General features: G+C 35.3%; 1 long non-coding RNA gene and 1 pseudogene across 1 annotated transcript; both read right to left on the reverse strand.

Annotated features, from left to right (window-relative positions):
- Positions 1-10990: 10990 nt before the first annotated feature.
- Positions 10991-26850, reverse strand: LOC136219443 (cellulose synthase-like protein G3; annotated as a pseudogene).
- A 2196-nt stretch (positions 26851-29046) lies between these two features.
- Positions 29047-32812, reverse strand: LOC136210986 (uncharacterized). The gene is made up of 4 exons (XR_010678268.1): positions 32688-32812; positions 32462-32548; positions 29890-29926; positions 29047-29099 (listed from the first exon to the last, which is right to left on the reverse strand). It is a non-coding gene; the product is annotated as an uncharacterized lncRNA (long non-coding RNA).
- Between the last annotated feature and the right edge of the window lie 39277 nt (positions 32813-72089).

A 72089-nucleotide genomic window follows, 5' to 3' on the forward strand; every position in this document is an offset into this window, starting at 1 on the left:
TTAATGTTTCCAACTATGATCAAATTTACCCTTATATTATCAAAAATTTGAAAATTTTGATTTGACTACTATTAATCAAAGCCTTAAGTCGTTATTAAGAAAAAAAAATATTCATGCAATGGAACCCCTCCGAACTTTGAGCTCTGGCTCCGCCACTGCATCTAACCATATGTTATATGTATAAATGTATGAAATAAATACACGTACGTGGAAAAATATAAAAGAATTTTTGTGTAAATTTATTTACATGTATTATTAAGTTAAATATGACATAACATCTCAGATTAATACATATTTTATTTTATAGGCTCTGCCAATTTATTTGGCAAGAGCCCGTCCTGAGACTCGAACCTGTGACCTCTTCGTCGCACGACAACAACGTTTACCATTGCGCCAAGACTCGTCCTTTGATCAAGGATTCAATATGAAAAAATAAAGGGAAAATTACAAAACTGGGTCAAATGGGAGGCCCATTTACATTTTAATACCCATTATTGTTCAACTTACATATATAGACTATGCCCTGAAAACTTTTCAGAAATGCCCTTCATATATATATAAGGACTTTTGCATTTCTCCCCTAAACCATTCGCGAAACTTGAAGGACGATAACTATAAACTCGAACGACGAACATCTTCAACACCTCCAATCTTTACATTTCTTCTTTCAGCGACTTCCACCCGATTTCAATGGCAAGAACCGGCACGAAGGTATGTTATTTTATGATTTCTGATTAGGTTTTAACACTTCTATTCCTATACTACGGTGATTTTACTTCTCATGCGATTTAGAAGTAGGGTTTGCAAATTAATTGTGTTTTTTGGTTGGTTCCGAGCTTCATTTTGTTATAATGATACTTAGAAATAGTTAAAATCAGTTGGGGGGACCAAATTTTACAGAATCGACCAGTTCGCGAATATGAGTTTACTTCGTGAAAAGCAAAATCTGCGAAGTAAACTCATGCCCACATAGCAGTCGATGCATTTGAGTTTACTTCGCAGATTTCGCTTTTCGCGAAGTAAACTCATATTCGCGAAGTAAACTCATTTCGCGAAGTAAACTCATATACTAATTTGATATACTTTATGTTTTGGAAGGGTGATCATTCTAAGTCTAATTCCAAAAAGAGGAAGAGGACATCAAAGACACTTAAGAAGAGTGTAAAAGACACGTTTAGGTACCCCTACGCCTATGATACGAGAGCTACCATCATAGTTCGTTCTGATGCTGAGGTGATGAAGAAAGTGAAACAAAGATTATCCACAGTGAAGTTGGCCATGTTCAGGAAAACATGTTTTGGGCATTTGGTGGACTTCGAAGTGTATTCGTTGTCCTCTCCTTTATGCCATGGGGTGCTTACAATGGAGATCAATCCGAAAGAGGATAAATCCGGAGAAATGTGGTTCCAAATCAATGGTGTTGAAGTGAAATTCGGTCAGCATGAATTCGCACTCGTAACCGGATTGAGACTAGGTGATCCGTTACCAATTTTTAAACGGATGAGCAATTATAAAAGGGAAAACAGATTGAGGAATCTCTATTTTGGAGGTAGAGAGAGCATATATCACAAAGATATATTCGATACCTTCTTAGAGACTAATTGGGAGAAAAAAAATAACGATGATGCGGTGGCAATGGCTATGTTGTTCGTTATACATAGGTTCCTACTCACAACTGATGCAGTGAAAAAGGTTGATGACAATATCATCAACCTAACTGATTTCCCGACTGTATTTAACTCGTTTCCATGGGGTGTGCCTGCTTGGAATGAGCTGTACAAGACGATGAGACGTGGGATCCCAGGAAGGAAGAAGGAATTTGACGCGGACAACGCGAAAGAAGGAAAGAAGAAGGTCATCCCATATCAGCTTCATGGATTAGCACAAGCATTCCAGGTATGTTTCCTATATGCATGTGATTTAATTAATGTTAGATTTCAAATGTAATGGTTTTTATTTAATACTTTGTAGGCTTGGATACTGGAGATATTGCATGCAACCCCTAAATACTATTTGAGGAGACCAAAGAACGTGTACCCTCGTATATGTCGGTGGATAAGTGCAAAGAATATAAATTTCTTAGAAGCTGAAGAAATATTTAAGGTAAGTACATATGTCTTGTGTACAGAATTAATGTGTGCTTTGGATGTAAGTAACATGTACTTGTGGAGTTGGGTTTGATTTTTCATGTTTTCAGTCAGCTGATGTGCAAGCATCTGAACTTGTTATCGAGGAAGACGAGGCAAAGTGTGATTGGTATGCGCCAATGAAGGATTATTTTGATGGGAAAGCTGTAGACCTTGACCTTGATGTGTTATTCGCACCTTATAAGGGGTCTGAGCTAAGTGAAGAAGAGGAGAACAATGAGGAAGAGAATGAGGTACATAATGATGAAGAGAATGCTGTAGAGATTGAGGAAGAGAATGTTGTAGGTAACCAGAGCGAAGAGTATGTTTATATAGATGAAGAGGACAGAATTAGAAACGAGAAGAGGTATAAGAAGAAGAATGACGTGAATATACAGGAAAATGAGGAAGAAGAAAGGAAGGCAAGGATGCGGGAGAGATTTGAAATGTTGAAGGTGGAACTTAAAGATTCATTGGCAAATGAATTCGAGCGGAAGATGAGATCGAAGTTCAATGAGTCTAATAGGCGGGAGAGAGTGGAGTTGAAGGAGGCGTTGATGGTAGAGTTGAAGGCGGAGTTTAGGGAGGAATTGAGGGCAGAGTTGAAGGTGGAGTTAAAGGGAGAGTTGAGGGCGGAGTTGAAGGACGAGTTGAGGGTGGAGTTGAAGGAGGAGTTGATGGCGGATCTACAGGCTGTGAGTAAGGCAGATCGGATGGGAGAGCGTCTTGGATGTGATATGTATACTAACTTCGAATTTGTTGGGGATGTGGGGGAGGCGAACGTTGTAGAAGAGCATGGTGCGGAACATAGTGAAGATGAAAATAAGAACGAAAACCAGGATAGGAAAGAAGATCAGACTGGAGTAGATAAGAAGGAAGAGGGTGAGAGGAAGGAAGAGGGTGGGATGAAGGAAGAGCAGTGTGGAGAAGATAAGAAAGAAGAGGGTGAGAGGAAGGAAGAGGGTGGGATGAAGGAACAGCAGTGTGGAGAAGATAAGAAAGAAGAGGGTGAGAGGAAGGAAGAGGGTGGGATGAAGGAACAGCAGTGTGGAGAAGATAAGAAAGAAGAGGGTGAGAGGAAGGAAGAGGGTGGGATGAAGGAACAGCAGTGTGGAGAAGATAAGAAAGAAGAGGGTGAGAGGAAGGAGGATCAGTGTGGGGAGGTGATTGAAATCGGTGATGACACGGAACCACAAGAGATGCTCCCTGAAAAGGTATGATAGTTTATATACACGTAGATTTATATTTATTTTTAAATATGTTCCTTACAGGATGTTGGTCGTTATGTTTTGACAGGAAGAAATTATCACTTTAAGCGAGAACACACAAGCCGTGATAGATGATGTGCATCAGCCTCAGCCACTAAGGGCGGTGCGACAAAGGAAGCGATCACAGCACGTGACAACACCGTACACGGAGGAAAAGAAAAGAAAAAGGTGTAAGCAGTTGGCTACGAAGGGAACTAAGAAGGTAGCCAATAAGGGAACTAAGACGGTGGCTCAGTGCATGGATATTGTCGTATCACAGAGTCCCGCCGTTCCTAGAGCACCTCCTGTACCTACGTCATGGTCAGTCCGGATTGATAAGGACGATGTGTCTACGTATGAGGTGTGGAGGAATTTTTGCAACAAAAAATCATCAAGGCTCGTTAAAGGGACCGAACCACTGCAGCCGGAAATCCCGTGGTTCATACAAGCTGAGACACCGCGAAAATATTGGGACGGGGAGGTATTGCTTTTAGATATTATGTTTTGTTTGTTTGTGATGCATATGTTTGTGAAGCATGTGTTTGACTTATGTCTATATTTCTTTTTTAACTAGCACATCGATGCATTCATGTATCTGTTGCGGCGCCAGTCGTTCGAGAATGGCTTAGATGCGGACTGGACTACATGTGATAGCCAATTCACCGGATATATACAGTTGTCACACAATCTAGATATGGGCCACGTGTGTAATACTATCAATGGGAGAGATGACATGTTTATGAGACCATGGAAGGGGTTGAAGCGAATATTCATGCCATTCAACATAAAAGGAAACCACTGGATATTAGGAGTGCTAAATACAACGAATATGCACATGTACATATATGATAGTTGTCTTTCTAATGACAGTGAGGAGAAGCTTGGTCAAGTACTCCAGAGGCCCCTGACCGTACTTGCATACGCTATTGGCAAAACCATAGGGTGGACTGGTCAAAATCAGGACAACCGGATAGGTTGGACTAGGCTACCGGACGCTCCACAACAGAGAACAGCATCGAACGATTGTGGGATGCTGGTGTGCATTTTTTCTCAACTTTTAATAGCTGGACGACAATTGCATGAATTAGACCCAGATGACGGAGATTTCCTTAGATTACGTGTTGTACTTGAAATTTTTCATGGCAAACTGTATGCATTTTGAGTAATTTGTATTGATATATAGATCTTTTGTTATATATTGTTATATAGATCTTTAGTTATATCTTGTGCCCATTGCATTCGCCAATTCGCATATGACTGAATTCGCAAGCATACCAGTTCGCAATATTCATATTCGCGAAGCTACCATTGCTTATGCGAATCTTATCAGCTTCGCGAACATACGTCCTGATCCGCAAAGTGGTGTATTCGCGAGTTCGCATATCTATTGATTCGCCAAGTTATCCATATATTCGCGAAGCTACCATTGCTTATGCGAATCATATCAGCTTCGCGAGCACACGTCCTGATCCGCAAAGTGGTGTATTCGTGAACGTCTAGTTCGCATAGCTATTGATTCGCGAAGTTGTCCATATATTCGCGAAGTGTCTTACACAAACTAAAACACACATTATGTCGACATAACCAAACATTCTAAAACACACTTTAGTTCGATACAACCAAACATTCTAAAACACACTTTAGTTCTAAAACACACTTTAGTTCGATAGAACCAAATTCATTACAATAATTAATCTCACAAGACATAAGGATAAATTTTGCTCAAACTGCATCAATTGTTCGAAGTCCTAGAACTTCGTGAACTTGCTATTGTACTGGGAGTTTGAATTGTATTTGGCAACGGTCAGTCACAATTCAACCTATTATGCCCTCTATTCCCACATCGGCTACATATCATTGGCAATGGGTTTTCACCTTGTGACGGTCTTCTGTTTTGACTTCTTGGTCGTCCAACTGGGGCAGAACCTCTTACAGGGGGAAGCACAGTCCTTGGAGGGGCACAGTTTGTCCACTCCGTCTGGGGTCCGAGTGGGTAGATGCACTCTGCGTAAGCTAATCTAACTGCGTTGTTGGTGTAATATTTATCAACCCATTGGTATACGTTACTTAGTCGATTCTCATATGCAACTTTACATACATGTTTACAAGGAAATTGAGAAAGTTGCCATTGCCTACACGTGCAAGTACCTGCATTTAAGTCAACAATACCCCCTTTCCCTCGATCCCCAATCTGAAATGTGTGTTGGTTTATTCCACTGAATGTACATGGTATAGCTTTAGTAACATGTTTCTTCATCTTCCGTTCACCGTCCAATAACAGATAATGTTCTCGTGCTCCTGGAAATGGAAAATGAAGGTAATGTATTTATGTATCAGCTAAATTACCATAAATGACAACGTATAAAATATTTACCAGCCGCTGTTTGTCTTTCATAGAACCATCGTTGCACAGTAGTTCTAATGTACTCTATCAACATTGTGATGGGCAAACGTCTTCCTTCAACCATTACAGCGTTCCATGATTCAGCAATGTTTGTTGTCATTATGTTATAACGACGGGTATGAAAATATGCACGCGACCATCTCTGGATACCAGCTTGCTCTAGATATACTGCTGCTGGGCCATGTAGCTCACGTAGCCGAGTGAATGCTTCAATAAAATCTGAAACCCTGTAAGCTTTAGCAGCTCCCCAATACACATCGCCTATCTTTCTAACTGACCTGAATTTGGCCTGCAGGTTCATTTTCAAATGGTGACAACAACATCCATGTATTGCATTTGGAAACACTAAATTCACAGCATAGTCAATTCCTTTGTGCCTATCCGAGATTATGGCAAAATTGTCTATGTCCCCAATACATTCTTTCAGCTTCGTCATGAACCAACTCCAAGCCTCGTTGCTCTCGTTTGGTCCAACCCCAAAAGCGATAGGATAAATCTGGTTATTACCATCTTTCCCAACTGCAATGTACAATTATCCTGGATACTTACCTTTTAGGAAGGCTCCATCAACGCAAATGACAGGCCGAATGTGTTCTTTAAAAGCTCTAAGTGAAGGACCAAACGCCATAAAGAAGTACTGAAAATGATCAGCATCGTCGGTTTGAATATGTGTTACCGTACCTGGGTTGCATGCTTTCAACGTCTCACAGTAGTCTGGTAACAACATGTATGACTCTTCCGGTGAACCCATCACATCTTCTATCGCCCAATTCCTTGCTCTCCAAGCCTGCATATACGACAAGTTTATTTTGTATTGGGTCTCAAAATCTTTCACAATGTCCTTTGGTCTAAACACTCTACCCTGGATATCAAATTTAGCTGAAAGTAGCATGCCAGCCACTCGTTTCCCCGCTTGCCTGTGATGTGGTAACATTTGATCCCTAGAACATGTGTGGTTGTCCATTGTATCCATTCTTCGGAGCCTAAACATACTTGAATTGGATATCGCAATTCCTCTAGCACGCCATTTACATACAACCGAATGTCTACATCTAACCTCAAACATGGACTTGTTAGACTTGTACACTTTCCATTCGAATCTATTATTCACTGCGTATTTACCTAGTGCAGCCTGCAATTCTCGTTTGTTAGAGAACATGTGGTGTACCTTTAAACCGACGACCCCTTTCGATGAACTATCTTCAATAGTAAATTTGGGTGCATCATGGATCTCAGGTAGCCATCGAAATGGATCACTCCTCTTCCTTATTGTTTCTACACTCTCTGCCAATACCCTGCTTTGGGGAACAGCTTCGCAATGCGATTGTCTCGGAGGGGTAGGTTGTCCATCATTTACCGTTTCCTCTGTGTGATCATGACCCCAAATGTCATCATCGTACAGCTGGTCCTCCCGATGATAAACCGGATTCGAGCTAATATCATCTAAACCAGGAGTGTGGGATGCAATATTGCACTCAGTGATTGGTTCTTTTCCTGGCCTATGAGGGGGGCGTTCAACAGTTGTGTTGTCTACTTCAGGATTTGTTTCAAATACAACTGTGGCATTGGCATCACAACTTGAATGAATAACATTCTCTACCTTCGTGACTCGTGGTTGGATTGTTCGTGACTCAAAATTAGCATATAGTGGGGTAACAGCGTCAGTTTTCATCCGACAATAATCTAAAAAACACTCAACATCACTTGAATCAACAATCGGAACTACTGCCCCAGGTAGTTGCTTTCGTCCGATAGTTAACTGCATAGTCATACGCAGATCAAATGGCATTGGATCAACATGAGCAGTAGTGTATACTATCTCTTGCAGCCTTTCCAAGCTCAATCCCGGAGACAGCTTCAGCAATTTCTTCTCGCCCCCATCGTATGTCGTGGTCTTACCAACTGTTTTCCACCGGCCATTCCACATGATCACACACAACACAAACTGGTCTGACATTCTTCTGTCAATAATAAACCAAAAAAAAAAAAGAAATGAGATAACAGAATGTAATAACATCATGAAATAACATAAACTTCGCATACTTCGCATAATTCGTAGTAATCCGATTATGCGAATTCGTATATTACGCAAATACATTCGCAGACTTCGCATACTTCGCAAATACGTAAAATATGCGAAGTGTGCGAAGCCAATGATGGAACACCATATCTTCGCCTACTTCGCATACTTCGCAAATACGTAAAATATGCGAAGTGTGCGAAGCCAATGATGGAACATCATATCTTCGCCTACTTCGCGAATATTCCATATGCGAATAACAAACGCATACATAGCCTTCAATAGACTTCGCATATTAATATTTCGCGAAGCGAAATCATAATATGCGAAGCACGCGATCTTCCGCACGAAGTTCAGATTTACAAATTTCTAACCTCAAAAGTAAACTAACATCAACGAGTTCAAAGCGAATTAACCATATGAAACTAACATCATACTTACATGACAAGGATTGGGCTTTGATTGATGAAGGATCTTAAGGGAAAAAAAATAGAGAGAAAATCGCGCAGGAAGAGAAGTGTGCTCGCGTAAAAAGAGAGAAGAGGAGAGAAATGCAAAAGTCCTTATATATATATGAAGGGCATTTCTAGAAAGTTTTCAGGGCATAGTCTATATATGTAAGTTGAACAATAATGGGTATTAAAATGTAAATGGGCCTCCCATTTGACCCAGTTTTATAATTTTCCCAAAAATAAATGATTAGGAGCTTAATCCTTCAAATAGCAAAGTTAGGAACTTAATTATGCTTTATGCCTATTTTATATATACAATTTAACAAAATCTGGAATTGATTATGTGCAGTGGTTTTGGAATTGAGAATATTGGCGAAGAAAAATAACATAATTTGACAGTAAAAGAAAATAATTAATAAATGGAAATATTCCAATTTATAAAGCAGAAGTAAGAATTAAAGGGCGAAATAAAAACAAACGGGGCCAAATTAAGAATTTAAATAAGCTAAGGGGGGAATTGAAATGCATAGAGGCTTAATCAAACTCAATTTGAACAATAGGGTCAGATTAAATAGTGGATTACTAAACCCAGCCATGAATTCCCACCTCTAGCCCCGTGAAAAGACCAAACTACTCTTTACCCAAAATTTGAAAAAATACAAAACCTCTCAAATACTCTACACACTCTTTGATCAAATCCGGACTAATTTGTGAACCAAAACATGGAGTGTAACAACAACCGTAAAGGGAAAGCAAAAATAATAAGATTTACCGTTTTTGTTTTTTGATTTAAGCTTAAAAATTGAATCTGTGGGTGATTTTTTAAAAACGTCGGAATCGCAGTCAGGCGTATGAACATCACGCCCGACCTACGGTTCTGGCGTATGAATATCACGCCCGACCTGTGGTTCGGGCGTGAGGCTATCACGCCCGACCTATGGTTCGGGCGTGATGTTCATACGCCCGCACCATAGGTCGGGCGTGATGTTCATACGCCCGACCTATGGTTCGGGCGTGATGTTCATACGCCCGAGGGGTTTTTTAAATTTAAAAAAAAAATTATATTTACGTTTTAATTAAATTGTTAAATGTTTACATTAATTTGGGGTTTAATTTATATGTGAAATTTTGATATTAATTTGATTATAATTTATGTGTTAAATTTTTAGATTAATTTAGTGTAATTTTGTAGACGGAGCGGCCTACTATCGGGGAAATCCGTCCCATCACATGCTCGTCGTCTAGATATGGACGAGGAGGAGGATACACCACGACATACGAGAATGCGTGATATTGATATATCGGGTCGTAGGCGGAGAGGGGCTACGGCGGAACAGGTGCGGAGGGGTCCGATTGTGGATCAGCCCGATATACGTGGAGTAGAGGCGGTGACGGATTATGATGACGGAGATCGTGATAGCGATTCTGATGAGGACTATTTGGAGGTGGTAGCCCGAGTACTGCGAGAGTCTGCAGCTCGTGGTGATGGCGAGGGTGAGGATGACGATGAGTTTATGAGCAATTATTTATTTACTTTTTGTAAATTTTAGTTGTTGTAAATTTTATTTTGTTTAATTTAGTTTAACTAAATCTTTATTTTGTTAATTTTAGTTAAATTTGTATTTTGTTAATTCAGGTATTTACGGGTTAAATTCAATAGCATACTAATTTTTTTACGGGTTTAATTCAACAGCGGACTAATTTTTTTTACGTAACAGGTATTTACGGATTTAATTCAACAACAGACTAGCTATTTTTTTTTGCTCTCTCGACACACGGGCGTGCGGCTATCACGCCTCACCGTGTGGTCGGGCGTGATAGCCCCACGTCTCACCATGTGGTCGGACGTGTAGCGATCACGCCCGACCACACGGTGAGGCGTGATAGCCACACGCCCGCGTGTCGAGAGAGCAAAAAATAGCTTTTTCCTCCCCAAAACCCAACGGGGCTAGGGGTGGGAATTTGGGACTGAGTTTAACAACACCCATTAAATATGGAGAGGTTCAATTGAACTAAATTTGAATAATTGAGGACGATTTTGAAATATGGAAGGGTTCAATTAAACACAATTTGAAGATTTGGGGTTGATTTGTAATGTACAAGGGTTCAATTGTGTTTGGGCCTCCCATTGGGCTTGTTTTTGCTTTCAGGGCCTGAACTTAAACCCGGACTGGATTTTTGAACAATTTTGAACCCAAATGGACTTTGTTGGACTTTTACGAACAATACCCCGAGCTTTGAAATTTGTTGGACTTAAAACTAGAACGGGATAGCTCGGTCGCTTAAAATAATTCGGTCATTTGAAAATATTCCCGAATCGAATGTGGATCTTGATCTTGCTTTTCAAGAATATAATAGTTTCCTTCGGTTTTAAAGCGAAAACCTTCAGGTATCTTTGACATTACGAGTGGGCCTACAGGTGTGCCAAAATTTCCTAAAAATGAAAATAACAATAAAGGTAGATATGAATATTTATAAAATGTAATATTTATCGATTAATTAATAACATTTCCATTTTATTTATTATTCCCATGTTTGTGCATTTTAATTATTTTACTAAATCATCATTTTTAGAAATGAACGGACAAATTGATACTTAAAGTTAATTTTGAACCCAATTGAAACGAGCTTACAAATTTTAAAATTACAAAAACATTACCTAAAGTGTTCCATATAAATTTATGACAGTTTTTCGAAATGTTCAACATTTAAAAATCAAAATCTTCGTGGAACTTAACCTGTTACAGTTTCAGATATAAAGGGAAACAGAAAATGAAAGAAAATGCTACAGATAGTCCAAACGTAATTAATGTTGCGCAAATGGTAACTTTGGTAGGCATTTTCCCTTTATCCTTTCGTAATACCATAGCTTCATAGATTGGCCAAGAATTCACAGTTCCAAATCCCGCTATCAAGGTTTGCATTTCTAATCCTTCCACATGTTTTCCACAGAAAGTTAATTGAGCTAATCAAAGCTGCTGTTGACAATGTCACGAACATTAGCGATGGAATTCTGAACTCGAATAGCCCTTGTTGGTATCTTTTACTTTGCTCATTGTCTATAACTTTGCTTGTGACATTGAATCCTTGTGTTGGAATTCCTAAGGTTTTGAGAAAGAATTCTATGGAACCAAACAATAGGCATGTTAGGCCTCTTATTGTCCAAATTCTTTGATCATTCCACCACATTTTCAATGTTCCTTTTGATGATACAAAGTCATAAAAATCTTGCCAATATGCCCCTATGAAAAGGAATAGATACAAGAGAAACCATGTTGTTTCTGAAACCTACAAAGAAAATTTCAATTCTCTTAAGAAACTTCATAAATCAGGGGTCTGTATCGATTGATCTTCTGAATTTTAAAAATGTTCCATTAGTTTCTGAATTTGTTTAAACTGACATGATTAACTTTCTAAATCATATGAGATATAATAAGAGAAGATTTGAACAAGTTGAAGCGTGTGTCACTTTAAACAAAATCAGAAGACTAATATGTCACTTTAAGTAAGTTGAGGGCCTAATACGTCACTCAAAAAAATAATTTTAGTTAAGATTGAGAAACAACTGTTTGGTGTGTTGTTTGGTTAGGATTGACAAACAACTACACGTAGCTATTATGGAATAAAATCAACTAATATTTATCGGGTGAAATGTATCGTTGGTCACTGAATTTTTATGATTGTCTTAAAATGGTCATTCAACTTCAATTTGTCTCAAAAAAACTCATTCAACTTTGAATTTTGTCTCAATAAAGTCATTATATCGACTTTAAGAGCAAAAAAGTGTGGTAGACATCACATAAGCAGTAGACAACTTTCACTTCTGACCGAAATGACTTGCGGCTGCCACCAAGATGACAAGTAGTTTCCACCTAGCTCAGCAAAATGACACGTTTCATCTAGGTGGACACTACGTGTCCTTCCAATCAACTAGGTGGCAGCCACATATTGTTTCATTTCAGCGATAAAAGTTGACTAGTATTGGCATGGAAGCCATGTCACATTTCTGGTGTCTTGTTCTCTTGAAGTCGCCAGGGTGACTTTATTGAGATAAATTTCAAAGTTGAATAATTTTATTGATACAAATTGAAATCGTGTGACCATTTTGAAACCACCAATGATCAAATGGTGCATTTAACCCGGAAGAAAAATCCACTAATATTTACCGGCAACAACAAATAATAAACAATTTTGCATACCTTTGGAAAGATGGAGACATTGTTGAGGAGAGCTAGTTGGGGAAGAAATGCATAAATGAGTATTGGAATACACCATGAGGACCAAAAATGGTTTTGTGAATATAGTATGGAGAAAATAATTCCCAAGTGTTTAACACTATATGTGAATGTACTATAGCTTGAAAGTCCTATCTCAAGCACACCAACTGCCCATCTTTTTTGTTGATTCAACATATCTAGCAAGTTAGATGGTGCATCTCCTAGAAATGCTGCCCTATCCGGGTTGCAAAATATGGATTTCCACCCCTCACCGTGTAGCTGATAGCCCGTAAAAAGGTCTTCTACTAGCGAACCGTATCGAAATCCCAACTGCGCGATACGAAATTACAAGTTTATTATAATTAGCGAAAAGTACAAAAATAATCTTTTGATTTTATGCATTCACAAATAGAAGAATATAATTTGGTTCGTTGTAAAAAAGACAATGTTATACAGTATTAGTAAAGTGCAGAAACATAATTTTGTTTATACGGTGATTGACATGTCATTAAGTCAACATGTGACATTACCAAAAGTCAACAATTTAATGTATTACATCAATAAAGTTAATATATCACATTAGCAAGCTAACAACGTTAGTCAAATTCCTTATTTTACTAATATTATAAAAAAATCACATTTTACTATTTATGAATACATAAAACTACAAGGATTTTGTGTGTGTTTGTGTTTTTCCTCTAATAATATAAAAATTAAGGTAGAAACAATAGAATAAAAATAGCGGTAATAAGTGGTAATATCAGTCAATATTTATCAAATACAGCAACAACAAACAAACAGTAAACAATAGAATTGCAATAAAAAAAAGTTTTAAGTGCATGTTATTTTGAAACAATTTGTTACAAGTATATAAATCAAACAACTAAACATGGTAAATTTTTAGATTACTCTTAACATGTCTAGAGCCCCAGAACATTGTCCAGAAATACTAATTCGCTTTATGAAATTATAATGTGTCTTCTTAATCTTTTAAACTTGCTTAAAAAGTGACATGACTCATCTCATAAGTCCACGTAGCAGACCAGAGAAGTTTTGGACAAATTAAAACATCAGAAATGTTCACATGGACCATGATGATCAAATTGAATATGGTCATTTACCGTTAGATCTAGGATGATTAAAAATGCTTTGAATCTCCACCCTAGGATAATCTAATGGTGAATGACCAAATTCATTTCGTCATCTGAGTCCATGTGAATATTACTGATAAAATATATATCACTTTAAGCATGTTCAGAGGACAATCATCATTGTAAGCAAGTTCAATGGGGTAATATGTTACTTTAAATGAATTGAGGTAGGTTATATTTCACTTTAAGCAAGTTCAGTAAGTTAACGATATACTTTATAAATTCAGGAGGTCAATCGATTTTTTTTAACCAAATTCAGAAGCCTTGATATAGGGGTAAACGCACCATGTTTACTGAATTTTCATGATCGTCTCAAAATGGTCACTCAACTTTAATTAATTTCAATAAAATCAGTGGACTATAAATTTTGTTTCAATAAAGTCACTCTGGCAAATTAAAGAGCAAAAAGACATCGGAAAAGTAACGTAACTACCACACCAGCAGTAGTCAACTTTCAGAGCTGACTAACATGTAGCTGCCACCTAGCTCTTTGAAACGACACGTGTCGGCTGGATAGCAGCCATGTGTCGTTTCGGTTAACTAGGTGGCGGTCATGTGTCGTTTTGGTCAACAGTTAAAGTTGATTATTGCTGATTTGCCAACATCGTTACCTTTTCAGTGTTTTTTTACTATTGAAGATGTTGGGGTGACTTTATCGAGATTAAATTTCAAGCTGAATGATTTTATTGAGACAAATTGAAGTTGAGTGACCATTTTAAGACAACCGAAAAATTCAGTAAGCAAAGGTATATTTAACCCCTTTATATATTAAGCCTAAGTTTAGACAAACTTACTTACCTTGTAACCCCATGTAGTTCCATTCTCATAGTTGCATTGAGCCACATGATTTGCCAATTCTAGGGATGATTTTAAGGGCTTGTTTGGGGCATGATTTGGACTTAACTCAACAATTTCTAGCATCACAAAACTTGTTGGACCACCAAATAAAGCTCTCCTTGAAAAGAAGCAACCTGTCCCTACAAAATTGGGACCTCCCAACCCATCTAACCCCAACGGTTGAATTTGAAATAGACGTTTGAATTCACCACCATAAATATCATTTTTGTTTATCCGTTTAAAATGTTGTGGAAATTGTATGTAGGCATATTCTGCTTGAATTTTTGTATTCCAATAGTAACATAGAACCCTTTTCGGGGTATTCGGATCATTGGAATACATGTCACAGTCTAGGGTTAAGAGTATTGGAGCGTTCGTCATCGTAGCAGATACTCGCAACTACACAGAAAAAAACATAATGATGTTAGTTTCTAACCGAGAGAATTCGCTTTATATATAAGCCGTTTAATACGATTATCATTTTTTTCTATTATATATATATATATATATATATATATAATCATTTTGACACGTATAAAAAATAAATATAAAAAATCATATTAAAATAGTATATGAAAAAACTTATACTGGAGTGCAATGCATTTTTTATTCGTAATATTAATAGTAATTATGAATTGGTATGCATTTCATTTTTTAACTAGTCGAACATATTATAGTCATAGTATTATTTTTCTATAATTCTTTCAAAACCGATATTATATTAGGGATAAAATACAAAAAAAAAATACTCTTATTATTATCGTGAGTCAAGATAAATTTCACCGCTAACGTATTAATTATATAATTGAGAGCCTCGCATTGGTGAGATAAGTCAATTTTAAAAATTATTATAAAATCTAACATTATGTTCATGTATTTTCCACTAGTTGCATATCGGTTGGTAAATAATTGTTTGGGTAAATAATTATAAAGTCCTTATGTTTTTGCTTAACATACTAGTAGGTCCATCATATTATTATAAGGTCCTTAAGTTTTAATTTAATCAACTCTTTAGTCCTTCCATCTGTTTTTGTAGATGAAAGTCCAAATTGCCCCTAATTAGTTACATAAAAAACCTTAACTTTTAATGCCAAAATTTAATCTAAAAAGTTTTAATAAAGTTTATAAAGTATGTATACACCAAAATTTATATAATTGTATATACTAATCATTAAAAATGTATTTTTATTCTCTTAAATTTTTATTTTTTAATACAATGTCTTTAAACTAACATTAAATACTAATAAAAAAATTTAAAATCATATTTTTTTCTTCATTTATAAAATTTATTAGAGATAAATAAAGATCAATATTTACAAAATTTATATAGTTTTACCCATATTTTAATAATTTTTGAAATATTTGTTATTCATTTTTTAGTCAATAAATTTTTAGGCTACTAAATTAAAGTTCTATAATTATATAAAATTCAATAAATTAATTACTCAATATTGTAGAGATTATGCAGGAAAAAAGAAGAAAAAAACATAAAATCAGAAAAATAGATGTTTTATTATTAAAACATAAATTAAAGAGTAATTTTGGTATTTTGAAATTTATTTGGTATAATTTGACTATTGATTCAAATATAAGGACTAAAGAGTTGATGAACACAAAAACTGAAGGACTATATAATTATTTCTAAAAACAGAGGGACTAACTAGTGTATTAAGTAGAAACTCAAGGACCTTATAATTATTTACCCTAATTGTTTTGTGTTTTCGGTCATTTCAGAATAGATTTGACGATAGAATTATGTTTTTAAATTCGGTAAAATATTTAAATTTTATAATACTTACTTTGTTTATCACATACAAAATATGAGATTATTTTCATATATGTTTATACATATTTTTTTAATCTATTATTAATAAATGATAATACGATATACAAATTATGAAATGAAATTAATAACAAAATTAATATAATATGTTTGAGATAGTAGAATAGCATACCAGAACATTTAAGGCACCAGCCTTAAAATAGTGATGAGAGGTCTTGCTTTTCTCTCTTGAAACATAAATAAGGTTAGGCAATAAATTGCCACTAATGTCTTTGTCTTTCTTATTTTCTAGTAAAACCTGCTTCAAATCACCAAATTGTTAATTAACATAATAAATACTATTTAAAATTCGATTCGTTACAATTGCGTTCGAAATATGCATTTTTAATTGTTCGAAAGAAATGTTTTTATATACACGATGTGGTTAGAGATAAACGCAAAGAAAAAAAATTATTTCAAACCGTAAAAATAAATAATTTTATACACAAAATTAATAATGCTCTTTTAGTGGAATAAAATATTTACATCTAACTAATTTGGGAAGCAATAACACAAAATTGACAAGTTTAAGTGTTTGATAGCTCCGAATATAAGTTGAGAATAGCAAAAACCAAAACCTAATAAATTTAGATATATAATTATATATTAAATGGAAATTAAATAGAGACAAACCTGAATTACAGTAGGGTGATTTTGGCGAGTGAAATTAGAAGTCCATTGTTTGAAAATCTCGTTGTTCATCACTTGTTAAATACTCATCATCAATATACCCTTTCTCTGTTGCATTTTCCACTCTTATTTTCATACTTTCGTACATCATCTGTCACATGTCATGGAGAAATATTCAAATTATCCTCGTTTTTATAAGCGATAAGGTATCAAAATAACTTCAAGATGTTTAGAAAAGTACTAATTTAACTTTAACATATAAATATAAATAGCACCATTGTTTTAAAATTGTATGAATTTAACATAAACAAAACTTGAGGTTAAATTGTACTATTGCACGATAGAACTATTATAGTAAAAGACTAGTTTATTTAAAAAGTAAATTCATCAAATAATATTCCGTTGTTTTTCTACTCTTATTTCTAGGTAAGAGCACTGTGCAAAACTAAAACCGTTTGGACCGTCTCCTAGGCATTTGAAATCGAGAATCTGCCCGATTTTTTTCAATTAGTCTCTCTAGGCATTTTTTTAGCCGTTTGAGCTCCTTCTTCCGCCTAGACCGCATAAGCGACGGCGAACAAAAATACTTTTTATTGTGAATTTTTTTCTTTGTTATAATTCATTTTTGAGTTGTTTCAATGATATTGTTGTTCAAATATTGATGTTCGCACATTTTTAAAGATACATATATACAAATATACGTATTTTTCTATATTAAATAATTTTATATTATTATTTTTTTTATAGTATAATATATTTTTTAATTGAATTTCTATAGCAATTTATTGATTAACAAATAAAAGTATAAAAATACAAATTCGATTAATTTTCAACTAATCCCCGATTAATCTTCGAAAGCACTACCTCTCGACTAGCACCTAACGTATTTTCCAACCTAAAATAAGAGTCAGTTCAATGTTTGCTCTTTGCAGAGGCGCAATTTTTCCTACGAGTGTAACTAAAAAAAGGCTCAAATTTCAGACATGGATTTTAGAGTTTCGTACCCAAATGATTAATAGAATATGTGTGATGTGTCAAGTTTTATTAGTGGCGACTTTAGTTGTAGTATTTAGCAAATATTGCGATACTTTATATATGCGGCTAAATTGGCTTTCCTCTAAAAATAAAAAGTAAGACTATTTTGGTGGTACCATATCTCTATATATATATAAAAAAAATGGTCAATTTCACGATTGAATTTTATCTCAACTAATTAAAAACGTAATATAAGAGTTACTAAATTTTACACCTTTTAATATTAGTGTTATTAAATTTTAATTAATGCTTTAAAATGACATTCTTGTAAATAAAAATATTTAAAAGTAGTAACTTTGATTTTTCAATTTAGTGCCAAGTATTAAAATCAACTTAAAAAAGGAAAAGAAGTAAGTAGAAGAAATATCTAACAAAACGACACAGTAGTGAAGATATTGCATGACGTTGCGAAACTGATAACTTTTACTATATCCAGGGACTATTACGTTATTCGTACATGCATCAGACCATTTTTCATGAGGTGATTTATATCTTTCATCCTTTTTTCTCAATCTCTCCTTATCACTCTATCCCATGTAATTTTATTAAATAAATATATAATTCTAATATTTTAAAAATATAATATTCACGTTTTAATAAAATATTTTATTAGTAATAATTTTGATATTATTGTAAACGTTTTACACAATATTAATATTAAAATAAAAAAATTATATCAGTAGTTTTTCTAACTTTTTCAATATAATATTATATAATAATAATAATAGTGTTTACACTATAATTAAATATTTTATTCTTAAACATAAAAAAACTATTCCTAGATAAAGACCTATCCTTATTTAATAAAGATAAATAAGAAAAGAAGTAGATGCGTAAGGGAGATATCTAATTTACGTTATCGATTTAGACATTTTTAATATATTAATCGGTATGAATTACGTCTTAGATTAATTTCAAATAAATAGAACGTGATTTCATATTTTTTATAGATTGATTTGGGTGTTTAGTAAAAAAAATTATTTTCTAAACTTTACTGATAACAATCTAAGAATGGAAATTTTCAAAAATTAAAGTTAATTAATATCATATTCACTATAGAACATATTTTTTTATTTTAAAAATCATTATTTTTGGAATTTTCTCTCTCTAAATATTAATTTTTTTTATCATAAAAAAACAACATCTAAATGATATCAAACCTAAAAAGTTGAAGAATTAAAGTTGCTTAAATATCATTTAATTCTTGAATTTTTTCATTTTGAAGTTATTATCAGCCAAATTTAGAAAAATAATTTTTTTGCCAATCATAAATACCGATCTGTAAAAAATGTGAAATCACGTGATTTTATTTAAAATTAACTATGATATCTAAATAGGTTTCCTTGATGTAAACTTATTAGGAAGATGCTAGTTTTTAGGAAATTGAGGTAAACTAAAATGGAAATCATTAGATTATAATATGTATTCTGTGAGCCAATTTAAAAAGCAGAAAAAATGAAAATAATTACATTTATTAAATAACCGAAACAATTTCTTAATCCTATAATTTATATATATATATATATATATATATATATATATATATATATATTACACTAGTGAGTTTCTATGTTTTCAAAAATAATTATATAATTCTTAAGTTTTATTTCCCTGAAACTCTTTAATTATTTTATTAAAGTCAAAGGTCAAGCTATATTTAATAAAATAAAAATAAAAAGTTATCATTTATAATATTTTATAGCGATTAAATATTTACTTTTTCTATTTTGATTAAGACGAAACTTAAATTTTTTTTAAAAATTGATGGTATACTAAGAAATTTTAGGATCCGTTTGTTTTATCTACTGTTTGATGTTTGTTTTTGCTATTTGTTGTTTGTTGTTACGGTTTGCTGTTAGAAAGGAATGCTTTAACAAAAAGTAAAAATTATCTGCTTTTGTAAAAGATTGCTTTTCAGATGTAAAAACAGGATGTCACTGACCAAACATCTAATGCTGCTTTTCAGGTGTAAAGGGCAAACAGGAGGTCACTAGCCAAATACCTAAAACTCTTTTGTTTGAAGTGAAAAGGCAAACATAAGCATGAAAATGAGTACCCAAACAACCCTAAAATCGTTTTCTTATGAGAGAGAAAGTGAATGTTCAGAAAGCTCCATCAGCGGTGATTTTGGAAAATGAAAAATGCGGTTTCATGATAAATCTGATTCTAAATTTTTTAATTATTTAACATTTCCATTTTGAGATCGTTGTCGATAATTTTGAGGCGTTAATTAAAATTACATGGTTCTCTATCATTGTTGTTTAACTAACTTGTTTTCACCCACAAATTCATAATCCATTTTTTGTAAGTATAGTAGAGAAAATTCAGACCTTAATTTCGTCGGACATGGCTGAAGAATTAGACTCAAAATAAGCTTCAGGATTTCTCTCAACAATATTATTATCCCTGCAAAATGGAAGCCATTGGGAAGCAAACTTGGCAGCCTCCATGAAAGCAAACAGAGTAACCGCAGACCCACCGTCATCGGAAACATACACCGACAGTTTCTCCGGCGAATAATCATAAGCCATAACTGATAAAGCAGTGTTGACTACACCTATTGGCGGTTCCTGATATGTGGAATTTAATTGTAGTGTCGTTTTCATTATCTGCTTGCGTTTTACTTATGTATTTCCTTTAGTCTCTATGAGACACGTGTCATTCCTAGATTTTGTCTTTGCTGTATTCAGTTAGAGGAGAGAAGGTATGAAGGACCACCTGTAACGGCTATATTACGCCGACCTCTGCATTGCAGAAACCATGCTGATGAAATAGAATCTTAATCCTTTCTTTCTCTATTGTTCTTCTCTCTCTCCCTCTATTATTTCTGGGTATCATTTGGTATCAGAGCGGCCGATCCTCCCCTTTCCACCACCTCCCGCCATATCCAACCACCAAAAATCAGCCATGGCTGAGACCAGAGCTCAGGAGCTAAAGAAAATTGAGGAAAACCTCAAATCAATGGTGAAAAGCATGTTCATAGAAAATAATAAGAAGCAGGAGCAAACACTCACCGAAATGATGAACAAGCAACAAGGATCCATTGTTACGGAGCTCAAAAACTTCATCACTACTCTAAACTCCACCCAAAATAACCATTCACCACCACCACCACCACCACAGAGCCACACTGTTAACCTAAACCCCACCCAAAACAACCAACTTCCTTACCAACTCTCAACCAGATTCACTAAGGTCGAGTTTCCTTCCTTTGACGGCACAGATCTGGAGGGGTGGCTTTTCTGATGTGATCAATTTTTTCCATATCGATCAAACACCTCCAGAATCTAAAGTGAAATTAGCTTCATTGCACCTCTCTGGCAGAGCCTTGGATTGGCACCAGTCCTATTTAAAGGGGCGGAAAAGCTTGAATGAACCACCGTGGGAGGAGTATGTTACGGCGGTGACCGGCAGATTTGGAGAAAGGGTTTACGAGAACCCCATGGCAGATCTGAAGAGGTTAGTACAGACTGGTTCCCTCATGGATTATATGGAGTCCTTTGATATATGCTCCCATAAGGTTTCCTTGCCTGAGGACTATCTCCTTAGTTGTTTTGTGAGCGGTTTGAAGGACGAAATTGGCTACCCTTTGCAATTATTGAGCCCCAAAACCTTACAGCAGGCATATGCCCTTGCTCGGATCCAAGATGCTAGCTTACAAGCTGCAAAAGGGACCAAACCCCAAAATAACAGAGCTTATTCCACCATCTATTCACCCTCACCCCAGAAATCCATACCACTACTTCCCACTCCAAATCTTCCTAAATTACTTCCAGCTCCCCCAAATAGCTCAATTAGCTCCAGACCAACCAATATATTGACTCCTAAACCTACTGCTCAAGCTAGAACCAGAAGGTTAACTGATGCAGAAATCTCAGAAAAGAGAACAAAGGGGTTGTGCTTTTGGTGTGATGAGAAGTTTACCCCTGGGCATCAGTGCAAAAAAAAATATCTCCACATGATTGTAGTGCAGGAATGCCCGGATGAAGGAGAAGGGGAACTGGAGGTTGCAGAAATCCCAGCAGAAAGTAGCAGCGCGGGAAACAACAGTGATTCCCCAATCATTTCTCTATGCGCAATGGGAGGAGCACAAACAGCAGCTCTCCAAACAATGAGGCTCCTTGGACAACATAAGAAGAAGAAGTTGCATATATTGCTGGATTCAGGTAGCTCCCACAATTTTATTGATCTTACTCTTGCTAGGGGATTGAATTGTGAACTAAAAGCTATAACCCCTATTAAGATAACTATAGCTAATGGTGAAGAGATGTTATGTCCTTATTTGTGTGAGAAGTTTGTGTGGGAGGTACATGGGCAAAAATTTGCTGCTCCCTTCTTAGTGATGAATCTGGGAGGATGTGAAATGGTACTGGGTATACAGTGGCTCATCACCTTAGGTGATATTGTGTGGAACTTCAACAATCTTAGTATGACCTTTAAATTGGAAGGGATAGATTACCATCTTAAGGGGATCAACAATTCCAGGGTGAAGTTGGTAACTGAGAACAGTATGCACAAAATGATTATGCAGGGAGGACCATCTTATCTAGTCCAAATTCAAACTAGTGATCGCCACCATACACCACCCCAACCAATTAATGACAACCACAACACCATACCTATGATTCCACCCGAATTACAGGACCTTTTGACTGAATTTCAACACCTATTCAACCAAATTACCAGTTTACCTCCACAAAGATCACATGACCATCAGATTCCCCTACTAGATGGCACTTCCCCTGTCAACATTAGACCATATAAACACTCACCTATTCAGAAGGATGTGATAGAGAGAATGGTTCAGGAATTACTAGCCAACGGAACAATACAGAATAGCGTTAGTCCTTTCTCATCTCCGGTAGTACTTGTGAAGAAAAAAGATAATAGTTGGCGCATGTGCATTGACTATAGGGAGTTGAACAACAAAACTATTAAGAACAGGTTCCCAATACCCATTATAGAGGAGTTATTGGATGAATTACATGATGCAACAGTGTTTACAAAGCTAGATCTCACTACTGGTTATTATCAGATAAGAATGCACCATGCAGATATTCACAAAACCGCATTCAGGACACACGAGGGGCATTATGAGTTCGTAGTGATGCCCTTTGGGCTGACTAATGCCCCCTCAACCTTTCAAGGATTGATGAATGATATTTTCAAACCTTACCTCAGGCAGTTTGTGTTGGTATTTTTTGACGACATACTTGTTTACAGTAAAGATATGGCATCCCACATTCAGCATCTGAGACAAGTCTTTACTAAGCTGCAGCAACATCAGCTACTGGCCAAAAAGAGCAAATGCACCTTTGGCAGTAACTCAGTGGAGTATCTTGGCCATATAATCCATCAAGGGGGCGTCTCCACCGATCCTAGTAAGATAGAAGCAGTTTCTAAATGGCCCAAGCCAGAGACAATCAAACAACTCAGAGGGTTCCTAGGATTGGCTGGATACTACCGGAGATTCATTAAGCAATATGGAGTGCTTAGCAAACCCCTAACAGATCTGTTGAAGAAAGACAGTTTTTTATGGTCAGAACAAGCACAAGCAGCTTTTGAAAAACTGAAATTGGCATTAACTTCTGCTCCAGTCCTGGGATTACCATCACCGGACAAGGAATTCATTATCGAGACAGATGCTTGCGATGTGGGCATAGGGGCAGTACTCATGCAGGAATCCCATCCCATTGCTTACATAAGCAAGGCTCTAGCTCCTCGACATCAAGCTATGTCAGTTTATGAAAAGGAGCTCCTCGCAGTGGTGTATGCAGTGAAGAAGTGGGATCACTACATTGCGCATAGGCGCTTTTCTATTAGAACTGACCATAGGAGCTTGAAGTTTCTTTTGGAGCAGAGGATCACCACTGCACATCAACAAAAGTACATTGCTAAGCTATTTGGATATGACTTTAATATTACTTACAAGAAGGGAAGTGACAATACTGCTGCAGATGCATTGTCCAGGTTACCAAGCGTAGAGTTGGCTGTTTTATTAGTATCTTCTCCTGACTGCCAATTGCTACGTGAGATAGAGCAAAGCTGGACAACAGACTTGCAGTTACAGCAGCTTATACACAAGCTGCAACACGATAGCTCGTACAAGGGGCCCTATTCCTGGCATGGGTCCATCTTAAGGAGGAAGGGAAGACTGGTGGTGGGAGATGATCCTACTCTCAAACTGAAGTTGTTGAAAATGATGCACGATTCTGCTCAAGGAGGGAACTCAGGTATTCAAGCTACAGTCAAGCGATTACAGTTGCATTTCTTTTGGAAGGGAATGGAAAGAGATGTTCGAAACTATGTAAGGGAATGCGAGATTTGCCAAATATGTAAGCCGGAAAATGTTGCAACTCCTGGGCTGCTTCAACCTCTTCCTGTGCCAAATCAGGTTTGGAGTGATCTGAGCATGGATTTCATAGAGGGCTTGCCAAAATCTGGAGGAAAAGAAGTGATCATGGTAGTGGTAGACCGCCTGAGCAAGTATGCTCATTTCATTGCTCTTCAACATCCCTATACCGCTCAAATTGTAGCTCAAGCCTTCATGGATAATATATGTAAGCTACATGGGGTTCCATCCTCGATTGTGAGTGATCGAGATCCTATCTTCACTAGCAAATTCTGGGAGGAGATGTTTAAACTGCAGGGAGTTGAACTGCTTAAGTCAACTGCTTATCATCTATAGACGAATGGGCAGACAGAAGTTGTCAATAGGTGCTTAGAGACCTATTTGAGATGCATGGCAGGGGGCCACCCTAAACAGTGGGTCAAATGGCTTCCTCTGGCAGAGTGGTGGTACAACACCAACTACCACACCTCAACCCAGCTGACCCCTTTTGAGGTAGTTTACGGGGTCCCACCTCCGATCCATATTCCCTATTTTCCTAAGGATTCACAAATTGAAGCTGTTGATCAGTTCCTCCTAGACAGAGAGCAAGCATTGAAGGTTACGAAACAGCAATTGAAGAGGGCACAACACAGGATGAAGCAACAGGCGGATCTGCATAGAACAGACAAGGTTTACAATGTTGGAGATTGGGTTTATGTGAAATTACAGCCTTATAGGCAACAAAGTGTTGCTTCAAGAAGTAACCAGAAACTATCACCTTTGTATTTTGGACCATTTCAGATGGAAGACAAGATTGGGGAAGTGGCCTACAAGCTCAGACTACCTGCTGGCTCCGCCATACACTCAGTTTTCCATGTTTCACAGCTTAAGAAAAGGGTCTCAGCTCAGACAGTAACATCTGCTAGCTTCCCAAATGACTTGAATGCTCCAGGAGACACCTCAGTTCCAGTTGCTGTTCTGGATAGAAAAATGGTAAAAAGGGGAAATCAAGCTGCTACAATGGTGCTTATTCAGTGGTCAGACCGTCCACGCGAAGAATCAACATGGGAATTCGCTTATGAATTACAGCAACGCTTTCCATATTTCAATGTTGTTGAACCTTGAGGTCAAGGTTCTTAAGGGAAGTGGATTGATATGTGGAATTTAATTGTAGTGTCGTTTTCATTATCTGCTTGCGTTTTACTTATGTATTTCCTTTAGTCTCTATGAGACACGTGTCATTCCTAGATTTTGTCTTTGCTGTATTCAGTTAGAGGAGAGAAGGTATGAAGGACCACCTGTAACGGCTATATTACGCCGACCTCTGCATTGCAGAAACCATGCTGATGAAATAGAATCTTAATCCTTTCTTTCTCTATTGTTCTTCTCTCTCTCCCTCTATTATTTCTGGGTATCAGTTCCTTAGTAGGATCTGCAGTGCATATGAACACATCAATTGCCGGAAAATCACTCCCTTTTATTACCTTTTCTAGATTTTCCGGGAACTCTCGGCGGCGGATTTGGAATAATCGGAAAGCCTGAGCAGTGCACCACATGAAGGCGAGAACAAGATCGGCGATAAATAAGATGAAAGTGATAAAGTTTGGGGAGTTTAAGAGAATTTGTGTATGCCGATAAAACAAAGCTAAGATTGCGAGCATGTAAATTGGGGCAAATATACGGGACTTGAACGGTGAACAGAGGCGGAGTAGCGGTGGTTTCCTCCATGTTTCTAGTACTTATATTATACGAGGTGCCCGCTATGGTTACTTTGTTTTTTACAAAGTACCGTTACTTGGTGTGGTTTTCACCATTGGATGATAGAGCATAAAATTAATCCAATGGTGAAAACCACATCAAGTAACGGTACTTTGTAAAAAATAAAGTAACCATAGCAAACACCTATATATTATGTTATAATTAATTTTATATATGTATATATACATGGACTCAATGACATTAGATATTTTCTTAAGAAAAAGACTTAATCAATTTATAATTTATAAATAAAGAAATTTTACATTAGAAGAACAAGAGAGTTTAAAAAGCAAGCTTTAAAGTTCAAATTATAGGCGTTGTCAAGAATGGTTGCAGTGCTTAGCTCAGTTTAGTCATGGAAGTCATGATTACTCATATTTACCAGGAGGGCAGCCGCCGACTCACTAGCTCGATTCGGAGTATCCTCTCAAGCATGAATCTGGTGGCCTTCGGCCCCTGTTTTTTGTTTACCTTTTATTTTCGATGATTTTTGTAATGTTGCTCACCTTCGCTCTCTCTGACGCCTCTTTGTACTTTTTGCATTTTTTAAATATATTGATCATTGCAGTCATCGGGGGTGCCAACATAATTGGGATGTCTGGTTACTGTTCATGATCTCGTCCCTATCCTTAATTAAAAAAAAGGATTAGGCTTTACTAGATAATGAGTGAGTAATAAAGTTGACCGATCTTCAAATAAAAATGATAGAAACATCGATGCAATTAGCTAATAAATATCGACATGACTCAATAATAGCCACAAACTTAGTAAAATCCTCAATTCGAGCCAGTATTGCCCGTACTACCTCCTTTGCATCCATATCTATGATCACGTTAGACCAACCCTGAACTTACACCATCTTCGGTGCTTGTTGCAGTCTTATAACTTCTGTTGTCCGAGGAGTAAAAAAACCTGGTTTTGAATGCACATAGGGGAAGACAAATGCTCCTGGATGGTCCGTAACGCACCACCTAATCACTGTTCTATCTCGATCCACCCGATAAGCTGCATCAATATTTAATTTCATTTGTACCTATAGGTGGAGCCGTCCACCAGACCCTATTCCGAGTTGAGGTAGCCGTAGAACCCGAATAGGCCGCCCGAGTGAATTGACGAAGAAGACGTGAGGAAAAAAGTGTCAATTTGGGGGAAGAGAAGGAAGAGAAGGAACAGCAGGTCACAGGGTCACAAAACGAGTGTATTTCTTCTTTTGAAAAGGATCAAGTTCACTCTTCTGAAATTTTATCGGCGAGGTTTGAGAAGAAGACTCGTCATGACCAATGAGTTGCATGAGTTCGAACTGTCGGGGCTTGGGAAACCCCCGGGCAGTTCAAGCATTGGGTGGGTTAACAAAAATCCACAATCCTAGCTTGGTGTTTTTAATTGAAACGTTAGTTTGCAAAGATAAAGTAGAAAGTTTACAGTGAAAGTTGAATTTTGACGGCATGTTTTCAGTAGATTGCAATGGGAGGAGTGGGGGATTGGCTGTGTTATGGAAATCTAGTATGAATGTGATGGTGAAGGATTTTTCGGATCACCACATTGAGCTGGAGATCGCTGACAGTATGAAGGGTAGTTGGAGATTTGTGGGATTTTATGGTCACGCTGATATAAGTAGGCACTCGGAATCTTGGGAGCTTATGACATCGATTGCAGAGGCTTCAATCTTACCAACCATGTATATTAGAGATTTTAACTGTATCAAGTGTCAATGGGAGAAGAGAGGCGGGAATATATACCCCCAGTACCTTATCCGAAACTTTAAAGATGCTATCAGCAGGGCGGGGTTAAGTGAACTAGAGCTCAAGGGAGGCTCTTTTACGTGGGAAAGGAGCCGTGGAACTCTGGGTTGGATCAAGGAACGGCTCGATAGGGGGCTTGCATCAACGGGCTAGTTCGAACGCTTTCCGGATGCTCAGTTGATAGTTTTAAGCACACACTATTCTGATCATACGCCTTTGTTGCTCAAACTCATGAACAAACAGCCTCAACAACCTAGTAGGCGATTTCAATTTGAGCAAGCATGGCTCAAAGAGGCCGAGTTCACTGATATGGTAAGGCATAAGTGGGAAGAAGGTGGTTCTGGACCCATTTTATCCAAATTATTAGCATGTACGGAATCTATGGATTACTGGGGTAGGAGGTTCAAGGATCGATTTACGGGTCAGATCAGAAAATGTGAAAAATTAATGCAGCAGCTGAGATCAAAGGAGGATGCATTATCGGTAAGAAGATTCGAAGCTGCTCGGCGTAATCTAGATCATTGGTTGAAGGTGGAAGATACATTTTGGAAGCAGAGAGCGAGACATTTCTGGTTAACGGCAGGAGATAGGAACACTAAATTTTTTCATGCAAGAGTTCGGAGCAGAAGACACTACGCCAAAACCCTCTTCAGATGACGGTTAAAAACCGTCGTCCCGCATGATATAAATCTGTCACAGGGCTCGCTGCCGTCTGTTAAGGCATTAGACGACAGTCACGTTCTGACATCCATAATAGCCTCACATGACAGCGACCAAATAGTGACCTGTCATCTGACCACTAATTATATGACGGTTTATCTAATAACAATTGTCACTGAATATATGTTCTCATGACACCATTTTTTAAATAATCTGTCAAAATATTAAGTTAAAGTGGAGGTGTTATGTTAATGTTATGACAGTTTTTATTTTCTCGACTGTCATCATAACGTAATTCACATGATATAATTTATATTAAATTCTGTCGTTGGAACGTAATTAGTATGGCAGTTTGTTATCAGTTCTGTATCGTTAGATAGAAAGTAAAATGACATTTTCTTATAAGAATTTTGTCATTGTTTTTTTTTTTTGGGTTTTTACCTCTTCCATGAACCTGTATATATAACCAAAGTAGATTGCAAATAATGTGCAAATGACCTTTATATATAACAATAAACTTGTACATATGTGAAGATCACAATCCTAACCAAAGTTTTCTCATTACAAAACTAACATTTAACTATATAAGAAGTCTAAACACCTAAACCTTGAATCTTCTGACTTGTTATGCCCATTCTTTGCATGTTTCCTTCCATCCCTTTACTCCCTGCAACATAAAATACACAAGTTAATTGAGTGATGAACTTAATGCCAAGTGCCTCTATTGTGCCACACACTTTAATAGCGTAATTAGAGCCATTATATGTAATTCATACTGACATAAACTGAGGGTAAAAGAAACGGCTCACTAGAGATGCATGAAATTCTGATAGCACATAATCCACAGTTTATTGAAAATAGACCAATCCGTTCTCAATGCCTAAATTGATACTCTTTTTTAAACGTGGAGCCTATATCGGTGTTATTTTGTACGTGGAGCCTAAATTGATACTTCCCCAAAAACCATAAACCTATTTTGGTACAAATTGGGAAAAGCATGCAGTAATTGCAAGGTAAACTCAGTTGAGTAAAGCATAGAATTCTGAAACTGCACTAACTGACAAGGCAATATTAGCTCGATCTAATTTTTTCTTAGACTACAAACGTACCTTTCAGATTCATTGATCGACCAAATATTAACCTAATGACGTATCATGTATGGTATTAATTGTATAATGCAAAACTATCATCATAATAGACTTGAATCAGATCATCTGTAAACAAAAGAGAATAAGCACTACTTCATACTATGATCAACTGTATGGTGTATGGAAAATATTACAGTATTTAGGAGTTGCAAAAGGTACTATAGGGATAAAATGGAAACTAAAGGAAATAGTAATAGTGTAAGATAATTTAAGCAAATGAGCAAAAGTAGGAATTGGAATAATGCTTGAGATTCGAGAACCTTAAAGCATGATTCTAAATTCTAGAAGGTAAAGGATAGTTATAATTACCTCAACGTTTTGGAATTCTCTAATATCCAGCTTTGTCCTACACCACAACCCCAATTAAGATTTCACAAATACATAATTGTTTAGTCAAATACATTTCACAAATAAACATGACTCAACATATAAGAAATAAACTAACAGGTCAGGTTCAAAAATTTTGTACTTTAAAGAAATAGAACATTCCTAGAAAAATGAAATCAACTTGAATTGCAGTGGTTGTTTGATGCATTAACTCTTGAAAGCTACCTTTACTTCATTAACTCTTGAATTTCAGAACATTCCCATAGAACATATTCTTGTTTTATGATGCCAAAGATATATAAAGGAAACCAACAAGTTCATGTAGTGAACAATTTGACAATAAATCTTGATCAGTCAACCTATTACCAGAATTTCATTTACATAAGGCCTGTTTGGTTGACCAATTTGCGGGTACAAGTTAGTTGAATTTATTCCGAAATAGCTACAAGAAGATGTTTCTTAATACTAACCAAACACTTTTATTCTGCGGTTTTGACTCAAAAAGTAAAAAGGAGCTACAAAAAGAAGAACAAAAAAGACACATAGATCAATCATACAAACCCAAAACAACTGAATCAAGCTCTCACAGTTCAATTTTCACACCATCAAACAACACGAAACTAACTGAAACATTGAGATTAGAGAATTAAATACCAGCAGCTAAATGCTAATAATACGATAGAGAATCTAATAACATTGAGACCTAAATTGGTACTTTTTTAAACGTTAAGGCTATATTGGTGCTATTTTGTACGTTGAGCCTAAATTGATACTTCCCTAAAAACCATAGGCCTATTTTGGCACCTTATCCCTTTAAACAAAGGAGCTCTTTGATTCAGCCCTTGATTCATTGATGTCTCCAACTACAATACACCATCCAAAAAATAGCAAAAATTTCAAAATCTCACCCAAATTCATAGCAAATCCATTAATAGAAACCAGACACAAATTCATTTAGGGAACAAGAACAAAGGTAGAATTTATTTGGGGAACATGATATCTACCAACAAGAAATAAACTTATATGGACAAAAACATGACAAACACAATTTAGGATAAAATGGATCTTATGTTATTTTAAGTTTAAAAAATTATTCTGATCATTGTGCATATAAATATAAAGAAGCAAAATGGTTGCTTCTCTTACACCATTTTTCATTTCTTGTAAAGAAACATTTCATATAATCAAACCCTCTATTAACATAGCAAAATGTGAAAGAACATTGACACAAACTGAAATTATAAGGATGAAACTGAAGCAATAAGCAAGCACAAATATTATGATGAACATATCTGCAGCCTGTACTAGGAAACTTCAATACATGTTATGCATCTTGCTGCATCAAGTTCAATGACTGATCAAACAGAGATCGAAAAAGGGATTGAAAAATAAAATTATCTGGACTAACAAACAACAAAGCCACATAATTAGTGCATTAAATATCTAGTCAGGTCTTAATTACTCTCTATAATAGTATACCTTGACAATCCTATCAACATAATCTGCAAAAAGCTTTCCTTCCCAATCAACCAAACAGCTCATAGCAGAACTACTTGTTATTGATCTGATCGGTCTGGTATCTACTTCAAAATCTGATTACATATATAGTGAGAACAAACTCTAATTTCACAACTTTAATTGTAAAATTGGGAAATAATTAGATTGGTGTGATTAAGGGGCAAAAAAGCAAAGAAGGGTATTTATACATGTTACCCATATGATTATCATCTCCACTTTTTTCTATATATAAGACAAATATCTTCTTACAAACCAAAAAAAAACTTCTTTTGAATTTGAACTTACAGCAAAATATATATAATTCCAAACTATCCTAATTAAAGAGAGGATAATCATTTTATCTTTGTATAGATTAGAAATGAGTGAAGTGAATTATTAAAGTTACAGAGGAAACATATTGATATGTAGTCTTTGCTAGTTGTGTCTCCTTTCGACTGCATGCTTCTCTAAATAACATAACATGCTTTCATAAAAAAAACATGTATATTTGCTTAATTAGATAGCCAAAATCTGAATTTACTGATCTTCATCAGCATTTGATAGTAACCACATAAAGCAAACATCTTTGAGCCATGGAAACACATGCCATTAGTTATGCAAATTAGAAGGATTCACCAAAAGCACATGCTAGCAAGGTCAAATTAGCAAATCCTAGAAATAAGGGAATATATCATAATAGAACATCAAACGGGATCGTTTATAAGGGATGAAGATGAAGGTCAGAATAACCAATTATACACAAACATACACGTATACATACACATGTTTTGTTGGCCTGTCTGTTGTAGAAAAGTTCAGTTAGTCATAAAAACAAACACTTGGTGTGCATTTCAGAGTGCGAAAAGTTACCTGAAGCAATTATCTAAAATCATCTCTGTGAAACAATTTGAAGGAATTGACAAATCACAAGACCCAAACTGCCTAGTTCAACAATAATCCAAAAACTTCTTCATAAGATCAATCACATATTTATGCACAAAAACGCATAATAGATGACATAAATTTATTATAGCCCAAAAATTCAGATCGAACTTACCAGAACTTGAATTCAAGAAGGCCATGAACAGAACTTGTTAGATCCACAAGTAAGGAGACTAATACCATCTTGGATCTTCAGATCTGCCTGGAGAGAGATAAAAAGACAACAAAAAGATTAAACATGTAGATATTGTAAATTATGTATAAACCCTATAGGAAATATACATAAATTAGGGCCACAACAACACAGGTAAACCATCGATTCAAAATATGGGGAAACTTACCTCCAACTTTAAAATCGATCCTCTAAGAGCTGAAGAAAGTGGAGGAACAAAGACAACTTTAGGGGAGGAAAGAGAGAGGAAAGAGAGAGAAACTATTTGGAGATCTTTAGTTTGAGGAAGAAAGATGTGGAGATAGAAAAAGAGGATATGAAATTAGAAATGAGAAGAGGGGGAATCGATTTTAGGTTTTGAGTTTTGAGCGCACGTTAAATTTTTTGCTCTTTTTGCTCCCCCGCTTTTCTAAGTTCTGGTTGCCGCTTTTTTATTTTCGTACAACAATGACAGTCATTTATTCGAAGTGTCGACTGATGCTTATGTGACTTTTCCATTACAATCGCGTTCTTTTGGGATGACAGCATACTGTAACCGTAACGTCATCTGAGACGCGAGCGCATTTTTTATTTCGTATTCCGATGACATAGAATTAAAATACTGTCACGAAACATATTCAGACGACACGAAAACAAATGTCTGTCATGTATCGTGTGTCATGTGAAAGGGAAAATGGCATAGTGAGAGCAAAAAACCGTATAACAACATTGACAAACGACGCTGGAGTGGAAGTTAGTGACATGGAAGGTATTGCTTCAATTGTAAAAGACTATTTCAGTAACTTGTTTCAAGCATCACAGGTTACCTCTCAACAAACAGTTGATGTTTTACTTGGTCTAGTGACGGATGAGATGAACAGGGATCTAATGGCACCTTTTACTTATGAGGAATTTACGAAGGCAGTTTTCTCAATGCAACTGGACAAGGCACCGGGCCCGGATGGCCTAAACCCGGGTTTCTTTCAACATTTTGGCCCTTCATTGGCAAAGAGGTCCATCAGGCATGTACCGGCTGGCTTGAAAGAAAGGAGTTTCATGCACAACTGAATGACTCTATTATTGTACCCATCCCAAAGTGCGAGGCCCCAAAGAGGATGACTGAATTGAGGCCAATTTCACTCTGCAACATGCTCTATAAAATAATCGCCAAGGTCCTTGCAAATAGATTAAAAGAATGTATACCTAGCATTATTTCAGAGAGCCAATCGGCTTTTTTTCCTGGGAGGTCGCTTGTGGATAATGTATTAATCGCTTTTGAATCCCTCCACTATATGAAGAGAAAGAGCAGGGGCAGATTTGGGGAAGTAGCACTAAAGATTGACATCAGTAAGGCCTATGATAGGGTCGACTGGAATTTCCTTACAGTATTTATAAGAAGACTGGGATTTCATAAGGTTTGGGTGGAATTGATGATGTTGTGTGTATCCACAGTTAGCTACTCTGTATTAGTTAACAGAACCTTAGTTGGACCTATAACGCCTGAAAAAGGGTTAATGCAAAGGGACCCTCTATCACCATATTTGTTTATCCTGTGCGTCGAGGTACTATCTAGACTCATTCAAAGAGCAGAAGCAGAAGGGTCTATCAGGGGTTGCAGGGTATGCAGGGGAGCCCCGCAGGTTTCTCATTTACTATTCACAAATGATAGCTTCTTGTTCTTTGAAGCAAATATGAGGGAAGCACAACAGGTGGTGGATATCCTCAAAGAATATGAATTGGCTTCAGGCCAAGCTGTGAATTTATCCAAATCAGGCATCTTTTTCAGCTCCAATGTGAGACGAGAAACTCGCGATGAGATTTTCTCTTTGTTGAGGGTTCACTCTCCGTTAGACACGGGTCGATATTTAGGCTTACCATCACTCATTGGAAAGTCTAAAAGAGCTATTTTCGAGTTCCTGAAAGATAGACTAAGGCGAAAATTTAATTCATGGAGTATGAAATTTCTATCTAATGCAGGAGAAGGAGTACTCTTACACTCAGTTGCGCAAGCAATACCAACATTTTATATGAGCGTGTTCTTACTACCAAAATCCACCTGTGATGATTTGGAAAAAATGATGAACTCATGCTGGTGGGGTACGAAAGAAAATGGCAAGAGGAATATCCATTGGAGCGGATGGAACAGATTATGCAACCCAAAGGATAAAGGAGGTCTGGGATTCAAAGATTTGCAGGATTACAATATCTCCTTGCTAGGGAAACAGGGGTGGAAACTAATTAATCAGCCCCAAGCGTTGGTAAGTCGAATTCTCAAGGCCAAATATTTCCCACAGAGTGATTTCTTAAATGCTAGCCTGGGAGCAAACTCGAGTTATGTTTGGGGAAGCAGTTGGGGGTCGAAAGATATGCTGAATGCAGGAATCCGGTGGAGAATAGGAACAGGGGAAAAGATAAAAATATGGTCAGATCTGTGGTTGATCAAAGGCGAAGGGTTCCGGGTTATGTCTGACAGGGTCACAGGTTTGGAGGACGCAAGAGTTTGTGATCTCTGGGAAGATGGAGCTCGGGTCTAGGATCGTGGAAAGATCCACAATACTTTCTGCAGAGAGGATGCGGAAGTAATACTGAACATGCCTATTCACTTGGAAAACACGGAGGATAGGCAAATATGGCATTTCACAAAGGATGGAAGCTACTTTTCTAAATCCGGCTATCATGTTCTCCAAAACAACAGACAGACACAAACGGAAAACCTTGCATGGAATGGGCTGTGGAAACTATATTTACCACCAAAAATAATGATGTTTATGTGGAGATTGGGTAGTAATAGCTTACCTACGAAATACAGGCTGCTCGAAAAACACATGGATGTGCCTTTGTCTTGCTTATTTTGTTAAGCTGAAGTAGAATTGGGATGGCACCTGCTCGTCGAGTGTCCATATGCAAAAAGATGTTGGCAGGCAGGTGGTATGGCAGTACCGAGTGGGCAATGGAACCGAATTGAGGAATGGTTCTTTGATTTTTGCAGGAACAACCAAGCAGCTCAATCTGGTAAGGCGGCGGTGATCCTTTGGAAAACATGGGAGCAGAGAAATCAGCAGCTGTGGAAAAACAGGCACCTCAAGGCGGAAGTTGTTGTTGATGAAGGGTTGCGCGTACTGTCGGATTGGGCAGCAGTAAGGCTGCGCGAGGGTGGATCTGGACGGGATCAGCATGTTCTAGGAAGGAGAAGGGAGGAGTGGAGACCGCCTGCTGTTGGGAGCTTCAAATTCAATATAGACGCCGCTATATTTACGGCAGAGAAGAAGAGTGGGTCGGGAGCTGTTCTTCGGAACAGCAAAAGTACAGGCGAGAGGTGGATGAGCTCATGGGTGGAGGGAATTTATAGCCCGAAGGTAGCCGAAGCAATCGCTCTAAGAACTGCTATAAAATGGGTGATTTCACTTGGAATTAGCAAAGTTGATTTCGAGGTAGACGCAAAAATGGTAGCTGATTGTTTCGCCTCTACAAAGAGTGACCTAACTGAGTTTGGATTGATTATACAGGAATGCCAATTATGTACTCAAATCTCCGAGTATAGTGTTAGATTTATACCAAGGCTAGCGAATACTGTAGCTCATGCAATTGCAAGGGATGCGTGTTCCAATGCTAGTCATTTTTCGAGCACTGTTATACCACATTGGTTAACAGACATTTTTTGTAAGGACCTGAGTTCTTCGAGTTAAATAAAAGTATTGTTTAAGTTAAAAAAAAAGATTATATTATTTCATATGTAAAAGCTAAGTCCGCCTTTCCATAAATTACAAGATTGAATTTGCAATTTACCAGGATTCAATAATTATCACTATACATCATCAAAATCTTTCATGATCTTAATTTTTAAGAATATGAAATTGACATTGAAAGACTTAGAATTTTCATACCAATAATTAATTAATACATGCTTGAATTATTGCAAAGACCTCGTGTCTTTTCATTAATACAATATTACACTAATAGTTATTGAATTTTATAATATATTTTATAATATAATCTAACTATGTTTTTTAACAAAATCATTAAATAACATTTTTTTATATAAATTAAATCACATATTTGATTTCAATATATAAAATCATTCTGATTTTCACCTGACACACAAAATAATTAACTATATATATCAAATATTAATTAAGAATGGGTTTTTGTTCCACCTGTTAACTAATAATTGTTGTTGTTACTTATTAGTTATTTATTGTTTAACATTCCAGTTAGCTATTTGTTATTAATTGATTAATTATTAGTGTTTGGTAAAATAGAGATTAACGGTTACTGTTAATATTTAATGTTAATATTTAAAATGGTTAATATGGATATTTTTTAAATTAATCAACAAATAAATTACAAAAGTAAAAATTCTAATACACATATTAATAAAAAATAGTCTAAATAACTAAAGAATAAATAAAAATAATATATTGAACATAGTAAAACTTTATACTATCGACAATAATATTAAAGAGATATGAATAACGTTAAAAAATACAATTGTTTTGTAAAAATAAGAAAGATAATTTTATTAATCTATACTACAGGGCCGGTTCTGAGATTTTGGAGGCCCAGGGAGAAGTACCAAATGGGAGCCCTAATAAGTATTAATCGCCTTCAAAATTAAAGGGCTTAGTGAAACCAAAATTTAAACAGTATAATGACCCAAAATGTAGTTTTGCAATATTTTGACATAGAAAATTACTGCAAGAAATATTGTTAATTCTCAACTTTACAAATCTATGATCAAGTAGAAGTTTGCATTTGAGGTCAAATTGCTTAAGCTTTTTTTATTGAATTGGGTAAGCAACAACATGAAGTAGTGCATCTAAGAAAAAGTTTTCTCGAATTTAATAATTATGAAATAGTTCTAATAGATTTTATGCTCTTTATGACATAAAGCAGGATAACAGAAAATAAAAAAACTAAATCAGAAAATCATCTCTCTTAACGGGATTTAGCGATTAAGTTATTGAAATTGGAAGACTTTGATGCGTTTCTCCCAAATCGCATCTGAAAACCAAAGTAAATCAGAATGTGATAGAGTTTCTCAAAGATAAAAAAAAGTATGGACTATTGAAAGCTTCACAGTGAGGTGATGAGAGTACAAAATTGATTATTTATATAGTTGGTGAATTAAAGATGAAGGACAATATTACCATATAATATCTTTTGAGATTGGAGTGTGATTAAAGAAGGGATAGATAATTATAAATTTTGTTGGGATTGATGGATGTGCGAGATAATTATGGAAAAACTCTCAAACTAGGAATTAATATAAATTAGGGAATTGATGCCCAACGTTTTTATTAGTGAATTTAGAAAGAATCTGAGATAAATTAAGGAATTTGGAAAGACTAATTGATACCCACATTTTTATTAATACGGAGAGATGGCCAATGTTTTTATTAGGGAATTTAGAAAGAATCTGAGATAAATTAAGGAATTTGGAAAGACTAATTGATACCCACGTTTTTATTAATACGGAGATATAATAATCTGATTTTTTTTCAAAATCAAGTTTATAACCGCATTGACTTTTTTAATTTTAAATGGAAACTAATTTAAAACATAGACCAATTAATATTAATACTAATAAATTATCATATTTGGGCCTCTCTATCCTTGGGCCCCGGTCAGTCGCCCCTCCTGCCCATGCTCAGGGACAGGCCTGCTATACTATATATAATAGCGGAAGCAGAGAGAAATGATGAGAAGTGTTTTAGAAGCCTTTTTGATGAGTTGTCAACGTAGTATAAAATCAAAATAAAAAGATTTAATTAATTAAAAATAACAAATTTATATTTATAATATATTAAACAATTATTACCCTATTAATTAAAATAATAAAAGACAGTAAGAGTTACAGGAAGATGAAAAAACACAAAGCAAAGGAAATCCAAAAGTCACAAATAAACTTCTATATAAAGCATGATAGATAGTATTCCACCATTATATTCATTGGCCGTGAAAGACAGTATTATATTTCTGAAGGTAATTACTCGATTTTGTTTCATATGTTGTAGTTATTTTTTTCTCAATTGTGTTGTTGTTTTATTTTTATTAAACAATGGTTGTTATAGAACATGAGTAACAACAGAAATGGATCTGAAAGATTTTGTATATTTGCATCCTTTTTTAGTATATGTTGCTGGGTGTTATTGTTTCGATTGTTAACTCTAACTAAAATTTAGATTTTTGGCTTTATATGAATACAATTGCTAGCTTTAATTGAAGTTAGATTAATTTTTCTAATTCGGAATCTCTTGAAATCCACTCATTTTTTTAGTTTGAGTTTATCTAACTGATATGGATTATATTTTTTTTTATACATTTTGGTACAAATAGATATAAAGTTTCACACAATAGTTGTTCATTGAAGTTAGAGACATATTGAAGAAAATATTAAAGAGGAATTGAAAAGTTATACTTGCAATGAAGCTTATGTCAATTATAAATTATGTTATATCATTATTATTATTATTATTATTATTATTATTATTATCAAGAATGTATTTTTTTTTCTCAGTTCTCTAGACAAAGAGATTGTAAGCGTCTAATACACTTGATAAGATGTTTATTCTTGAAGAATTTGGATTATGCTAGATACGAATTCAAAATAAAGGTAAATAAAAATAAATTTTGATGCTCAAAATCCTAAAAATGTACATTAATTATGAGACATTGAGATAATTGCTTTGGCAACATTAGCTTATACAGTTTTTAACTATTATATTGTGGTTTGTACAAAATTGTTAGTATTTCGAGAGTTTTTAACAGATGAAAATGAAACATGATCATAAGACAAGTTGTTGGAAAATATTAATTAAAAATATTATTATTTGAATCTCTTCAAATTCTCAAATGTTGAGCGTAATGATTCTAATTAATAGAATTAATTTCACATATTAATTATAAAACGTTTTTTTTTGTATTGAGTGGTTACAATTGCGATTTAATTCTATTTAACTAAAATTAATTTATAGACTTAATTTCTACCAAAAAAAAATTTATAGACTTAATACTTCATTAAGAAAAAATAAAAAATTTAATTAATTTATATCTTGACATTCTCTCTTATTTTCGGAAAAAAATGAGAGGAAGATAGTTCTCTCCTAATTATCTTTTTTGTCATTTCATATTTGTTTTCTATTCTTTTGCTTGTTTTTCTTGCTTAGAAAATTCAAGAATATATAATTATTAGAAAATATTAATGAAGTCAAATAAGTGTATCTGCGAGCGTGGCTGATATTCCATATAATGAAAGAATGAAGAACAAATTGATTGAATGTCTTGATGAGATATTACGAGATGGAAATATGAGAAATCATCACTTTAAGCTGATTCAATTGGATATATTGGGTTATTGTAGCATAATAAATAATTAAATTCAAATACTTGGTTATCATGAAATTTCATCAAGCAAAATGATTATTATCCAGATGAATTTGTGACTAATTCTTATGAATTTTATTTTATTTTTTATATGTAACATATTGAATTGATAAAGTTTCTTCATGTGCCACATTAGAAAATTATTGATTGTAATAGTTTATAGCATAATATATTAATGTTGCTTCTATTTTAACATAGATTATAATTCTTTTGTATCGTAGATATAATATTTAATTTTAATTGTAGTTTAATTCAATTTTTGTTTAATATAGATTGTAATTCTTTTATATCCTAAATATAATATTTAATTTTAATTGTAGTTTAATTCAATTTTTGGTTTTTCATTATATTCTAATATATTTTTTCATTAATCTCCTATTTTATTATCATTGTTTCACAGAATTCCAGTTATATAAAAATGTATTAAAATTATTAAAAAGTACAAATTATTGAATTTTGTAAAAATAAATAAATCATTCATCTTTAATTAAAATTCTATAAAAAACATTAATCAATTATTTTCAAAATTAAATTAATTTAATTTGAATTATCAATAAAAAATATATATATTAATTTCAAATATACATAATATATAAATTCTTTTCCTAAGATGATATAAAATTACTTAAAAGTAAATATATTAATTTATTTATCTAAATTATATAAAAGTTTTATATCCCGTGCATCGCATGGGTTTTCGACTAGTATTAAATAAGGCCGTCTCTGGGCATGGGCAGGAGGGGCGCCTGCCCAGGGTCCAAGGGATGGAAGGGCCCCAAAAATAATATTTTTTTTAAAAAAATAAATATTAAAATTAAATCTTAAAAGATGTAACTGTTGCAGAAATACTCTTAGGTCTAAACAATTAGCAGTGCACATTTAAAACCAAAAGAGGAAAGGATCCAAAAATAATTTTTTTTATAAAAAAATACAGAAATTAAAATCTCAAAAGATGCAATGACAATAAATATAATCATAGGCCTAAAGAGTCACGATATACAAATTTATTATTAATTTTTCTTATAATAATTTTTTCGCATGTTGTCGCACATGATGATTTTTCAAAAATGAAAGTGTTGTAAATTTTTTGGCCAAAATTATTGATGTTAGCATTTGAAAATTTTTAATTTGTCAAAGAAGCATATTATTATCCAAATAGTTCAATTGCATTTCGAATCCTCTTAACTATGTCAATAACTGTTGTATCTGCTGAAAGAATTTTTCGGAGTTAAAATTATTGAAAATTTATTTAATAAAATTATTGAAAATTTATTTAAGATCATCAACATCTTAAGAAAGATAAAATGTTGAGAGAATATTGATGCAACACTATTTTTAGTGATTTTTCATCTAGAATGCTGGTAGATAATATTTGGGTAAATTCCAAAAACAACCCCTGTGGTTTGATGTTGTTCAAAAAAAACCCTTGTGGTTTGTTATTACCAAAAAAAAGGACTGTGAATAACGCCGTTACCACAATTACGGAAATGGGGAAAACGCCGTTTAACTGAGTGACGTGGCAAAGGGTAAACTTGTCCGGAAAATATTGGGAGACCTATATAACCTCCAGAAGTTTCTATAATAGCGATTATCTTTAGTGACTTTTCATATTTCTTTCAGTTGCATTGATCGACTTTCCAAATCGGAATACGAAGTGGTAGCTAACCTAGAACTCACCCATAAACACTTCGATCATAGTTCATACTACATGAAGGGGTGTGTTTTCTGAAGCGACGAAGCTAGATAGACGTTGGAATCGCTATTTCGAAGTGGGTAGGGCAACTACAGTACAAGGTTTTTGGAAGGGGTTACGTGTCAGCCAAGGTAAGGGCACAATATCCATGGAAATTTCGATTCTTTTCGAATGTTAGATGTGTTCCTGGTTTGGATTTTGTTTGAGTAAGTTAGGGTTTTCTGTTTTTATGATAAATAATCGGAGTTGTGGTTTTTTTTTTTGGGTATATTAATCATCAACAGTTATATTGCATGTAATAGTGTTTTGATCGATCGTTTGGTGTTATGATTTTCGATTTGTCATTTGATGCATCACTCTGTTTCTAGTTGTCGATTTGTGTTGTCTGTTGGCTTTGTTGGTTGCATATATAAGTTGCGTTATGGTTTTGTTTGTTATTATGTAGCTATTTAATATTGCTTTGTTTGTTTTTGCCGGTTTGTTGAATGAATGGGTGCAGATGGCTGGCTATGTGACTTTGGTATTTCACCACGGAGGCAAATGGTCCTCATTTGATGAGTCTATGAAATATTTAGGTGGAGATGAAGCTGAGATTACACTAGACAAAGATTATTTAGGATATTATAGGTTGTTGGAATATTATAGGCAGCTAAGGTATACAGGTGGGTGTAGGATTTGGATGCATGTGATAGGACTTAGAGGTGCATGGAGTTATTGGGAGATAGTAGATGATAAATCTTGTCTTAGTGTGGCAGATACGAATAACAATTGGGATACGTGGGATGTTTATTTTGAAGCTCTACCTAAACATGTGTCAATGATTAGGGATGATGTTTTTATCAATCTGGATGATGGTGATGAACAGTTAACTGTTGAGTCAAATGCATCCAACTCGGATAGTAGCCTAGACTCTATACTTGGTGGTCTTGAGCTAGTGATGGTAGGGGAGATAGAGGATTTAACTATAGTTGATGATGGGGTTAGAGTGCAACTAGCTGAGGAAGTATGTGTTGCTGGAGATGACCAAGGTGAGGGTGTCAATGTACATGTGGGTGGATGTGATCAAGTTGAAAATGTGAATATAGGTGTGGATGGAGGTGATGATAGTACGGACAGTGAAGATAGTGATTTTTTGTTTGTTTCAGGATTTGATAGCACAGATAGTGATGATGTGTCATTAGATAGTGAGGATGGAGGATGTGTAGGTGATGAAGCAGTAGTGCATGGAGTAGAAGCTATAGATGAAGTAGTTGGGGATGGTTTTGAAGCTATGGAAGAAGTAGTTGGGGATGATGTAGAAGCTAGAGAAGAAGTACTTGGGTATGGTATAGAAGCTAGAGAAGAAGTATTTGGGGATGGTATAGAAGCTATAGAAGAAGTACTTGGGGATGGTATAGAAAACAGAGAAGAAGTATTTGGGGATGGTATAGAAGCTAGAGAAGAAGTACTTGGGGATGGTATAGAAAACAGAGAAGAAGTAGTTGGTGATGGTATAGAAAATAGAGAAGAAGTATTTGGGGATGGTATAGAAAACAGAGAAGAAGTAGTTGGGGATAGAGGAAACATATTAGAAGATAGAGAAGAAGTGTTAGAGGATGGTGTTGATGGAGGAAACATATTAGAAGATAGAGAATAAGTGTTAGAGGATGTTGGTGTTGATGGAGGAAACAACTTTGAAGATGAAGTAGGGTTGGATATAGGCATGGATTGGGATTGGGATGCCGTAGATGAAGTAGAAGTTAATGGGGAAGATATAGGTGAACATGGGGGAGAAGACATGGGGGAAGATGTGGGTAACATTAGTGATGGCGATGAGGACACTGATGGGGAAGAAGATGGTGATGATAGTGAAGATAGTGAGTTTGAAGTTGATTCGGGGTTTGAGAAATCTGACAGTGAGGATGTGTCATTAGATAGTGAAGGTAATTTGTTCAATGAAATACCAAATGAAGGTACCAGTAATGCCCCTACTAGAGAAGTTCACAGTGATGGTTTCAATCACAACAGGAGGGAGGTAGAATTTGAATTCAATGAGCCTGCTCCTGACCTAGATGATGAGTTAAGGAGCTTGCAAGGCTCAGATGATGAGGGAGCAACCCCAAATGTAGAATACAATGCAATGACCAAAAATTTGGCATTAGGTATGACATTTAGGAGTGCTAAGGAGTTTAGAAAAGCCTTGAGCACACATTTTGTTTCAGAAAGAATGGACCTTCAGTTGTGTATGTGAAATGTGATACAGATGGTTGTGCGTTCAGGATTAGAGGATCTATGGTAAGGGGCACTCAAACTTTCAAAATAAAGACATGTAATCTCAATCACACTTGTCCTAGGCAATACAATGAGAAGTTTTGTAAGGTTTCATACCTTTGTGAGAAATATTTGGAAGACATGAGGGATGATAAGGATTTGAAAGTGTCATACCTAAAGAATAAGATTAAGAAGGATTTGGGTTACGAGGTGTCTATTCGAAAATGCTATAGGACTAAGAGTGAGGGGAGGAAAATTATATCTGGTCAAATCAGGGATCAATATAAGAGGTTGTATGATTATGATGAGACTCTCAAAGTAACTAATCCAGGAACTGTTGTCCAAATAAAAACGGAGTTGAAGCTAGACCATGGGTTAGGAGTTCCTAGGGAGATTGTTTTGTTTCAACACATGTACGTTCGGATGGCTGCACAAAAACAAGGATACTTCTCTGGCATACGACCAATTATATGCCTTGATGGTTGTCATTTGAAAGGAATGATGGGTGGGCAGTTGTTGGCTGCAATTGGTAGGGATGGCAACGAGAACCTATTTCCAATTGCTGTTGCTGTTGTTGACTCTGAGTGCAAAGAATCCTGGTCATGGTTTCTACAAGTTTTGCAAGATGATTTTGGCGCGGTTAGAGAAACTGGATGGGTCTTCATGTCGGATCAACAAAAGGTTAGTTGTATTTATTAGATTTTTTGTTAGTGTTAATTCATAATTAGTTGTACTGATGGTTTGTTCTTAATTTATAGGGGCTGGTGCAAGCTATGAAGGAGTTAATGCCGGATGTGGAACATCATTTTTGTGTCAAGCACATGTACGAGAATATGAAAATGAGATTCAAAGGGGTTGAATACAAAGACCATCTATGGAAGGCTGCATCAGCTGGTACTATGAAGTTATGGGAGAATCATATGGAAAAACTAAAATCTTTTGACCCTGCGGCTCATCAATGGGTGATGGAACATGATCCTCACACATGGGCAAGGAGTCACTTCAACCCAAGAACCAAATGTGATGCAATTCAGAACAACGTCTGTGAGTCGTTTAACAGGATGATTTTACCTTGTAGGGAGTTGCCTATAGTTAGTCTGCTGGAATGGATCAGGAAAGCCTTAATGTCAAGACAGTATACCAAGTTCACTGGTATTAAGAACTACAATGGAGATGTGTGCCCAAATTACCAGACTATGCTTGAGAAGATAAAAGTTGAGAGTCGAAACTGTTTCTGCACACGAGCAGGGGATCAATTGTATGAAGTTGATCATTATGGAAAGAATGTTGCTGTTGATCTCAAGGATAAGTCATGTACATGTAGAATGTGGGACATTTCTGGAATTCCTTGTAAGCATGCTGTGGCTGCCATTATTCATCACAGAGAACAACCGGAGAAATATGTGCATGACTATTTTTTGAAGTCAACGTATTTGGCTGTGTATCAACATGTGTTTAAGCCTGTGCCATCACAAGAAGAGTGGGAAAGGACAACACTACCTGACATTCATGCTGGGGTTGTACTTAAACCGCCCGGAAGACCAAAGAAGATGAGGAATAGGAGGGCAGATGAACCAAGGGACCCCTATAAGGTTACGAGGATAGGAGGTGGTGTTAAGTGTGGCTTATGTCAAAGGTTTGGCCATAACGCTAGGGGCTGCAAGGCAGGAATTACAGGGGAAACCCCATGGCAAAGAAGGCAGCGCAAAGTAGCAAACAAAAGGAATGGTAACCAAGTTGAAGTAAGTCCTATTGTTTGTATAATCAACATTACATGGCCATTGTTCATTAATCATGATTGATGCAAATGCTTCCTTGTTTTTTTGCAGGGTAGTCCACCTAGAAAGGGAGGCAGGCCTAGAAAAGTCCCTAATGCATCAACTTCCAACCCTGTACGTTCTAGTGTAAGTTGGTGGAGTAGTAAGGTTTTTGTTGTTTTGTTAAGATTTTGGAATAATAGTGTAACTTCTTTATTGCTTGATGCAGCAAGGACATGTAAGTGGAATTGCTTCACAGCCACCCCCAACACATCAACGAGCAACTGATGGTTGTGTTAATAGAGAAAGTGCTTCACAGCCACCCCCATCACAGCCGTCAACACGAGGACAAAGCCAACCAGTAGTGAGGGGCAGAGGCAGAGGTAGGGCCAGGGTCAAAAATTTCATGGCACCAACAATTTCTACATCTAGGAAAAGAGTGAACCCAACTACAGCAGAACCAAGTGTCCCACAAAGACCAAGAAGAGCTGCAAACCTTGCTGATTTAGCCAAGAGGCATGGCCTTTTCAATGGAAATGTCGAAGATTTCTAGGAAGTTTGCACAGGCACATTGGATCACTACTGTTTGTTACCATTTTGTATATTTTGTGAATAGTGTCCTTTATGGTGCACTAATTTTTGTGAATTGTGACCTTTATGGTGCACTAATTTTTGTATAGGGTGATCAAAACTTATGACCTTATATGGTATAGCTTTTGTTGGGCATTATAGGTACATTTCCAGTGCCTTATATGTAATACCTCTGTGACAATTTAGGTTCTTTCCTGGGATCTTATATGTAATACCTTTTGTTGGCATTATATGCAAATTAAGTTCGTTGCTATTTACAAAGATGTGTCACATAAACTTGTTAACATTTTTAGGTAAATTGTGTGTGCACAAGTAACATTTGTAGTCATTTTTTGTATGTGAATGTTAATATACCGGGTATTTCTAGTCATTTTCCATGAACTTAGGTAACAATTAACACAAAATTACAAGCCAATATGTTGTAAAACGTTACAGGCCACAGAACTTGGCTAAAAATTAACAATATCCAATATCCAATAAGTTGCACAAAGTTACAATCCAATGAACTTGGCTACAATTAACAAAAGACAATAATTTGCTTTTCAATACACCTTCAATTTTTACACAAACATTTACCCAAACAAATGGGTATACAGAGAACTACAAAGTGTAGTTTGCCTACCACTAAGGCAACCCAAATCTGCCACCTAGCCTACTACCATTATCTATACTACCAATCATCATCACAATCAACCCAATTATCACTACAATCACAGTAACAATTAATTTGATCCTTAAACACCCATTTTCTGATTTCAAACTTCTGTTTTCTTCGTTCTCCAGCAACAGTTCCTTTGTCAGTCTTCCATTTTCTTCCTTCACCTGCAACAACTCCATCTCTACCATTCGCTTACCCTCAGAAATAGACCGTAACTCCATTTCGAGTTCATCTACATGAGCACGACAAACTTCTAAATCATCAGGATCAATCCACTCAAAATAACGACAAGCAGTTCGATCAGGATATTTCGAACAACCAACGAACCTCCTTCCATTATTTAGCTTTGTTGAAGCTCGGCGGATTGGAGCTCTAATCCCACAGAAGCAGTTTGATTCATGCCACTGACCCAATGAAATTTGAGAATTGCACGAATTGGACGAACTCATCTCTCGACGCTTTTAGGGTTCAGTAAATTCTACGCGAATTAGGCCCAATTCGAACACCAAATCATGGGGTTAACCTTCTAAACTTCAAGAGAATCGCGAATATGCTAATTAATCAACATGATTCTAAGGAATCTGGAATTTAGGTTTTCGATTGACAGAAGAAACTGAGATGAAGTAGAAAAATGGGGGAAGAAGGGAAACTTCTGAAGGTTATATAGGTCTCCCAATATTTTCCGGACAAGTTTACCCTTTGCCACGTCACTCAGTTAAACGGCGTTTTCCCCATTTCCGTAATTGTGGTAACGGCGTTATTCACAGTCCTTTTTTTTGGTAATAACAAACCACAAGGGTTTTTTTTAACAACATCAAACCACAGGGGTTGTTTTTGAAATTTACCCATAATATTTTGTATGAGCAACTAATATTTAATTCGAAATAAAATAACTTATTTAGTTGAAATTCGATGTTTTTATTAGATCTATTGTTACGTATAATAAAAATGTGTTATTTTTAAGTAATTTTTGTTTTACATTATTGATTTTATTACATTATTTTTTACTTGCACTTATTTATTAGGACCCTCGTTCGGTACTTCGCCCTGATAGGGGTCAAAAACCCCTATCTTTGGGTATGGTTTTAGGACGGGTTTTAGCATTATTTAGTTAATAAGCGAGCATTTCTCGCAGTTAAATGCTTTTGTGTGAGTTAGTTAGGAATTGGAAACGTTTTATTTATTTTTCGTTGTTTAGGCTCGTTTTATGACCAATTTAGGCAATTACGGCCAAAATAGCATGCATAGTATAATTCTGTTATCTTTTGAAGCTAATTGGTCCGCCAAAAGTCGCACCAAACGAAGCATTTGCTCAAAATAAGCGATTGGCGGGTCAATTTAGCCCTTGGACTAATGTTGTTTGGAGTTTATGTGCGTGTGCAGGTTAAAACATGATCAATTTCAGACAAAAATCGTGTCTCGGGGACCCCCGGCAGTCGCTCGGCGAATTGAGCATCGGCGCGCAGCCCGGGCGCTGCTCGGCGAGCAGCCCAGGCACCGCCCAGGCACTGCCCAGGCACCACCCAGGCACCGCCCAGGCACCGCCCAGGCACTGTGCCTGCTCGCCGAGCAGGCCACCAGAGGCCTGCTCGCCGAGCAGGGCACTGCTCGTCGCGAGTAGCGCCTGCTCGCCGAGCAGCTCGCCCTGCTCGGCGAGCAGACCTGCGAGAATTGGTCAAAAAGACCAATTCCGCCCCCACGAAGCCACGATGGACCCCACGACTTCCTACATTAATAAGGACACGAAAATAGGTCAAAAAGAGGGCCGAGCCACGCCTATAAATAGAGTTTTTCCAATGTAAATTAATATCTTTCAATTTTGTAAATTATCTTAGCTTTCCCCTTGTAATTCCTCTCCATCTTCTTCGACTTCCATTGAAGCTCCTTCAAAGCTTTTTCTCGAGGAATTATCAAGGCCCGTCCTTAAGATTAAGTCGCCGGCTGCAGAGTAAACAGGTTCCCTAAAAGGGATTTTTGTATCTCCTTTTATCTTTCCTTGTTTGTACTCTTTGATACAGTTGCCGAACTTGACTTATTGTATCTTGTGACATTTATCTTCGCCTTTAATAATAATTTAGCTCTTATTTTGTTCTATGATTATTTGTTTAATCTCTGTCTTACGCTTTATTCAATTGGTTTAACTCATTCAAAAGCCCCAAAATCTAGTTGATTAAGCGCCAATTTACTGAGCCTTAGACCTAGTTTCGGCCTTAGGGAATCACGCGCTAGGAACTTCAGGAGGGTAAGTAGGGTTAATCGCCTTGAATACAAGTGACTTAGATTAGGTTTTTATTCAATAGACCTAATAATCTATCTTCATTATTATCGTTCATACCATGTTCCTTCGGATAATTGCATTAGTGAAAGATCAATTAGGAGTAGTTTAACTTAATTAGGGGTAGACTAACTTAATTAGGCATAGAATAACTTAGTTAGAATCAGATAATTTAGCTAGGATTAGTATAATTCAACCTAGGAGTAGATTAACTTAAGCAAAACAAACTCAAAACCCCCCTAAGCCTAGATAACACCTGAAACCGATAGCTCGATACTTGCAGAAATAAATCCTATGGACGATAACCTGGACTTTCCAGAAATTTATTACTTGATAACGACGGGGTACACTTATCCCTTAGTGAGTTCTCATCTCTAACTTAGGTGAGGGCGCATCAAGTTTTTGGCGCCGTTGTCGGGGATTTATTTCTTCTGCAATATCGAACCAAAGGTCGATTTGTTAGTTTAGGCATTCATTGTGAATATCCTTTGTTTATAATCGTTTATACTTGTTTATATATAATCCTTTATACTTTTCTTTTTGTGAATATTTGTTTTTAATTTTTATTGTTATTTCTAATGATTCTTTTTTTTTGAGAAAATGGCTAGAAACAATGGAAATAAGGAGTCTATTACGCATTTGCTTAACTTTCTATCTACTCACGAAGATCAAACTGACGATTTGTATGCCTCAATTAAAAATTTATGCATATAAAAAGGGATCCTAGTTGATTCAACCGCGGACGAATCCATTAAAGAACCCAATTTGGTAGGTCAGGTTGATAAGGTAATATCTTTTCCCATTAACAATGAAGAACTGATCTCTAATTATGAGAAACCAAAAGTTTCAATATTAATTGAGGAATCAGTTGAAATTGAGCCTCTAGAGAAGAATCCAAAAATAGAAGAGTTCGGTTTTGCTCCAAGTCCAGAAATTTTCATTCTCTTTGATTTACCAAGGGAATCAAAAAGGGAGCAAACTAAATTTTTCATAACTTATTTAAATTTTATCCTTTGTTTTTATTAAAATTCTTTGAAACTGATAATCCGTTTTGCAGGTACGGATTATATATTCAGGAATTTGAATTCCTAACGCGAATGTCAGCATACACCTAGGCGAGAATTCTATGTCGAGCTCACCGACTATAACGTAGCGCTTCTTGGGAGGCAACCCAAGTTTTAATAAAACTTTTCAGGTTTATTTTATTTAGATTATACATTGATCTTTTAGTTTAGTCTTTTTAGTTTTCTTTTACATTTTTTTAAAAAAATGTTCGTTTAAAATAAATAAATAAATATTTTTTTAGTTGTTTAGTTTTCTTTTATTTTATTTTATTTTATTTTTATTTTTATTTTTTATTTTTAAGTTTTCAGGTTTAAAATAAAATTAAAAAAAAAAATTTGGCCCCAGGAGGCCCAGCTCGCCGAGCTGGGCACTCCAGCTCGGGCGAGCAGGGCCCAGCTCGCCGCGAGCTGGGCGCTGGCGCCCAGCCCGCCACTGGGCACTGCGCCCAGCACGCCGCTGGGCACTGTGCCCAGCCCGCTGCTCGGCCGCGATAAGCAAACTGTTCGGGATTTTTAAATCCCGAACGGAGCTGAAAAATAATAATAATAAATAAAATAAAAAATTGTCGCGTTGTTTTATTTTAATTTGTTTTATTTTGTTATAATCCCAAGAATTGTACACTCTATCCGAAGTTAAGGTTTCGTTATTTGTCCTTGAGGGCTGAAAATTGGCACCGCAAATCATCAAATTTTTGGCGATTGCGATAAAATCAGTAAGTTGTCTTCTCCACCCTAACTTTTTACACTTGTACTTTATGGTTTGTGATGCAATGTTGAAACTTATTGCATATTTTTAGTGTGAGGAGGAGGGGTAGACAAACTTACAAAAATTGTATAAATTTTTTTAAATTTTTGTTGCGTCGTGTCTAGTTTAGTTTAGCGTTTTCAGGTTTTATTTATGTTCTCGCATGTTTAGGATCTAAAACCGTGAACCTCCTTCGAATCTAAACTTCGTTATTTGTCCTTGAGGGCTGAGAGCCGAATCTGATTGCATGACAACTAGTTTAGGTGTAGGACACAATCCTTGTATCTGTAAAAGCAAGAGCTAAAGTTTGCATTTAGACCCTACTTTTGAAGAAATGCTAAAATCATTACTTAGGTAGATAACTTAAGAATTGAAGGCATGTGATATTAAACTTGAGTTTGGGGAGAACTAGTAAACACAAAATTGAAACCCAAAGAATTGTGAGTTGAATTTGAGCCTAAGAGCGAACATCAAAAAGCTCTTTTTCTTGACATTTTTGTGTGAATGCTTTGACTTGTGGAAAGATTACAGATTTTGCACCTAATACTATGTTGAACCTACATGCAATGATTTGAGATGATAAACGATGAATCAGCCTCATTAGAATTAACCATTGTCTTTACCTTATTTTCTCTTTTTCATCCACTCTAGGAAGCCCCTTTGAGCCTATATTTTTGTAGTTTATAGATTTTTCTTTCGCTTTAACCCAATTTTTGCAAACCATCATTTGGTTTGCTACTTAACCCTAAGTTTTTGCAAAGCTCACATCGAGCCTTTGTCGTTCTAGCGCTTTATCTTTGTTTATGGCATCATAGTAGCAAGCCAAAAGGCTAAGAAGTGATTGAGCATCACTATCCTAAAAGGAAAAAAAAAGAGAAAAACAGAAAAAGAAAAGAAAAGAGACGAACAAAAAGGAGAACTTCATCCCTCAGTTCTTAAAATCAAAATGTCTCAAGAAAAAAAAATAAAATAAAAAAAATAAAATAAAAAAAAATAATGAATAAAAAGCTCAGTCACTTCACATTTGCTAAAGCCATTTTAACTTTGTTTTTCTAGCGCTGGAACTATTAACCCTTGTTGTACCTTTAACCCTCTAACCACATTACAACCCCAATTCGAGGCTGTTTTTGATATCATCGGAGTCATATAGCATAGTAGAGGAACTCGGATGAACGTGCAAAATCAACGTAATCCTAAGCAAGAACATAAGCCGAGAGTAAACACTTTAGCCACTAAAATTGTGTGAATTGAGTGAACTACCTATGGTGAGGTGTTTTACTTAGCGATCCCCTCAAGCTCGTTTAATTAAACATGTGTCCTTTTGCTTAAAACTATGACCTATGATAGTTGAAATGCGACTTTTGGATATCGTGTCTCTACTTTGTATTTCCGAATGCATGTAATTACAGATGCTCGAAATTGTGTCAAGCACCTAGTCAAACCGGGAGGTTTTCTAGCTTGCTTGTGATTGCGGATTTAGTTTTTTAGTTTACTTGGGGACAAGTAAAGTTTTAAGTGCGAGGAGGTTTGATAGGGGTCAAAAACCCCTATCTTTGGGTACGGTTTTAGGACGGGTTTTAGCATTATTTAGTTAATAAGCGAGCATTTCTCGCATTTAAATGCTTTTGTTTATTTATTTTTCGTTGTTTAGGCTCGTTTTATGACCAATTTAGGCAATTACGGCCAAAATAGCATGCATAGTATAATTCCGTTATCTTTTGAAGCTAATTGGTCCGCCAAAAGTCGCACCAAACGAAGCGTTTGCTCAAAATAAGCGATTGGCGGGTCAATTTAGCCCTTGGACTAATGTTGTTTGGAGTTTATGTGCGTGTGCAGGTTAAAACATGATCAATTTCAGGCAAAAATCGTGTCTCGGGGACCCCCGACAGTCGCTCGGCGAATTGAGCATCGGCGCGCAGCCCGGGCGCTGCTCGGCGAGCAGCCCAGGCACTGCCCAGGCACCGTCCAGGCACTGCCCAGGAACCGCCCAGGCACTGCCCCGGCACTGTGCCTGCTCGCCGAGCAGGGCGCTGCTCGTCGCGAGTAGCGCCTGCTCGCCGAGCAGCTCGCCCTGCTCGGCGAGCAGACCTACGAGAATTGGTCAAAAAGACCAATTCTGCCCCCACGAAGTCACGATGGACCCCACGACTTCCTACATCAATAAGGACACGAAAATAGGTCAAAAAGAGGGCCGAGCCACGCCTATAAATAGAGTTTTTCCAATGTAAATTAATATCTTTCAATTTTGTAAATTATCTTAGCTTTCCCCTTGTAATTCCTCTCCATCTCCTCCATCTTCTTCGACTTCCATTGAAGCTCCTTCAAAGCTTTTTCTCGAGGAATTATCAAGGCCCGTCCTTAAGATTAAGTCGCCGGCTGCAGAGTAAACAGGTTCCCTGAAAGGGATTTTTGTATCTCCTTTTATCTTTCCTTGTTTGTACTCTTTGATACAGTTGCCGAACTTGACTTATTGTATCTTGTGACATTTATCTTCGCCTTTAATAATAATTTAGCTCTTATTTTGTTCTATGATTATTTGTTTAATCTCTGTCTTACGCTTTATTCAATTGGTTTAACTCATTCAAAAGCCCCAAAATCTAGTAGGCACATATTGCGAGCTGAATCTGACCTAGTCAGAGCCTAGGAGATTGACGACCTCTTAGTTGATTAAGCGCCAATTTACTGAGCCTTAGACCTAGTTTCGGCCTTAGGGAATCACGCGCTAGGAACTTCAGGAGGGTAAGTAGGGTTAATCGCCTTGAATACAAGTGACTCAGATTAGGTTTTTATTCAATAGACCTAATAATCTATCTTCATTATTATCGTTCATACCATGTTCCTTCGGATAATTGCATTAGTGAAAGATCAATTAGGAGTAGTTTAACTTAATTAGGGGTAGAGTAACTTAATTAGGCATAGAATAACTTAGTTAGAATCAGATAATTTAGCTAGGATTAGTATAATTCAACCTAGGAGTAGATTAACTTAAGCAAAACAAACTCAAAACCCCCCTAAGCCTAGATAACACCTGAAACCGATAGCTCGATACTTGCAGAAATAAATCCTGTGGACGATAACCTGGACTTTTTAGAAATTTATTACTTGATAACGACGGGGTACACTTATCCCTTAGTGAGTTCTCATCTCTAACTTAGGTGAGGGCGCATCACGCCTCTAGGCCTCTAAAACCTCAGGATCGACCCTGGTATTAAATAAATACAAACAACCGTAAAATGAGAACCTTTAAGACTTAACTACTTCTATAATATTTGTAATTTATGATGGGTGTTTTTTTTCATAATATATAAACACATGTTATTAAAAATAGAATCTTAATTATAATTATAAGTGAACCATATCTATTATTATTATTATTATTATTATTATTATTATTATTATTATTATTATTATTATTATTACCTCCTCCAAAAGTTCAGTTCTCTTTTTTCTCCCATTCTATTCATCTTCCTAACTCTATAATTGTGTCATCTCTCTAAACAAAAATTACACCACTAAATTCTTTGCATCGTTATGAAGATTTTGACGCGCCAAACTTACTATTCTTCCAATCCAAAATTCAGGTTAACCGGAGTGGGTATTTAAACGCAAACTTACTATTCTTCCAATCCAAGATTTTGACACCAAACTTACTATTCTTCCGATCTAAAATTTCTTGCATCATCGGAAAAGTGTTAGATTCCGGTCATTTTGAACTTATTTGAATGTTGGCTATCTCGTGGTAGTTTCTGTTCGCTCGTTCGATAAACTTTGAAAAACTTCCGATGACCGGCCGCCGCATCCCGGCGAAACTCCAATGGTCGTTCTTTTTGATAGAATTCCAACCCTTTCGTGTAGGTTCACCTATATATAATAGGTTTTAAGTGTAGGGTTATTGGTTAGTTAATTTGACTGATACGAAACCTTAATTGCTACTGTGGGGGGTTTAAGAGCTTTCAAAACATACATTAGCATATCTATCATTTTTCTTTAAAATACGAATTAATTATTGGAATGCATTCTATGTTTACAGGCGAGCAAGTGATCAGTCAACAAGAATCCGACTAATTTTATTAGCCTATTAGACGAGAGGTAAACTGCTTATTTATACTTATTATATATACTCTACTTTTAATTAAATTACACATTATTATTGATACCATAAGTCACTGTTTGGTAATCACATTCAAACCTCAAAAGTACTATTTAGATTTATGTCAAAGGTTACTACTTTTAATGGGTATTGGTATATAAATTTTGTTTAATTGTTAGTTCACTTTTTTTAACCAATTAGTTGAAAATACGGTGATTACATGTACCTGTCTTGAAAGATGAGACCATAGTTAATTTTGAATTGAGTTATGTATTGCATCTTGTAAGAGTAGACGATAGCAATGCAGGTTGCGTATCTTGCAAGAGTAGACGATAACGCAAACCTATTTTTTTTCTAATGAATTTTACTTATATTTTATGAATGTAAAAATAAGTAATTATGTCTATTGAGTTGGCAGCTCATCCATTGCCACATTTTTTCAAGCTAGGTTCGAAAGTTCTTCTATTTGCTAAATTCTCAGATTTTTCATGCGTTTAGGTTTGCCAGTACACCGTATCATTCCCATTATCGTCATCATATATTTTTTTTAGGATTTATTATATTATTGATTTGACTATTTTGTTAGATTGAATTTGATGTTATTGATTAATCAAATGGTTTTGTCTTGATTCATTGATTGTTGGTTTTGATAGAGGTTATTAATTAAGGTGGATTAAATAGTTAAGATCGATGTTTGTGCGTAATTAACGTGATGTCTTTGATTTCTATATATATTTAATATGACCTGTGACGGGGATTGCAACTTCGGAAGAAAATCTGTTGTCTCTATTTCAGTGTCCTCTTCTATATCCCTCCCATAAAAAGTGGTCTCTACTTAATTAAAATAATATATTTTGTGAGTTAGAAGGACCCACATATTAAGTGGAGACTACTTTTTATGAGAGGGACATAGTAAAAGACAACAAATTTTCTTACTGCAACTTCTATAAAAAAAAAGCTAAAAAATTGTTACATAAACCCAACCGAATCTCATATTTCTTGCAGTTTAGAGTAAAATGCTTAACACTCAAACAAGCACTTTAAATGATATTTCAAACAATGATATAATTTTTAAAAAGTTGTTTTGTAGTTTAGAATGTGACATATAATACACACATGTTTATTATGTCCTTATAGATTATAATTTATAATATAAAAAATATTTTGTTTATTATCTAGTCTTATTTATATATATATAATATAAAATAGTAATGATAGATCTGAGGTGTTACTTTCTCATTTTTTTACTGATAAAAAATATAATATAATCTATATAGTATAATATAAAATAGTAATAATGGAGCTGATATGTCACTTCTCTCTTTTGTACTGATAAAATACATAATATAATATATTAATTTTAAGTATATTATTATATTTATTTATAAAAAATATTTAAAATAAATGTAAAAATAAAATAATAAAATTTAATTTAAATAATACTTTATGTTATTAATTTTAATTATTGAATTATAATTTTTTTAATATTTATATATCAAGATGAATACCTAAACCAAAAACTAGTTTATTATATAACATATACGAATGTATTTATATCTTTCAAAAAGGTACTATAATTACTATACAAAATCACAACTTGAGTGATTTTGCTAAAAGTAAATTGGTATAATATAAATAAGGCGCTTTTTGAATTTATCCAAAATGGTATATTGGTTCTCTAAATTTTAGGGTAAATTTTAAATAAAATTCATGTGGTTTCACTAATTTTCAGATAAAGGATTGTGGTTTACTTTTTGTCAAAACGAGGATTGAAGTTTCACACTTGGATTCATGCTATTAAAACTATCTTTAACGACCTTAAAATGAAAATTTTCAAGAATTAAAGTTGTTCAATGTCATATTTTCTATGGAACTTCGAAAATCATCTTTTTTGAAACTTTTTCTCTCTAAACATTAACTTTCTCTCTCTTTACCAAACTTCATCTAAATGATCTCAAAATAAAAAAAGTTGAAGAATTAAAGTTGCTTAGAATATTAGTAGTTCTTAAAATATGTCGTTTTTGAAGTCATCAATGGTGATTTTAATAGTATCAATCGAAAAAGTCCTTATTTTGCTAAAGTTGAAAACCTAAATCCTCGTTTTGACAAAAAGTAAACCACAATCCTTTATCTGAAAATTAGTGAAACCACAGTGGTTTTATTTGAAATTTACCCTTAATTTTATAAGTGTCTCACAAGCTCCCTAAACTTGCTTATTTCATATCACTAGCTCTCTAAACTTGTCCATAAAAGTAGATTAGTTCTCTGAACTTTGCAAGTGTCTCACCAACTCCTTAAACTTGCTTATTCTGTAACGACTAAATACAAAAACTTATTAAACCTAAATTCTAAAAATACGTTTTCATCTATTCGAGAGGTAATTTTTTCGCTTCTCCTACATTTCAACCTATTATAAGAGTTAATGTTGCAAGGTTGAGAGATTGAATGGATGAGGTTCGAGAGTTAGTATTATGGTTTTTGTATTTAGTTGTTACAAATAAGCAAGTTTAGGGAGTTGGTGAGACACTTACAAATTTGAAGGAGCTAATATACTTTTATGGACAAGTTTAGAGAGTTGGTGATACGAAATAAACAAGTTCAGGGAGCTGGTGAGACACTTGTAAAGTTTAGAGAACCAATCTACTATTTTGGACAAGTTCATAGAGCTACTGATGTGTTAGACCTAATAATAATAATAATAATAATAATAAATTGGCATAATCAAACGTCATGAATTATTTTTATATCTTTTTTAAAGATTGCTCAATTGACTTAATTTGGTACAGACATAAACTTTCTATTTCATAGTTTCCTTTTCTAGCTTTGGACATAATTAGATTATATTTATTATTTCTTTTTTCTTTATACTATTCATAATATTTTCAATAATTCATGAAAGTACTTGTGGGTGTGGATGCAATTTATTCATATGGTATCATTTTTCTTACAAAATAGTTACATAATATATCACAATCACGTATCAAATGAATAAAATAGACTTTGATAATTACATTTATAGTATTTCCAACTATCAGAAATAGAACAAAATTACTAAAATTCTTTATTTTTTACCGACTTATTTCTTATTGTTTTTCATGTGGCTAAAAATGGTTAATAAGACACTAAGAAAGAGAAAGAACTTATATCCTACTAATAGTTTGAGATAAAACAAGCAAAATTATATGGTTAAATATATCATTGGTTATTGAATTTACATAGTTATTTCAAAATGGTTATTTCAAAATGGTTATTCAGCTTTAATTTGTCTCAATAAAATCATTTAATCTTGAGTTTTATCTTAATTAAGTAATTCTGACGATTTTAGAAGTTAAAAGACATCAGAATGATGATATAACTTATACGTCAACTTTAGTCAATTCAGATTTTTGACCAAAACAATATGTGACAGCCACGTCTCGGCTATTATTATGAAAAAAAACTAGTTTTTTTTAAATAACAGATATATAGCTGCTGTTTGACGCATACCTAAATGCCATATGTTGTTTTGATCAGAGATTTGAATTGACAAGCAAAAAAAATACCTAAGCACTTCTGAAATATTTGTGCAAACATTTGAACTAATTATGGAAGAAGAAAGTCTACGTTCAATATGAATCTTTCTAAATAATAAGTTTTTCAACTTAATCGTTAGAGATAAGTGTTTCTAAGTTTCTCAATTTATTTTTGTTGTAAATTAAGATTGATTTTTTTTTAAGCACTTGTAAAGTTTAAAGTCTGTAATTTTTCAATTAAGCTTCCAAAATTTTGAGTGGAGAATTTCTCAAATACTGAGTACAGTTTGAGAGAAGTAAATATTAGATAGATATTTACTTAAGTAAGAATTACAGAGGCTTGATTCTTACTCGGAAAAAAATTAAATTAATTACCCAGAAAAAAATTAAATTAAGGAAATTCTCAAGATAAACTCTTGAGGAGAGGACCGGATTCGCTGAACCTCTATAAATGCTCTAAGCTTAATTTCTACTTTCCGATGAAGGCATCTCCTTGAACACACCAAGCCAAGCATGAGGGAGAGCTCACACAGCGTACAACCTTAGCCACAAGCTACGTGAGCAAGCTAGTGAAGGAAGGAACTCATGGATGAGGAACCACACAGCGTGTCAGACTGGTACACGTCATGTGGCTGGTTTGTTGGAGCTACCAGTTGGCTTCTCAGCACAACCTACAATTGCATTATCAACAACAGAGGCAAAGTACATGGAATTGTCTAAAGCTATCAAATAAGCAATATGGCTGAAAAGTTACTTGGTGAACTCGCAACAAAGAAAAAGGTTGTGTATGTTAATTTTGATAGCAAAAGTGCTATACATTTGATAAAATATCAAATGTTTCATAAAAAGAATAAAATATATTGACATACAACATCATATTTTTTAGAAACCGGTTGACATGTTCGTTGAACATGTACCATCACTACGCCAAAACCCTCTTCAGACGATGGTTCAAAACCGTCGTCCCGCACGATATAAATCTGTCACAGGGCTCGCTCCCGTCTGATAAGGCATCAGACGACGATCGAGTTCTGTCATCTTTCGAAGCGACGGACGACACACGCTTCCTAAGCGTCTGTCATCTTTTCCATGTTACAACGACGTTCGACTTTGTTCAAACCGTAGTATTGGATAATTTCTAATGACAGCTTTTTTTATATATACTGTCATTGTAGTATGTAAAACAATAGACCTTTTTCTTGTCATACAACATTTTTTATTATTGTTTGCGTCATTATAGATAAGTTACGACGATAGTTTTCCTCTTTGTTGCTGTCGTTCAAAGATGTTTCAGTTGACTTTGTCTTTGAATTTTTTGTCTTGTGCGTGGATTTCACATGACATTTTTCATTTAATCAAATGTCATAAAAGTCAATCAAATTTGACTACGTTAATTGTAAGACGACAGTCCTATTTTTTATTTATGTCATCTTAGCGTTTTAGTCATAACGGTATTTCATTAACCTGGTATCGTGGCACACGTCATAATATGACAATTTTTTTTAATTTTGCGCTCATTCATTAATGTATTAGACGCCAGATTTTTTATTCTAACTGTGTCGCATAACCTGTAACCCTTTAATGCACCTGTACATACTGCAATTGAAATTACATCATACTACTACTCTGTTGGGGTTTGGTGTCCTATAGACAATTGTTCAAGATACAAACTTAATGTAAATGAATTGTTCTTTATATCATTTGTTTTAATGAGATATATGTTTTATAACTATATAAAGGAAATCCCTTTTACGAACTAAATAAAGTCTAATAAAAGGAAATCCGTAAGTTTGTTTAAAGTGATTATAAAGTGTTCATACAAGCATGAAGTGAGACTAAACTTTATGATAAACTAATAAACTTAAAACCACCCCAAGTCAAGTAATATGTTTAGGATTGACATATCACTGTTGAGACTTGTATGTAACAATGTCTTCTGTCCGACAGAAAGCTGATCTCACAAGCTTCATATATATACAGATATATGGACAGTTACATAGATCCGATGAAAGGAGTTCATTAGGATTGGGGATCCGATTTGAGATAACAGGATGGGTAGATTCATCCTTTTCACCTGTTCATCTCATTGGTATTAATAGGTATAAGTAATCCTCAGACTCAAAGGAATGTTAATTGGTCATCCTGAATTGCTGAATGTGAGACTTTGATCCTGCGGTCCCACGATCCCTAACAGAGATGACTCTGGGGTGTGAACTGCAAAGGTTGGGTGTCACAGGAAGTAATGTCAGGGTAGTTATACATTGGATTGAGCATTTATCACTCCCGATTAATGGGAGATATATCCAAGGATCGCTTGTGGAAGACTCGACTCTAAATCCTTGCAAGGTGATAGCTTAAGACTTGAAATACAGATTTCACTTAACCTATCTATTTGAGTTGACTCGGCCTGAACAAGTAAAACGAACGTCTCGCTATATGTGACTTGACATCATCCATAGTCATAAGATTCAGTTCAAGGATATAGTTGATAAAGGATCGAATTATACTGTAACTAATACGGAAGGGTTAACGGCAGAATCAACCTGTCTTCTTAACGGACTCTGGGGGAATGATTACAGACTTGCCGATAACATGCTCAGTACATCATTCCGTTATGCAAGGATTAAATATAATTCTTGAAGAAATTAATTTAATAGTTGCATACGGCCAGAAGTAGTAAGAACCTAATGGATCACACATAAGACTTGGAACCAAAAGAGAGATGGATGTCATTAATAGATGGAAGCCCTATTGAGCCCAGTAAGGCCCATTATCATAGAGGGGGCCGAAATTTATATATAGAAATATGGAAATTATTTTAATTCCATTAATCCTAATTTGATTAGGTTTGTGAATTAAATTAATTAAAGAATAAATAAGTTAGGAGTTATAATTAGATTATAAATGCTCCTATTATTATCCAATTAGGTTATTGATTATTATCCTAAATATATTAGATATATAGTAAGATAATAATTGGGAATTACATTCCGAATTAAATTCCTATTAAGTAACTTATTCCTATCTAACTAGGGTTTAGATACAAGTGACTATATATACCCCCTCTTTATGTGAATTTCGAACAAGCCTCCTACTCCCCTCTATGTGATTTTCGAAACCTACATTAAGAGAGAGAAAGTGAATTCGCATCCCCAAGTTCGTGGACAAGAATTCATACGGCTTCCGTCAATTGATTAATCTCATTCATCTCTTTTCTCTTTGATCTTTTGTTGATTTATTAGAGGCAATCTATCTTGGTTGCATCTCATACGGTTGATTCTAACTTGATCTTATTGTGTTTTATTTGTGCTTTGAAAACTCGGAGAAGAGTTGTGGGCACTTCATTAACAACGGTAGATAAGTTCATCAAAAGGTATTCCTTCTTATCCCTCTTTATATGAAATAACGATTAACGGATCCTATGGTTAAATGGAAGTAGGCTAAAATTTTTATATTTCCGCTGCTATACCTTAGCCTAATCTCCTACATACTCCAATTACAACCAAGCTATAAACTTCATATATAACTTAACTATCCATTATTTACATAATATGTACACCAGTTGTGCATAATATATACACATAGAACCAGTGGGATATCATTGTACGAAAATATGCACCAAAAAAAGACCCAAAATATGCACAACAACAAGTGTACCACAAACCGATAATCATATTGTAGGAAAACAGGATTACATACACAATCCATTGTCACTTCAAGTAAAGCACATGATCTGCCCATTCTGTGCGGAGATGATCCAAATCCAAATGGCAGTAACTCAATCCACACTTGTTTATCCACTACAAACATAAATGCTTTACTATTAGGAATTTGCTCTATATCACTGATAACAACTGCAGATACAACAACAAAAACAACAAAGCCATAATCCCGAAATGATTCGGGTCGGCTAACATGAACCATCAGATAAGACCGTGAAATCAAGTCGTGTCAGCGACACAAATTCGCTCCCTCCACTCTTTCCTATCCACTACCATATTTTCCTTAATCCCTAATAAACTCATATCACTCTCGATCACCCTCCTCCAAGTTTGCTTAGGTCGTCCCCTACCCCTCACCACTACATCCCTTTTCCACTCTTCAGTCCTCCTAACCGGCGCACCAAGCGCTCTTCGTCTTATATGGCCAAACCACCTTAGTCGGTTTTCCCTCATTTTATTCTCAATAGATGTAACCCCTACTTTTGTCCTAATTATTTCATTACTCACCCGATCCTTTCTCGTATGACTACACATCCATCTCAACATACGCATCTCTGCCACCGACATCTTATGAGTGTGACAGTGTTTCACTGCCCAACACTCCGTACCATATAACAGTGCTGGTCTGATTGCCGTGCGGTAGAATTTTCCCTTCAATCTATTTGGCATGCCGGGGTCACAAAGGAAACCCGTAGCACTCTTCCACTTCGCCCAACCAGATTTAATCCTATGAGCAACATCTCCATCTACTTCTCCATCCGTTTGGATAATAGATCCTAAATACCGAAAGCAAACCGATGCCTGAACAACTCTCCCATCTAGTGTGATTGTCCCTGCCTCCCTACTCCTATCGTCGTTAAACTTACACTCCAAATATTCTGTCTTACTTCTGCTCAGCTTAAAGCCTATAGATTCTAAAGTTTGTCTCCATAGTTCCAACTTCCTCTCCATGCTTTCTTTCGTCTCATCAACCAACACAATATCATCTGCAAACAACATGCACCATGGTATACCATCTTGGAGTGAACTCATTAGTTCATCCATAATGATGGCAAAAAGAAATGGGCTTAGTGCAGAACCTTGATGCACTCCAATCGTAATAGGGAACTCTTTAGTCTTTCCAACACTGGTGCGTACACTTGTTCATGCTCCCTCATACATGTCCTTTATGATGTCAACATATTTCCGCGAAATGCCTTTCCTTATTAGGGCCCACCAAAGCACTTCCCTTGGTACCTTATCATACGCCTTCTCCAAGTCAATGAAAACCATATGCAAGTCTTTCTTCTTATTTCGATAGTGTTCCATTAATTGTCTCATTAGGTGGATGGCTTCCATAGTTGATCTTCCCGGCATAAAGCCAAACTGGTTTTCCGAGATCTTCACTGTCCTCCTTAGCCTTTGTTCGATCACTCGCTCCCACAGTTTCATAGTGTGACTCATTAATTTGATTCCTCGATAGTTGGCACAATCTTGGACATCGCCTTTGTTCTTATACAAGGGGATTAGGATACTTTTACTCCATTCGGATGGCATCTTATTGTTTCTCCAAATTTTGTTGAAGAACGTCGTCAACCATTCGATTCCTCTCTCTCCCAAACATCTCCAAATCTCAATAGGGATGCCATCAGGTCCTACTGCTTTCTTCAATCTCATCTTATTTAATGCCATTTTCACTCCAGCCTTTTGAATTCTCCGTATGCATTCACGATTTATCATATCGTGAGGGATACTAGCCGATCATTTTATCCAAATTAATTTTAATCTCTTTATTAACATCAATTCTCGAATTCTCAATTTTTATTTCGTACAAAACGACTTCCTACAGCCTTCTTAATCGTCCTTAAAACACCCTCCACAAAACAGAATCAAGTTTTTGGTTTTTCAACCATCAAACAATTATTCTGTTCGAGCCAATTTCAATAATTTATTCCGACTCTGTTACTCGATGTTTTTCTGAATTTCCAATTTCAGGCCCTTCCTTTGCACACCAGCTTTAAATACTAGCATTTGTTTCGTTCCAACCCGATCTCTACAGCTCCGAAATCGAGGAAAAAAGTCCAATGAAATCACTATTTTTGTTCCACAAAGTGCTGCTGATTTATAAGTGAGGTGGTAAATTACTGGTTAGGTCCCTGAACTCTCTGAATTGCTCTAAATTCGTCCAGAATTACCCGGACATCGCAATAGCTCCTGAGACAAGTTTCCAAAGTTCCAGGCCTCATTTTCATTCACCCCAACAACGTCAAAGAGATCGGTTAATTTTGTTCGATCCCGTATAGATTGTTTTTATGACTTATTTATATTTCTAGTTTTAAAGTTATTATTTTTTAAGTTGTAATTTTCATACGTTATTCTTATTTGTAATACAAAAAACATTGAAAAGTACTTACAAAATCTTATAAAAAAAATTAAAAAATTTATATCTTTGTCTCGTTTTATTGCTTTTTATTTTTGGTACTTATCTTGAAAAATTATTTTTCCGACCGATCTGTTAAGTAACGTCGGGGCCCAAGACCGTTGTTTTTATTTTCAGTCCTTGTAACAATCGTCAATCGTTTTTCATTTAGAATTCAAGTAATTTAGGCGCACTATATTTATTTATTTTATTCAATTACCATTTTACCATTTGATTAGCTTCTCTGGCACGCCCGCATTATTTTTACCATTTTTAATCCCTGCACCCGCGTATGAAGGTTGAAAATTGAGATATTTCGAAAATATCGCCAACAAGTTCTTGAATAAGCACTTACTTTCTAATTGTTAAACCCCTTTAAACTTTAGTGAATAACTTTCTATATATTTTTTATGGTAATTTACAGTTATATATATCTACATATGAAAATATTGGAAACCATTTTATTAAAGAGGTTTTATTGAAATGATTATTTTATTAAAATGTGATTTTCAAAAAGAAAATAAACTTTAGTGAGTGAAATCGTACTTTTTTTCTTGGATTAAATGAAAAATTAAATTATCTTTTGGGTTTTCAGCAGCTAGCAACAAGCCCAGATTAGGCATTCCGCTGCTACACCCCCTCCCACTTTCCCCACGTCATGACAGCCACCGCCTCATGGGCGTCTCAAATGCAATACGGATATATCTATTACAACGGGATCCGAAGGGGTGGGATATGGCTTTGTAGTCCGTGACGGTATTGGTGGATTCGTTGCTGCAATGGTAGGCTGTATTCAATCCCCAAGAGATGCTCTAGTGGCTGAGTGATTGGGATTCAGGGAAGCCTTAAGCTGGCTTAAGGACAACGGACATTGTGATATCCTCATGGAATCTAATTCACAAATATTAATAAGAGCACTTCAAAGTCAAGATGAATCCATTCATTGTTTGGTATGTTAGCTAATGATTGTAAAGGACTTCTCCAGGAATTAGGAGATTGTCCTATTTCATTTGTCAAAAGATCTGCGAACCATGTTGCTCATGTTCTGGCTGCGGCTTCTGGTTCTTAGTCTGATCTCGGAGTCTGGGTGCATTACCCTCCTCCTTTTATTTGTAATGCGTTAATTCATGATCAATAATAATTCAACATTCTTTGTCAAAAAAATATATATATTTGGGTTTTCAAATAAAGCTATAAGGTTTTGTGAAAAGAAATGAAATTTGTGGGTTGAAAATAATATTTTTATGCCATGAAGGACCAAAACCGGTAAAATTCGAAACCTTTTGATTAAAGAAATTCATTATAGAAATTATATATCTTATATAAAATAAATAATTTTAAAATGTAATCGATATCTCAAATTAACTTCAGAAGTACATAAACTAAATAAACAAACAAAGAGTAAGAGATTTTATTCCCTTCAGTACATTACCATTGAAGTGTACCTCTAGTATCTGGTTTAGATTTGTCGGGAGTCTTTTTAGAACGTTCTAGGAGTTTGGATGGAATTTGACAGTTCTTTAATGTCTAGTGCCTTGAGTTGGAATGAAATATGTTCTAGAAAGAGTTAGAAGCTTTATCTCTCTAGAATTTACTAAATCTTTCTCTCTCTAAAATTTTATTTCTTTCTTCTATTCTCTCTCTAAATTGCTTTCCCTATCTCACCGCCCCTCAGTTTGAGGATTTGAACCTCTATTTATAAAGGTGAAAATCCTTAAAAAAGGTGTCGGGTCGGAGGTCCTAAAATTTGGAGCCACGGCCCCATAAATGGGGACCTCGGTAAAGGAGGGCCCTAAACTAGGGGCTAACGGCCCCAAGGGGAAGGGTCTCCATAGCACGGCCCCAAAGACGGGGCCAGTGGCCTTAGAAAACACATATGGAGTGGTGTTGCTGGTCCCACACCTTAGGGCCGAGGACCCGGGTGAAAGGGACCCTTGATCAAAAAGCTCTGCTTTGTATTTTCTTAGGTTTTGAACCAAATGTAAACGGGTACAAACTTTTTTATTTACAAAATAGAAAGTACATTACATGAAAACATTTTCCCTCGTGATATCTGTACTCATATTGTTAACAACAATCAGGGCGGATGTAGGGGGTCAAAGGGGGCATTTGTCCCCCTTCATCCCAGTAAAAAAAAAAATTTAAATCCAAAAATAAGGGTTAAAGTGCAAAAATACCTTTAATATTTTGGGTCAGGAGCAATTTTATCCCTGACGTCTAAAATGGTACAATTTTATCCCTAATGTTGGAAGTCAAGAGCAATTTTACCCCTAACGTTGATAAATTGGGACAATTTGAGAAATAATTCATCAAACTGTCTTCTCGGTCATGAATAATAGTGTCTGAAATTGATCCAATCTATCAACGTTAGAGGTAAAATTGGTGCAAAATTACAAAATTCATAAGCAATTGGTGCAAAATAAAGAAAAAAATGACTGTATTTTATAATAGTGTCTAAAATTGATCCAATTTATCAAAGTTAGGGATAAAATTGCTATTGGCTACAAACATTAGGGGTAAAATTGCACCATTTTAGATGTTAGGGGTAAAATTGCACCTGACCCAAAACGTTAGGGATATTTGATGCGTAACAACCCGAGAATCCCGGAAATGGATGATTACGAGTCGGAAACATTATAATTTACGTTTTTTATCAAAAAAAAATCATGAAAATAATGCATGACAATTGAACGATTTTGCATTTTTCGTCACAAAAAAATTGAACAATTTTACATTTTTTGTCTAAAATTTTTTTACGTAGAATTTTGCCCCGGCTCCCTCACATCCTGGATTCGCCACTGACAACAATTTTAGTGAATGGGAAATTGAGAGTTTAGTTTTAATGGATTGCATTCTTAATTACCGAAATGAACAAGATATATACAAGGGAATTCCCAGATCTTGACAGATAGGATAAATGATGATGTTCATCATAGGTTTCTTTAACAAGTATTATTGATCCTCCAATAAGAAGATAAAGATTGTTGATTTTAAAACCAAATTGAAGGCTGATTGTACCCTTGAGCGCTATAAGGCACATTTCGTTGCAAAAGGTCATACCCGAATAGAAGGTATCGACTATATGGATACATTCTCACTTGTTGTCAAAATGCAAAGTGTCTGATTAATTTTAGCAGTAGCCATTGTTCAAAACTGCCATCTTTTTCAATTAGACGTCAACAATGCGTTTTTTTCATAGGGATCGTTTAGAAGAAGTATATATTGTTTTTCCTCATGATTTTAAGGTAGATAAGCCTAATGCAGTGTGTAAACTGACTAAATCGCTTTATGGATTGAAACAAGCAAGTCGTCAATGGAACTCGAAGTTAACATAGTTTCTTTATGATTTTGGATACAAGAAGTCACCTTTTGATCATTCATTGTTTCTTAAACAGAAATAACGGAACATAACTTGTCTCCTAAAATTTACGTGGATGATATAATTCTTACAGAAAATGATTATGATGACATTCAATTAGTTAAACAATATTTGGATCAACAGTTCAGATTTGGAATTCTCCTAGTTGCAAGAATTAAAAAGGTATTTTCTTGAATCAACGAAAGTACGATTTTAGAATTATTAATTGATGGCGTACCTAGATGATTAGGCGTTACTTGAATTATTATTATTACGAATTAAACAATTGAAATTGCTTGAACAAGATACACATATCTGTAGAAAATGATGGTCTTATTGGGAATAATTATTGAAAATGGAAAAAACTACAAATAATGAGAGTTTAAGCATGAGGGGGATTATAAGGATTACAAGGAAGAATAAGTTGAATACGAAACTGATCAAGCTGACATTGGCATTTCGTATTCAAACAAAAAACTCTCTTACATGTTGCACTACAATAAAGCTTGCACTCGTCATCATACTCGCATTTCGTATTTATCCCTGGTCCTTCTTTTCCCTTCAACTCCTTCGTTTCACTTCCATCAATTATGCCTACAATTCATCAATAACAAAATACTCAGACAAAATTAGTAGAAAAAACAAATAATCAAAATGAAAAAGATTCAGCTCTGTTCATTTTTATTGAAATTAACTGAAATAAATTAACTGAATGTTACTGAAATTAAGTGATAAAGAACAATGTCTTACCACATAAAACCAGCAACAAGATCAATGAAAGACCAAGATTGAAATAATTTCTCTTCATGTTGATGTTTTTCAAAATGTTTTACTCCGCCTTTGTTTGTTCATTTTGAGTGAAGACACACTAATTTATAGGCCAAACCATTAAAGACCTAATATTCACCATATCATGTAATTATAAAATTTCCTTTTATTTTGGTACCTATTAAGAATATCTAATTAATTCAATATTGTATTATTTGGTAAATAATTAAATCCCCCCTCCCTCCTTATCTCATATGTATAGTCAACCCTCTATTTCATATACTCATTTTATTTATGTGAACTATTTTTCTTTTTTAATTTTTTATATACAATTTTGTTTATTTAATATATATATTGTTAAAATTGGACTACCTTACAATATTAAAAACATCTAGCTATAAATAATATTAAGGATGTTTTTCATTAAAAAAAATGAGCGAAAACATTTGAAAATAATAATAAAAATACTGTTTACAAAATAAGTATTTAATGAAAGAGTAAAAAAAAATATTTTGAAGGATAAATTTGTATCTAACCATATATTTTAAAGGCTTAATAGGTATCGAACCTCCTAAACTTGTAACTTTTTTTCACCTGGCCCCCTCAATTTAGGGGACAACTTCTCAACCCCCCAACTCTCCAAAAACATCTCATACAGCCTCTTACATCCCTATGTACATTGAAAATATTGACCCGCGTAGAAAATGTGCTTGACTGTTGACCTCACCAATGACACGTGTCATTTTTTTTATTAAATTTTTCCATATTCGTGCGAGGTGCTGTCGCTGTTTGTCGTCGCATCCTTATCGAGATGCTGAGGTGGGCGGTAGTGGTCGTCGAGGTGAAATGTATCTAAGTGATTGTTACAAAAATGACACGTGGCATTGGTGAGGTCAACAGTCAAACACGTTTTATATACAGGTCAATATTTTAACCGAACATAGGGGTGTAAGAGGTTGTATGTGATGTTTTTGAAGAGTTGAGGGGGTTGAGAGGTTGTTCCCTAAGTTGAGGGGGGCAGGTGAAAAAAAGTTACAAATTTAGGTGCCTATTAAGCCTATTTTAAATATAAATGTATGAAATAAATTGAATCAAATAATGGGAAACCTATTATAAATAGGGTAAGTAAATAATTTATTAGTCCCATAATTTTTTACCTAACATATTGTTTAGTCTTTCTATTTTGAAAAACACATTTTAAGGTTCATATTTTTTGCCAATATTAACCTTGTGGTCATTTTATCTATTTTTTTAGATTTTAACCGAACATATCTTAGCTTTTAGGACAACCATAGTACAATAAAAGTTGACCATGTTACTCTATTATTTTATATCTATCTGTTTATGCTAAAATATGACGATTATAAGTCTAAAAAAACTAGACAAAATGACCAAATAGTTAATATTGACAAACGCTAGGAACCTCATAATGTGTTTTTCAAAATAGAGGGACTAAAAAGTATATTAGGTAAAAAGTAAGAGACTAATAAATTATTTACCCTTATAAATATATAATTGCTAAAATCGAATAGTATATTTAAAATTGACACGTTGAATTTTTTGTATGGTATGTCAAAATAAAAAAAAATAAAAAAAAAAAAAAAATTGGAAAACAATTGTTAGGGAATCGGGAACTCTGATGAAGAAAAATAACATAACTTGATAGTAAAAGAAAATAATAAATGGGAAGTATTCCAATTTATAAAGAAAAAGTAAGAATTAAGGGGCCAATAAAAACAAATGGGGCCAAATTAAGAATTTAAATAAGCTAAGGGGGAATTGAAATGCGTAGATGCTTAATCGAACTCAATTTGAACAATAAGGTCGGATTAAAATATGGAGATGTTGAGGTCGATTTGAAATATGGAAGGTTTCAATTAAACTCAATTTGAACATTTGGGGTTGATTTGTAATGCAGAAGGGTTCAATTGAACTCAATTTGAACAAGTGGGGTTGATTTGTAATATTGAGGGGTTCAATTGAAACGATTTGAATAAATGGGGCCAATTTCGAAATGTGGAGGGACTAATTTGTGATGGTTTCAATAAATGGAGGGTTGATTTAGGAACATGGAGGGGCCGAAATGAATGGGGATTGGAAGCGATGGGGTTACAATATGATGATTAGAAATGTTTGGGGTCAATCTACAGATACAGCGAATTAGCATGGAGAATTTTGGACCCGAATGGACTTTGTTGTACTCAAACAATACCTCAAGCTTTGGAATTTGTTACACTTGAAATTGAAACCGGATAGCTTGGTCGCTTAGAATAATTCGGTCACTTGAAATATTCCCGAATCCAGTGTGGGCCTCGATCCTGCTTTTCGAGAATATAACATATGCCTTCAGTTTTAAAGTGAGAATCTTCGAGCATCTCCCTTATTAACGAGCGGATTCTCCAAAATTTCGTAAAAATTAAAATATCAATCGAGATGGATAGGAACATTTGTAAAATGTAATATTTATCTATTAATTATTAAAATTTCCATTTTTATTTGTTATTCACCTATTCGCGCATTTTAATTATCTTACCCATTCTTATCGTAAATCGTCATTTTTAGAAACAAGTTATATTTCGATTATGAATTACTTAAAAACCTAGAGTTAGCGACCGATTTTAGCGGCCGGAGAAAAATCAGAAAAAATGGAGGGAAAAATCCCACGCATTTTAGCAACCTTCTTTTCGTTTACCAACTATGTACTGATGTAGATTAAATCGATCTGGAGGTTTTAATCGTAAACCAACAAAGATTACAAACTTCTCAAGCTAAACTTGAAGGTTGAGTAAACCCAAAAGGATACAATCCTTGCTCCAATGGAGGCTTCAAAATATAATATTCATCAAAAGTTGAGAAACATTACAAAATGAGGAGAATATATACTCCTCCCAAATAACAAAGCAAGACTAAAAGCCCCCCCCCCCCCCTAGGGGTTCCAACAACTATGGAACCATAGGGGGTAAGGTAGACATTACATAAGGATAGATAATAGGGTAAATAAGGTAAATGGCAAAGAGGTAAATAGTTAAGTGGCAAACCAGTAAATAGAAAGGTGGCAGATAATGTTCCTAACAAGAAGAACTTGGGGAGGAAGTATTCCTCACCCCAGGTACGCCCCGCGTAGCCTCCCTCACGCCCCGCGTGGTTGTGTCCCTGGACTCGGTGGTTCTTGTTGGGCACTCTTACGCGCGGCATCCTAGGACACACGCCCCGCATACCCGACCTCCTGATCTGAACTCTCGTCGAAGGCAGGTTCCACGTTCCGCGCCTCGGAGGACACGCCCCACGTGTGTGACCTGCTGGGCTGTCCTACCGACTTTGTGCTCTT

The sequence above is a fragment of the Euphorbia lathyris genome, chromosome 1 (genome assembly GCF_963576675.1).
Source record: "Euphorbia lathyris chromosome 1, ddEupLath1.1, whole genome shotgun sequence".
NCBI classification, from domain to species: Eukaryota; Viridiplantae; Streptophyta; class Magnoliopsida; order Malpighiales; family Euphorbiaceae; genus Euphorbia; species Euphorbia lathyris.